General features: G+C 36.0%; 1 protein-coding gene and 3 pseudogenes across 1 annotated transcript; all 4 read left to right on the forward strand.

Moving 5' to 3' along the window:
- Nucleotides 1-32,673: 32,673 nt before the first annotated feature.
- LOC116110245 lies at nucleotides 32,674-35,505 on the forward strand (annotated as a pseudogene).
- Nucleotides 35,506-40,021: 4,516 nt separating this feature from the next.
- Nucleotides 40,022-47,260, forward strand: LOC116110238 (annotated as a pseudogene).
- A 1,391-nt stretch (nucleotides 47,261-48,651) lies between these two features.
- On the forward strand, nucleotides 48,652-50,177 carry LOC116110239 (UPF0481 protein At3g47200-like). Its single transcript, XM_031396448.1, has one exon. It carries the CDS (start codon nucleotides 48,652-48,654, stop codon nucleotides 50,107-50,109), a length of 1,458 nt encoding a protein of 485 aa, XP_031252308.1. The 3' UTR covers nucleotides 50,110-50,177.
- A 5,338-nt stretch (nucleotides 50,178-55,515) lies between these two features.
- On the forward strand, nucleotides 55,516-59,061 carry LOC116110266 (annotated as a pseudogene).
- The last annotated feature ends 13,028 nt before the right edge of the window (nucleotides 59,062-72,089 follow it).

Raw genomic sequence — 72,089 nt, forward strand, 5'->3', positions numbered from 1 at the left:
TCGTTTCTGTGGTGTTTTTTGGAGAGATTGAGCAAAAGTTTGGATAGTTCTGGTGGGTTTGGTGGCTTTTTAAAGGTTTTGCCAGATTTTTGGAGGTGCTGTGTTTTATTTTTAGAATAGGTGTGAATTTTGAGTCGAACAGAAAAGGTAGACAGAAATCTTTTGTCAGCGATTGAGGGTTCTGGGTTCACGATGGTTTTTCTAGGTTTTTAGAAGATGAAGCTGATTTATACAAGTTTCCCATTCGGCTCGTCTCAGTCTGCCTGACCTAGTCGAGCGCCGTGTTCAGCTGGGTTTTCCAAACCGAGTGGTAGAAGTTGCTAGGCTGGTTCTCGGTCATTCGGACCGAGTCAAAGGTCGAATTGGAGTTGCAAAATTTGGTGTTTAGGGATTAGGCAGTCGGTGGCTCAGGGCGAGTGTGCATCAAGTGGTTTTGTTTTGGATAGGGAATCAGTCGGTTATTCAAGTTGAGTAGGGATCAGACGATGCTAGGTTTTGGAGAAGTAGTCGATCAGTGGTACGGGGCGAGCAGGGATCAGATGATGTAAGGCTTTAGAAGGGGTAGGCTTTGAATTGGGAGAGGTCGGTCGCCTGGGGCGAGTGGGTAGATTTCTTAATGTCTAGGTCAGGATTGAGCGGTTCAAGTGGGGCCAAGGCAGAAGTTGGGGATGAGCACGAGAATGCCTCGACCATGGGGATGATGCCCGAAGGTATAGGCATTCTGGTTGATATACCGACTAGGGTGAACATGGTTGCCCTTGGACTGAGTGGCACAACCCCAAATGATGATGAATCGGATAGGCAGCGGGGGAGTGGGGAAGACACTGATAAAGTTAGTGATTATAAGAGTTCACCCTCCACCAGTGGTGGCTCCGAGGACAAACTGAGTTGGCCTGGTAATGGGATCTTGAGCCAAGATTACACGTTATTACTAAAGGACAACGATGTGTGGTGGATCTGGACGATGTATCATATTCCAGATTCCGTCAAGATCAGGGTGTCGTGGTCGTATGAGTGGGTTAATTGGGAGGCAAAAGGCTAGGTGAGTGCCTACGAGAAATGGTTCCACGATGGGATGAGGTTTCCCATCCCTTGCCCTTTATGGGAGGTCCTGAACCATTTCATGATCGCCCCGTCCCAGATTATGCTGAACAGATAGAGGTTACTGATGGCTTTGGAAGACCTTCGTGTGTGGAACCAGGTGATGTTGGGGCTACACGAGTTGCCCTATTCATATTTCCTCAAGGAAAACGACAAGGACAAAAGTCGACACCTGATCAACCTTCGGCATGATCGGTCTCACCTCCTGACTGACCTCAGGTCGAGTGACAAGAATTGGAAGGATTGATACTTTTTTATAAGGGTGATGCGGTCTTCAGGAAGAGAGGCCAGGGCGAGATTCGTACACTTGGCGAGCCACTAGTCAAAAACTTTGTCTTTACCTTGGATTTTGATTACTAGAATCTTATTGTGTTTCTTCTTTCCAGATCTTGAATTCAACCGAGTCGGGCAGAGTATGGACTGCTTAGATGTGCAAACCTAGAAGATTCTAGCCATTCCAAAAGCACAGAGGGATTAGCGGGTGGTGTTGGATGAAGCTAACCGTAGGACGAGTCATCTTTGGGCTGGAGTAGGAGCGATCTAGTGAGGTATTCCCCTCCCCTTCGCTAAAGCAAACCTGGAGTGTGCTACTAACTCGCTACTGCAATCATATCTTGTACGATAAGTCGAGACTAAACCTACTAACTATTGAAGAGTTTGCAATTGCAAAACAACTAATGAAGAAGCTGACCGTCCCAAGTGCGAGCGAGTCTATTGTGAGACTTCTCGATAAACGGAAGAGGGAATCCTTGGCCAGAGAGGAGAGAAGAACAGAGGAGGTGGTGGCGACTCCACCAAGTCGTCAGCCTGTGGTCAGAGCTGGGTCATCCAAGACCGTGGTCTTGGATGAGGAGACCGAGAAGATCACATTTAACATCCCAACTTCTATGTTGACCTACTCGGACGCGGCTTCCATAAGCCAGTTGGACAACTTATTCTTGTTCTTGGCAGACGAGAACCTTTTGAACTAGATGGGCGTGATCGCGGCCGCTGACTAGGGGGTTTCTCGTGCTTTTGAGGTATGAATTGGAGTTTTACCTTATTGTGGTCGTATATTGATCGAGTCGTTTTGTCATGCAGACATTCACCAACAGCTTGCACCTGAGAAAGTCCATCGTGTCGTAGGAGAAGAGGATACAAGATGTATCCAAATCCAATGCCAATCTAGGACAGAGAGAAGTGGTAGCCCAACAAGTCGAGCAGGAGAGCCAGTAGGGTATGAGGGGACCGAGGCCTAGTTGGAACGACTGAGGAGAGAGTTGGCCGAGAAGAATGCAGAGGTCGAGTCCTTGAGGGAGTAGTGCCTCAACATCGCTAATAATGCCATCATCAAGGCTAGAGGAGAGCTCATGCTTGAGTACAAGACCGGGAACACCTCCCATTGGAATCCGGATGAGGACATCTAACTTCTATAAGAGATGAAGGAGGAAGAGGCTGTTGCTCGTGTCGAAGAGCGTGCTGATGATCAGATTTTTGACCTTGCTAGCCAGGCAATCGATCATAGAGGATGTAGGCGGCCACGCTATGGGGATGAGCGTTGGGGTTGGTGATAAGGTGATGGAGTCGGAGATGGGTGAGACAACTCGCACTAATGATGTGGGCTATGATGCCCCTTAGGTTTATTGTTACTCATGTATTTTTTTGGCCTGCGATGCCCTTCCCTGGCATGTGTGCCTCACTTTTTGTACTTGATACTTGGTCGCTTGAGGCTATTTTATATTATACTTAGTCGTCAGTGGCTTTTGTTTTTACTTGTGTTTTTGTTTGTTTTGCTGCTTTCCTTGTGGATGATGAGTTGGTTGGTTGCTTGATTGTTTGTAGATGTATTAGAGGTTGACCCAACTACTTGTGTTTTGTGATTTTGACGAGGCCAAGTGGTTGAGTCGTTTGGACTGTCTAGTGGGTTGGGTTTATGACTCGTCGATTGGAGGTGCAAATCCCTCAATCAGTCTGGGTCGATTGAAGATGTACATCTATAGGTCAGTCTAGGTCGACTGAGGGTGTGAATCGGTAAATCAGTCTGAGCCGATTGAAGGTGTGACTCATGAATCGGTTTGGGCCGATTGAAGGTGTAAACTTATAGATCGGTCTGGGCCGATTGAGGGTGTAAACTTGTGGATCGGTCTTGGCCGATTGAGGGTGTAAACTTATGGATGGGTTTGGGCCGATTGAAAGTGTGACTTATGAATTGGTCTGGGCCGATTGAAGGTGTGACTTATAAATTGGTCTGGGCCGATTGAAGGTGTAAACTTATGGATTGGTTAAAGGTGTAAACTGTTCTATTGTTGAATAGTACTTTATTGAGTTCGGGCCATGAAGCCAACTGACGGTGAAGGGGGTGGATAAGCCCACTCATCCTTTTAAAAATAGAAATGTCGATGGAGTCAAACTAAAAGTAGTAATGTTTGAGATATATTGCATTCTAGCTGTTCCTAATGCCTTTGCCTTTGGGGTTTTGCAGTCGATAGGCACTCTTCCCTACTTCCTTGGCGATCTTGTAGAGACCTTCCCAGGTAGGGCCAAGCTTGCTCCCAGGTAGGGCTGAGCTTGCCAGAGTTTATCTCCCTAGTGTTTTGAAAGACCTTACAGAGGACCACGTCGTCTGTTTTGAAAGTTCTGATTTGGACGTTGCGATTGTAGTGTCGGGCAGCTTGCTGCTGATAGACTATGTTGCAGATGGCCACACTCTTGTATAGTTCATCGACGGTGTCCAGGTTATTGCAGAGGTTCTGGCTGTTGGCTTCCTTGTCCGCCCATTGAAGTCTGATGGAAGGGACTGATACTTTAGCTGGGATGACTGCTTCAGATCCATATGTGAGGGAGAAAGGAGTTTCACCCATGAATGAGTGGGTTGTAGTCTAGTAAGACCAAAGGACTCCAGGTAGTTTATTTGCCCATGCGCCCTTGGCTTTCTACAGGTGCTTCTTTAAAGTCTGCATGATAGTTTTATTTGATGATTCGGCACAGACGTTGGACTAGGGGTTGCAGGGGGTGGAGAAGCTAAGCTTGATCCCCTATATGTTGCAGAAATCTCTGAAGCCTGAATTGGTAAATTGGGATCCATTGTCGGTGATGATTTCTTTCGGTATCCCAAACTTGCAAATGACGTGTTTTTAGATGAAGGCTTTTACCTCTCGATCTCTGACTTGTGCGAGTGTTTCAGCTTCGATCCACTTAGTAAAGTAGTCAGTGACTGCTAACATGAAGACCCGCTGCCCGAGCGTGGTCAGGAGCTTTTTGACTATATTCATTCCCCACTTCATGAACAACCAAGGTGTGAGAATAGAGTTGAGTCACTCGGTTGGGAGATGTGAGATGTGGGCAAACCTCTGACAACTGTCACATTTCTTCACATAAGTTGTTGAGTCAGTGCATATGGTTGGCCAATAGCAGCCAGCGGTGATCACCTGGTGGGCAAGACTGCGTCCTCCTACATGGTTTCCACATTCGCCTTAATGAAGTTCGGCAAGAACTCGTTTGGCTTCTTCTGGGCTTATGCCCTTAAGGTAGGGACCAGAGAATAACTTCCTAAGGAGCTGGCCCTTGTATTTGGTAAACCTGGCAGCTTTCGCTCTTAAGCGGCGTGCTTCATTCTTGTCGGCTGGGAGCTCATTGTATTCCAAATATTTTACTATTAGGGTCATCCAAGAGTCGACCAATTCGATGTCCATTACTTCTTTGGGCGACTTGTTCGTTGGTCCTTCCTTCTAGTCAACCGGCCATTGGAGGAATAACAGAGGGATGGATGATTGGGAAGAATATTAAAGGGTTGAGCTGAGGTTCGCAAGGGCATCAGCATGGGTGTTCTCCGTTCTTGGGACTTGGGCGATGGAGAATTCTTTGAAGGCGGTCTGCAATTCTTTGACCAGGTTCAGGTAGGCTATCATCTTCAAGTCGCAGGCTTGGTAAGTGTCTTGTAGCTGGTTGACCACGAGTTATGAGTCGGACTTTACCTCCAGCTTCCTTACTCTGATTTCATTGGCTACGGAGAGTCCAGTAATGAGAACCTCGTATTCAGCTTCGTTATTGGTGCACTTGAATCCACATCGTATGGCCACTGGATGACATCTCGTTCAAGAGTAGTAAGTACAACACTGAGCCCGCTTCCATTCATATTGCTTGAGCCATCAATTGAGAGAGTCTATTTTGAAGGCGATCCGCTATTCATGCACAGTAACTCTCTTTCTACTTGGACAGTGGTGTTCGGGGTGAAATCAGCTATAAAGTCTGCCAGTGCCTGGGATTTGACGGCGATGCATGGTTGGAAGGATATGTCAAACTCGCTAAGCTCTACTATCTATTGTGTGAGTCGACCTGATAACCCTGGCTTATGTAGTATCTTCTTGAGTGGGAAGAAGGTGAGTACGACTATGGAATGGCATTGAAAGTATGACCTGAGCTTCCTGAATGCATGGATGAGGACGAGGGCGAGAGCCAGTTTATCCAGCTGATTGTATCATGTCTCTGTGTTGAGGAGTGATTTGCTTACATAGTAAACTGGTAGTTGCTTCGTATATCTTCCTAGACTAACACTTCTGAGATTGATGTCTCTAAGACCGCCAGACAAGTGTAAAGCTTTTCCCCATCCACAAGCTTGGAAAATAGTTGGGGGGGGGGGGAGGTTAGGTATCTCTTCAGCTATTGCAAGACTTCCTCGCTGGAAGGGGTCCATTCAAACTTCTTAGATTTCTTGAGCGTGTGGCAGAAATGGTGGCACTTGTCGGTGGATCTAGAGATAAAGCAGCTCAAGGTGGCTATCTGTCCTACCAGGCACTGGACGTCTTTAATGCAAGTTGGTGATGGTATTTTGAGGATCGCTCAGATTTGGTCAGGGTTGGCTTCTATCCCACGCTGAGTTACCATGTATCCCAAGAATTTCCCTGATGAGACCTCGAACGAGCATTTGACCAAATTCAGCTTCATGTTATACTTCCTTAAGACAGTGAATGCATGACTGAGGTGGTTGAGGTGTTAGAGTACGTGCCTTAGAGCCAATCAATTATTGTAGAATTGACTTTTTGTAATAATGTTTATTGATCAATAAAAGACATTTTATTCTATATCACGTAAATCATCATTGTATATATTGATATATATCCTTAGAATGGTAGAACCGTAACGAGGGTATCATATGTTTCAAATCTTGATAGTGAGAATCCTATGAGCACATATGATGGCCATTCTAGAAACGTCCATAGTCCTAGTATTATTCTGAAGTAAGGGCACAGATAATACGGTAAGGCTATCATAGTGTTGAACGACCCTGTCGAAAGGCAGTGACTGATCTCACTTATCAAGGTTGTTTGGTGACAACCTGGTGCAACACATGGGTGCTTGCTGTGGGCAAGTTCACTGGACTGACCCACAGCAGGATTCCATATGGATGGTAACCTTAGTATCTGTGGAAAAATCCTCTAATGAATGGTGGTGCATGTGATCCTTCGACTTGAGATCACCGGAGTGCCTTATGCACCGATTGGTGTAGTTTGACACTAGCTCAACGCAGTCCTATTCAGAGCTGTCAATACAGTAGTGATTGGCTGCATCAAGACTATGGTGGATCATAGAGGATTCATTACTCCTGGGTACGGGGGAAGTTATCTCACGGCACAATTCAGTAAATGACAATGACACTACAACTATGGCCACAATGGGATTGAGTTGTTGCTCTATCCAGTTTATAATTCAGGTCATTGGTCCAGTAACTGAACATATAACATCGAGAGTAACTGAGGTTGATACTATTTCTATGCCCTAGTCTCGTTGAGATAATGGATGATGAAATGATTGGATTATACGGTAACCATATCATTGACAGGTAGCTGCTTCGCTAAATCCGAATCTATCGGGTGGCCATGATGCCTTGTTAGGGGCCAATCTTGGTTTGTGTGTAATGAGATGATTAATTAGTGTTAATCGAGATACTACACACTACTGGTATGATGAGGAGCCTATAGGTCGCATATAGAGAAGATAATTTAAGAGCCAGTTTATAAGAAAGGTGTTTTCGTCTTTTTAGGCAAAAATGGTATTTTGGTAATCTCATAGTGTAATTAAATTTGCTGAGGTCGTAGCCTTTATTTAATTTGATATTAAAATTAAATAAGTGAGATTATGTTTAAATATATGTTCGCATATATTTAAATAAATTATCATTATTATTAAATGTTAATTATATATATATTAATTTAATTTAATTGAGATAATGATAATTGAAATTAAAATATCTAAATGGGGCTGTTTAGATACAAGGGGTGTTTGGGTTGGTACCCAAGTTTATTCCATGATGGAATAGGACAAAGTGTGCACTATATAAGTGCAACACTTTGTGAATTAAAAATTAATTTATTCAATCATTGAGATTAAAATATTCCAGCCCCCTTTCTCTTCTTCCCACGCCAGTTTGCCTTTTTGCTTGAATCAAATATTATTTGATTCCTTCTTGGTTCTTAAGGCTAAAGAGGATCTAGCAAATCCCTCTTTAGTTCCTTGGGGTTATTTTTGTGTAGACTACGGTTGGTTCGATCCTACCCTTGGGTCAGTAGTGAAACCCATTCAGAGATAAGTTGGAGGAGCCTCCAAACATGCATATGATTTCTTAACTCTAGACTGTATTCTCTACAGATTCTAATTTATTATATAAACTGTAAATTTGTGCCCTGATCTTGGTTCTAAGGAACGATCCATGTTGTAAATAATTTTTGTTTTCCGCTGCCATGACTTGGTCATTCCCTAACACGAGGTACTGCTCAGCCATGAGAGACTTGACGAGCATGTCGTCAATATACATTTCCATGGTGTCCCCAAGGTGTTCAACGAACATTCTGTTGACTAGCCGATGATAGGTAGCCCCGACATTCTTGAGACCAAATGGCATCACCTTGTAGCAGTAGGAACCCCTCTCTGTAATGAAGGTTGTTTTCTCCTGGTCGTCCGGGTGTATCAAAATCTGGTTGTACCCTGAGAAGGCATCCATGAAGCTTAGGAGTTCGTGGCCTACTATCGCATCGACCATCATGTCGATATGTGGGAGTGGGAAAGAGTCCTTAGGGCATGCTTTGTTTAAATCCGTGAAGTCTATGTAGACCCTCCACTTTCCTTTCTTTTTCTTCACGACCATAACGTTTTCCAGCCAGTCGAGATAGTGGAATTCTCTGATCAGGCCATTATTCAGTAATTTTTCAATCTCCTCATTGAAGATCTGATTGCGTTCTGGTGCGAATTTCCTACGCCTCTGCTTCACTGTGGGGTGATCCGGATCTACTTTGAGGTGGTGGACGATTGCCTCTAGGCTGACTCCTATCATGTTTGCGTGGGACTAGGCGAAGCAGTCTTGGTTTTGTTTGAGGAATTCTATGAGTCTCTCTCTTATTTCGAGCCTGAGGCGTGAGCCTATCTAGGTCTTCCTTTCGAGGTCGTTCGGGTGTATCTACACTTCATCCAACTCTTCCATAGATGGTTGATCTGGCTTGGTCGGAAAGGTTTGATGAGACTGTAGTTGCTATGAAGCATGACCTTTGCTTTTGAAAGCGTTTTTGTAGCAATCTCTGGATGCCTTAGGATCACCCTTGATCTCCCTTACTCCCAATTTCGTTGGAAACCTTATAGTTTGGTGAAAGGTTGATGGAACAGCTTGCATGTCGTGTGATAAGAGTGTAATTTATATATTTTTATTCCTTCCATATTATGTTTTTTTGTCATGTTTTATACCTATTTGAGTTGATTAGAGTTTATTTTGTGAGTTTGGCATAGTTGGATAGACTTTAGGAAATAAGTGATAAAAGATTAGGAAATTCCAGATTTTTGTTATTCTGACCAGTGCTACGTTTTTCAGGTTTTTCATGGAGTCAGAGTTCTCGATTGCAAAAGTGTTCTTCAGAAAAAAATAAAGTTAACGAATCAAACTTTCCAGGAAGGTATCGTGGGCGAGAATCCGAGTTCGTTTGGGTCTTCATTAGTTGTTGCAAAACCGGACCTGGAATCCTAGTCGTGGAAGGATTTCCTGGCTGAGTATTGAATCTTCGAATAGTCCTAATTGGAGCGTCAAATATCAAAAGCAGATGATTCAAAAGCCAAGATTCATCTACAAATTTGGGACTACAATTTTTATGAAGTGACCGAGCCCAGAAAAGATCTTTTACATTGCAAGAATCCTGGTGCAAGCTGGAGATGAATTCTGGAATCCATATCTGATAAGATTTTGTCAAATCTGGAAGTCTATCTTTTAGGAAACGTCTAGGAAAGATTTTCCGTGATTCCTGGGGTAGAATTAGGAGAAAAACATGTTATTTATTCAGGAGTGTTAGGTTAACCAGGGGAAAAAGGAGACAGCAGTAGTTTTTAGTTTTTTTTCGGTTTTCTTTTACTTTCTACGTCAAGATGTGAGGCTGATCTTTCTTCTTCAGTTCAAGAGGATTTTGAAGCCTGAATTCATGTCATTGGTGTAACTTAACTTTAGTAACATTGTTCTTAATCTCTTTGTTATTTGAATTGTTTATGTTATTCTGTTTTAATTGTTTATGATTTTTGTTTGGATGATTTAGTAATGGCCTGCTAAGTTGTTTAATCGGAATTTCATCTATTAGAATTAGGAATTGTGATATGTAATCGTCCTTTTTCTATTCAACGAGTGGCATATGATGATAGCTGATTATGGACAAGTTTTCGGTTTATTGTCTTGAATAACATAACCTAAGTTAAATAATCTGAGCTTGCGTGATTGTTGCTTAGATTGATCTATTCTCCTAATTCTTAAGGCTGCCATTGAATTAAATTTAGAGAGCTTGTTCAAGGTTGTTCAAGGGTTAGTATCTACTCGAAGAGCTTATTTCAGTAGTGACAAACTAAGGGAGAATTCGGGTAACAGAGCTTGTTGTTTCCTAGGGTCAGTAGTTCCATAATAATGAGATAGAACAGTGTTACGGTTAGTTCATATCCAATGCATATTTAGGTGGATCTTGAACCGAGAACTGATTGTTTTTTAACCTAATATTTTCTACCATTAGAGATTTCTTTGTTTTACTTTAGTTTGCGTTGTCTACAACCCCTTTTCATTACTGTTGTCATGTTTACTGTTTAGGATTTTATTTGTTTTATTTTTCTGTTATTTTTTGTTGTGGTTATTGGATAGAAAATAGGAATTAATCGAACCATTCCCTATGGGATCGACCCTTGCTTACCCTTTATGCAATTCAGTAGTTAGGTTAGGAAGGTTATTAATTTGGAGCATTCGGCACGCTACCATTGTGGATCCAAGGTCGGCCCAAGATGACCTTATATGGTGAAGGACAGTCGAGCACTAGAAAAATGGTTTGCTTGTTGACTCCGCTGGTGTATTTCTGCTTGGAATTGAACCCGACCAGTATGGTTGGTCATCTACTAATGTTTTTTTCATCTAGTCCCATGGCCTTCACTGTTTCAAGGAACATGATGGTTGGCGAGGATCCCCCATCTATGAATACTCTCTTGACGGGATGTTGGCGACCTGGAGGGAGATGACTAGAGCATCTTAATGAAGGGCAGCCAGGGTGACTGGCTCGTCATCTTCTAACTGAATTACCTAGTTGGTGTGCGATCGACATGGCGGATGGATGGATTGGACTTCATGGTGATGGTTGGCTCGAGCGTAGCGTTTGGCTGAGGAATAGCTGACTCTACTGATATCCGACCCTCCAGAAATAATTGAGCAGAGCCCCTTTGGTGTTGGTTCTCGTGAAGGTGGAGATGTTTCCTTCAAGCTTCTCTGGTTGATTGTATTTTTCCCTTTATCCGTCAATAGATCTTGGAGATGTCCCCTCTTTAGTAGTGGTGCAACTTCCAATTGTAGGATGATGCAATCCATGGTGTTATGACCATGGCCACCGTGGAATTCATACCACTTGGTCGTGTCCCTCCTCGCTTCGGGATTGAGCTTGTTCGGCCACTTAACGGTAGGTCCCATCCCTTTCATGATTGCTATGACCTAGGCTGGTTCGGGATTATGGTTGTACTTTGAAACTTTGTATTGGCTCGATCCGGATGGTCTGTTGTCGGTTCTAATTGGCGGGCTATCTTATGGTTTTTTAACTTTGTTTAGATTGCGTGGAGAGGGTTGGTAACAGGGCTCAATCGATCTGGACTCTGACCATCTATCATTCCACCTCTGGTGATAGTCGTCATACCTGGCATGCCTCATCTGATTCATTTCATCTTCCTCTCACCTTATTTGAATCACAGCTCTAGCTAAGGCGTCTTCGATCGTGGTGCATTCAAGCTTCGTCAGGTCTTCGTATAGTTCTCCATCTGGGAGGAGACTCTTTCTAAAGGCGTTTACTGCCGTCTTTGGGTTACATGAGGGGATAGAGATTTTTTCTTTGTTGAATCTGCTGACGTATTCTCTCAATGGCTCCCCCCTCTTCTGATAGACTTTGTACAGGTCAGCTAATAGTTTCTCGAGTTTCTTGCTACTGGTGAATTTTTCAATGAAGGTGTCGGTGAGCTGGGCGAATGAGTTGATTGAACAGTTTGGGAAGTTAGTGTACCACTGAAGAGCTGGGCTGGAGAGGCTTGAACCGAAGCTCTTACACATGCAGGCTTCCCTCAATGCTTGGGGTATTAAGACGACAAACATCCGTTACTTGTAGGAAGCTATGTGGTCATCTGGGTCGGTTGTAACATCGTAGAGCTTCATGCTGGGAATGATGAAATTGTGTGGTATCTTGGCTAGCGCAATCGCGTCTACAAATGGTGAATCGACATAACATTGAGGTTGGCTCTTTTTTGTTAGGATTGTCATTCTAGGTATGCAACTCATCACTGCCTCTATGTCGGCCAGTCTTTTGGCCAATATGTAATTTGTGGGAAAGGCGGATACCATTAGGTCGTCCTGGTTGACTCGATTGGCCACGTGATTCGCATTCAGTGTGTTTTGGTGGGTCAATCCACGTGGTATAGCCTGACAGATCACTCCGTTGTGTGCCACTTGGTAGCTTGGATCCCCATTCATTCCCTCCGGTTGGGTGACTCCTATCATGACAGATCGGGTGTTTCGCCCCACATGGATTGTAAGGGGGTTATTTATGATTCGCTCGGCCCATTGGGATGGATGGACTTAAGCTGGATGGTTTGAAGGAGTGGGGGACCACTCGACCCGTGAGGATGAGCAGAGCCAAGTGGGATTTGGGTAGGGATGATTGATGGCAAGGATGGGTGGTTCTTGTGGTAGTGGGATTTCTGTCACTTGGACGCCTTGATCTCACACCTTAAACAGATCGACTGAGAGTGGTTCCATCGGCGACCCCCATTCACTATTAGTCAGGGCTGAATCATCAACTAGTGATGAACATAGTTGGCGTGACCTCGTATCCGCGATCGTGGGTTTGCGGTCTGGAGTTTGGAGAGGTTGCATAGATGGAACCGAGGCGCAAAACTGATTGGGTTGTACCTGAGAAAGTAGAAGCTCAAGATCATAAAACTGACTTACCTTTTCTTTTAAAGATTAGTTCTTGGCCCTAATAGAGGCGTTTTTGGTCTGGATGGTAGTGTTCTCAGCTTCCAGTGTAGTCACCTTATTAGAGTGCTGTTGCATAAGGGCGGTTAGGGCTTCCAGTTTGGCCTCGAGGCCAGGATTAGTATTATCAGAAATTTCAGCCATAGATAGTTTCTTTACGTAGCAAGGTTTGTGAGACGAATGATTGCCAGAGGCCCAACGGTAGGTGCCAAACTGTAGATGCAAAAATCTGCCTTTATGAAAAGGGGGACTGATCCCGTGAGGTTGAGGCCACTAGCAATTGGTTGCACCTGCACACATAAGAAAACAAATGTGAAGTGGACGGAAAACACCAGGGTGGTGTTTCTATCGGCACTCCGACGCTCAAGTCAGCAAGACTGAGTAAGGCTGGTTTAGTAAGGTTTAAGGAGAAGAAGGTTTACCAGAAGTCTAGTCAGGGACTGTGACTACAGTTGTAATGCGGAGTTCTCAAGGGTGGGAACTCCAAGGTTTGAAGTTGTAATCTCCCCGTCCCTTGTGAGAGGCTGACCTCTGTTTAAATAGTGATGCATGGTCTTCGAATCCTGATGGGATTGGGAGTCCCTGCAGCGGTGGTCCTCCCAAAGAGCGAAGCCTTTGGCTCCCTTATCTCAGTAGGAAAGGGAGTCCTAGCGTGCCTAGGATACAGACATTAGACGAATTGGGATAATAATTGAGTTCCTTAGTAGAGTTCAAGCAGTACTGTAGTTCGTAGGCGACTGTGGACTCCAAGTTGATCGTAAGTCCAGAAGCTGTTCTAGGATCAAAATGCTTGGGTCTAGATGGGGAGGAATTGGGAAAGAACACCAGACAAGCCTCATCTGCAGAACTCTGATTTGGGCCCCATCGAAATTGGGCCCCATCAAAATTGGGCCTAAGCTTTTCAGCTTTGTTGAAGGTGTCTTCGTCTTTGGGCCTATCTAGGCCAAGGACATTTTTTGGCCCTAACATTATACATACTAGACATGAGCCCACGCATTACGTGGTTATGTTTATTCAATGTTTTTTAAATAGATTGTAAACAAATTTATTTTAACAAAACAAACTAATTAGATTAAGACATAATAATTATTAAATTATACAAATTTTAAGGTGAAGATAATTTGTATATATATATAAAGTTGTATTTAGATAAAATTAATAATTGTACTTATATAATTATTAATATCAATTATAGGTAGATGTCATTAAATCATTCATCCAACTTGAAAAGATCACTTGAATATTATATGGTCTAATTATATTTTCAGGATCATCACCGTGTACAATTGATATTATTTTTGCAGACATGTCTTTAATATTCGATGTCAGTATTTTGTAATAAATCGTGAATGATATTTAATATCATCTGAATGTTATCAAGATCAACTATTTAAACTTCAAATTTATTTTAACCTTTCACAATTTATGTAACTTATATTCATTTTCAAGTTGTATTGTGTGGGTATATTTATTATATTTTTTTTACATTATTATTGGTTTTTTTGTGTTTTAAATATCTATATTGAATTGATAGTTGAAAGATCAATAAATAAAATATCCATAAATTGAACTCAAAGTCTATATCATCATGGTTTCTTCTCAAATATGTCACTATTTGACATCTGCAACCAAAGTTTAAAACTTTGTCAAGAAAAGCAAAAACAATTTGCAAGATAACCTACTAGGTATTATTGATAAGTCTATAAATCATTCAGAGAAAGAGAAACCTTGTTGAAAAATGTGAACTTTTAAGCAAAAGACTTACAGAGCCAAAGGAAAAAATTGATTTTGATTGTTTAAGGCAACTTAATTGAATTATTGAAGAAGCCATGAAGATAAAGGTCCTTTGATACAAATCCATTTGCTGCAATTAGAGATGATCACCACCTATAGCCAAAAAAAGATTTGATGATAGCATCCCAAATAACGAAAGATGATAATTGTAAAACCCACAAATTAAACAACAAAATCAATTTAAAAATCAACAAAAAAGATAGAACAAATACAATTAAAACTATATATCAATATTTGTTTTCCTTTGTCATCACAAAAATTGAATTTGTTTTATGTGTGCGATGATAAAATGAATAGTTTGACAGCATGTCTATAGTTATCCAAATTCATCATATAAGATATCAAATTAAATTCCTATCTTTCTAGTTTCCAAAGATTCAAACCATTCATCAATTGGATTTTTATTGAGCAAGTTATGACTAATTTACCATTGACTATTCAGTAAAAATCGAGAAACAGGGGAAACTGAAATATCTGCGATGATAAAAGGAATGGTTCGACAGTAGGACTATAGTTATCCAAATTAAACATATAATATGTGCGATGATAAAAGGAATGGATCAGTGGTACTATAGCAACCCGCTGGTCCAACTTGTTTTTTCCAAAAACTGGGTCAAACTAAAAACCCCCTTTATATTCCTAAATCTACTTCCCACCGATTTTCACCTATTTGTGATCCACGTCCCTAAAATCTTCCACCGGTGACTCCCCTATTCTAAATCCTTTTTACCATGTTTTCATTTGACAATCGAGTCGTAACCTACATTTTCTCTCTTTCATTCTCGCTTTCTTCATCTCATCTTCATTTTACCTTGTGTGAATCTTCCATTTGTGCAAGCAATCTTTATTCCATCAAAATCAAACCCAGAAAATTTCTTCAAAATTCGCCCTTTTCATGCAAAATCCCAAGAAAAATGACTTAAAAACCAGTGAGAAAGGTGCAGAGAATAGCAGGTAAATGGTCTGTTAATGGTGATGATTCAAATAAAGATTGGCAGAGCCTACTTAGTTTAAAGTGGGGTGAGATTTTGGACCCAGATACGGATAACATATTCCCATTAGATTGAAAGGAGTATTGACTTGGGCAAGTGTTCAAGTTTTGTGGCAATTGCTAGTAATTTCGTTGGCCATCTTTGTTGCCACTTTGAAATATTCTTTTATTGAGACCCTTCTCATCTTGATTCTTATTACTCTTCTTTGATTCGTACAACTCTGTAATGTATAATTGGCTTTTGTGAGTGCCCAATGTTTGAAATTGTGGACGTTGTTATTGTTGGTCACCAATGTTAGTGTGTATTAGTGTATGCCTTAGAAACCATTCGTGTTGTTGGTTTCAAAACATTTTGTCTTCTATCTATATATCATAAATAATAGAAGAAAGAGTTCTTCAATTCATATATATAAATTGCTTCCTTTATTCAGTCATGCATTTAAAATAAAGTATATATATGAATTGTCCAGATGATTCATTTAATTGGTAAATGAATTATCGAAAAGGGTTCCCTACGGAAGCAATATAATTTGGGCAACTATATTACACAGTAGGCACATCGGATGCTTCTGAAAGATATCATGAGTTGATATAAGTACGGATGACAATGATAGTCATGTCACTGGGGCATTGGTATGGATTAGCAGTTGGTGAACTGTTTTTCGGACGTGACTGAATAACGACAAATCACTTGGAAAAGCATGTAGTCAATGATTTATCATTTTGTTATATCAGTGCACGATGTAATCCTTTGACCTGAGATATTGTAGTTGGATCCGATACGGATGCGTATGGTTCATACGGTGTATAAGTACGAGACTAATCATGTTTCGTATAATAAACCCTATTTGGTCATGCGTTGTTCATGTGCAGAAATGAACGATGGTCAAGAGGGGATCCATTGACTCAGAAATATAGGATCGGGAGTACTACCGCTGACTCCATCCAGATTCGAGTTCCTAGACGGACGTCGATAAATGTCAAAAAATAGAATCTCTGGCCAGAGTCTATTATTAGTCATACAAAAGCAAGTTTGTGATGACGAGTTCCGGACATATTGATCGACGATTCGGTAGAAGATAGAGTTTAGGATTTTGACGTTCCATGAATCCGTGCTTGATCAGGATATCTCAATGGAGGGACTATGGCACATTGCTAGATGTTTACCATAGTCGTTGGGCCTCCGGACAGGTTTTCAGTTTCATCCAGAACTGGCTTATGGCTTATCCACGGTGGACCCACATGGTCACACCAATAGCCTTGAGAAGTTAGAGAAGGATGAGAGAGAGAAATGATTATTCGAAGAGGGCTAGCACCTTCCGAGGGTAATGACAGGATTTCTATAGTAATAATTACATAAAAAATTATTTGTGACATTTTAAGGGTTAAAATGGGCAAGCAATAATTAATTATATTTAATTATTATATCTTAAAGTGTTAAGATTAATGAGATGAACAAAAATAACCTTTTAATAGTTAAAGGGTAAAAGGGTAAATTTATGAGTTGTCAATGTAAACTAGTCTAATTTACATGGGCCCTTGAATAATATTGATTATTCAAAGGGTGGCATAATAAATTCGTAGGGTCTCTTTTTAAAATAAGAGTTTATTGGGCTTCGAAGTGAAAAACAAATAATTGCAAAATTGCCCAAGTATATATAAATGTAAAAGGTTGCATTTTAGTTCATAACACACATTGTTCACTCAAAGCAAACTAAAAGCTCTCTCTCCCTAGCCACGGCCACTCTCTAAACCTCTCAAGCTGGTGTTAAAGTGTGGAGGTCTCATCCTTTTGAGGCTAATCTTCATCAATCCAAAGCAAAGGAGTAGGTATAATCTCTTTTACAAGCTTTGTTTGAAAACCGATTTTGTGAAATCCATCCTTTCATGCTTTCATTCTCCATTTCCACCACTCTTCATGCATGCTGGTCTTTCAACCAAATGTTTGATAAATTGCCTGACCAACACAGTTTCTGACCAACTTGATTATTTTTCCTTTTTAACTCGCACAGGATACATGGCAAATGTTTACAACCGATTATTTATAGTTGCATTATAAATTTGATAGTGGGAAAACATATCCCTTTGACTACTTTGATGGTTGCATTATAAATTCAAGGGAGGAATTTGATATATATCCTTTTGACTACTTTGATCGAGGATTCACAAATCAAATACATGCTTCTTGTTCAACAATCACAATGGGTTTATTTTTTTTTTTTTTAATTTCAGGATTGTGTTTTTTTTTTTTTTAAATTTCAAGATTGTGTTTTTTTTTTTTTTTTTTTTTTTTTTTTTTTTTCCATTTTCAAAGATTGTGTTTTTTTTTTTTTTTTGTTTTAATAACATGAGACTAACCATATATCCTGGTTTAACAGTCCTGTAGGCACCCCCTAAAGCTAAATTAGCGTGAAAATTGCCAATTAAAGCTTTGCTAAACGTAAGCCATCGTTTGTCCAATAAAGCAACCTGAACAAGTACATTCAGTCCTCCACGGAATAGTCCTTGTACACAAATTTGTACAACACCAAGTTGTACATAATTATACTTGCCATTTGCCCGTTTGGCAAGATTTCTAACCTTCCATAGCCACTCTTCGTCCGAGAGTATTAATTCACCTTCTCGAGACTGAGACAAAGCTACAGGAACAGGTTTTTCATGTACATCTTCCAAGCCTTCCGCTTTAAACAACCACTTAGAGTGTTTTTCAAAAACCTCTCTAGGTGTTAACCTTGGAATTACCCAATTCTCTGGGTTACCCGAGTGATCCTCGTAATTAGATGATGAACTAATTATCGAGTTAAGGTTTTCATCTTCATTTCTAATTGGGATAAGATGATCCTTATTACCAATTCCGCTTTTCCTAGGATATTCATTAAGGCTACTAGTCCGTTGCATGAATATACCTATGCGTTGAAGATTTGAAGATTGATCCTCAAAAGACATATCCTTTGAGTCATCCTCTGAAGAATTTGAATCTTCAGAGTAATCCGAAATTAATTCATGAACCTCATCATCGGAATCAATTTCGCATCCTCAAACTGGCTCAAATTCAGAAGTTTGGCTTTTCGCATCGATTTCCAAAAATGTTACCGCTGCCTTCTTCTTACCCTTATGAGGGCATTTATCCGCAAAATGATTTCTGTCACCACAAATCCAGCAACAATTACAATCTTTTGCGCTTTTGCCAGATGGGCAGGTAGCACAAAACTTACGCGCTCCGTGTTCCTTACCGTTAAGTCTACCTTTCCCTGTTCGCCTAATAAACCTTCCATGATTCGGAAGATTTTATTTATTAGTAACAAGTCTTTTTCCCATATTACGAAAACCTTTCGGCTTAAAATTCTTTCTACCGAACGATCCTTTTCGGTTCATATGGGTTTTCCAACCTTGATGTTTAGTCGAATTCCTCGGCTCACAGCCATATTGTCCTGGCACCCCATCAAAGTTTTGAGAACAAGATTCGTTGAACTCAAGCCTTTTTGCTACTTTATTCAGCTTGGCATTCAAACATCTTGTCCTCACGAGTTGTCTAACAGCTTCTATTCTTCCTCCCAAAGAATCAAAAACCTGATTCTTTTCAAGCAGAAGCTTAAACGCCTCGTTTGCTGCCTTATCCCATCCTTGGGGAAGCTTAGCAAAGAAAGTATTTTTCATGACTTCCTGTGTGCCACCAGGCAATTGATAAAAATATCATCTATATTCATAGACGAAATTTTCAAACAGATGCATGTCACAAAGCCTAAGCTTTGTCAAAGCTTCTAAGGCAACTACCTTTGCGAGATTCCTATTGGTTATGGTTATCTCAGTAAATTCTCTACAGAGCATATCCTTGAAGAGTGCAAAGATAGCCTCTGCATTCTTCAAGTCCCTTATAGTATCTAACAGACTCGTTCCAACTTCTAAACTTCTCCAAAAGCTTCCTGCAGTGTGGATCTAAGAAACCTGTGAGTATCACTGAGTCCAAAATTTTTGTTTTGCACATGAACCCAGTTAACAGTTTCCTATGCTTCGATTGCATCCATCACATTCGTAACACAATCGATGTTTAACAAACTTCCACTAGACGGTATCTCCACCATTTTAGGTATTCCCCTAGGTATAAATTCTGACCTTATCCTTGTGGTATAAGTAGGTTTATATTCGGGTTTGGAGATTTCCTTAAGGAATCCTTTAAATTGAAAGAATTTAAAGGATTTCGAATTCCTTCAAGTGGATCATCTTTAAACTCAGATTCCCTGAGTCTCGAGAATAGCTCGTTGGGCTCCACTTTTTTAGGTACTAGAGTAATCTTCGATCCTCCAGTTTCTTCTCCTTTCCTTTGTTTCTTCATTTCTTCCTCATAATACCTGTTGATTCGTTCAGCATCAGAGGTAGAAATTTCTAGAATATCAACCTTCCGTTTTACATCCACCTTAGAAACAAAGTCTTCTTCCTTAACACGTTTCATAAAGAATTTTTCTGCCTTTTCCCAATCACCTTGGGTTTCCTTAGCTACGAATTGTGCATATCCTGGAGGCAATCCAGGGTATTTTTCCTGCAGACTTGCTGCAAACTGATCTAGAACGTCCTGACCACCCATGGTCAATCTGAATCAGGTCTCAACTCAGTAGCAAAGTCCGACTCTTTATACGGTTCAAGATTCAGATTTGGCTGGGATTCGCCGTACGAATAAGGAATTATCGCCTCTGCTTTTTCCAACCACTTATTCTGAAGTTCCAACTCGGCAACTTCAATGGTTGAAATCCGGCAAATAAAACACAAAATCTTTGTGTAGCCTTGACTAAAAGCCTTTTGGATAATATCCAAAAGTCGCTTTACACCTAGCCAAGTTAGATACTCTTCTCGAATATCTGGGTTGCCGTTACAGAGGTCTAACACAACCCGTTTAACCTCTTGTTCAGTATATCCTTCAATAGGCCACACTTGTTTGATGTCACTTAAAACTAGGGACATCTCCTACCTTACTGACTTAGTAAAATAGTTAAGATGTGTTCCAATGTCTTGACCTTTTGAAGTACAGAATTAACCTTTTCAATCTGGTTTTTGATCTAGGTTAATTCTTCGTTTAGAGCAAATATACGATACACCGTATAATTCACTCTCCTGTCTAAGTTTTTAAGCTTCTGGGTCAAAAGCTGTAACTTATCTATGACAGTATTTAACAAACCGATTTCCGGTTTTACCTCGAGTCCATGATCTAAATGAAAACAAGTCTTGTTCATACAAACTTCATCATCCGAACCATTATTCATGCTACAGAACTTTCAACAGGTTAACAGGTATAAACATCACCCGTCTGCCAAAGCTCTGATACCATTTACACCCACATAATATTTGTTAGACAATTTTCAGGTTTGATGGCGTCATCAAGATGACATCACCGGCCCGACCCACCGGTCGGACCGGTTCAACTGGCCGACCCGGGACCCGGCCACGTTGCCGGGTGACACCTTGGGTCGGGTATTAAAACGTTGCCCAAAAGACCATTACTACCGATACAACACTTGGATATTATGATCTTAGGCCGTCCGACTTCTTGCTTTTAAAATTGAGTTGTTAATTATGAAAGTAACATCATATGTTTTGGTCATATTTTTAATGAATAAAATATTTCCAGCACATTCCAGGATTTTAAAATTTCCTGTCATATGCTAATATAAATGTAAGGGTGCCAGATATAAAAAATTTATTTAATGTAATGTAATATAATATTAAAAACAAAACTTGGAATACCATATTAATTAAGGAGTTACTCTGAAACTTGGGGTGGATATGGCCACCCCAAGCCGGCATGGCATTGCACGTATGTGTGTATATATATATATATATATATACCAACGAATATTTGTTAATTGTGATATTGCATGTTGTTAAATTGAATATAATGTGTGTTAATTTGATATAGCATTTTGTTAAAGTTAGAGAATGTACAGACATATATATATATATATATACACACCAACGAATATTTGTTAATTGTGATATTGCATGTTGTTAAATTGAATATAATGTGTGTTAATTGTGATATTGCATGTTGTTAAATTGAATATAATGTGTGTTAATTTTGATATAGCATTTTGTTAAAGTTAGATAATGTACAGACATATGGTTAATGACATTTAGATCCTCTAAAAGATGTAGAACTTTCTAAATCATTACCTAGTTTGAAAAAGAGTAAACAACTACAGTAAAACCTCTATATAGTGATATATAGTCATAAACTCTATATAGTCATAAAAAATTCTAGTATCAATTTGAGATAGTTATAAATAAGAATAAACTCCACATTATAATAAGTTATAATTTTTCTAATTCCCGTCTTAAGGAAACTTGCCTCTACATAATAATAATTATCTGTATATTACCAAAATATATATGTTATGTTAAATTAAAAGTTTAGGATGAAATAAAATATTTGTCTAAAGTTGTTTGAGACAATGATTTATAGTTAAGAGTTGTTACACATCTTTTACCTTTCTAGTCTATAATAACTTGTTAGCATGGACACCTTCTTGTTGAAGCCAAAATATTTTTAGCTTCTTAAGCATATTTAGAGCTTCATGGCACGAAACTTTTTGTATTTCCATACTATCATCCTTAGGATTATTTCATTTATCTTCTTATTTAATTGTAGCAATGATTTCTTCTTCGGTTAAAGCATACACGATTTTTTGCTCATTTGGATGATAGATGAAGACATTAATATCTATTCGATTAGTGTAGTGAAATTGTCAAATCTAATCACTCAATTTTGCAATGACTCTTCTATTTTCTTGTCGAATCTAATCACTCAATTTTGCAATGACTCTTTTATTTTCCTCATCCACTTTATTTGTGACTTGCAATTCATCGAAATCGGTGGTTCTAATTTTGCAATGCTTAAAACCATTGGCAATTGTCTGTGGCTTCACATCAATTGATCATGCATCAACTGTATTTATAGTTCCATTAATGACACTTATCTTTGCTGGTTCCAAGACATGGTCTTCTATCCATTTCAAAAGTAGGCAATTGAAACGCTAAATTGAAATCTTAATACTACTAAAATATGAATTGAAATCCAAATATTGTCTACTGAAACATGAATTAAAAAATAAGAAATCAAAACTATAATTTTTATAACTACACATCCATTAAGTTATAACCTCCTTATAGTAATAAAATTAGTTAATCCCACCATTATGACTATAGAGAGGTTTTACATTATTCCCACACAAGGTTTTCCTTAATGACACTTTCTCACCCCAAAAATTTCAAAATACCACTTTCTCACCTAAAGTTTATATTCTATTAATGTCCAAAATACACTTCACTTTTTCAACCAGTGTTCGTCGAGTTACTAGGAGCTAGGGTAATAAGGGTTTTCTAGAGTGGAGGCCAGTTGATCAAATGGTGGTGATCGATTGAATATTTGTCGCCAAAATCAATCGGAAATCAACTAAAAACTGGAGTGAGAAGGGTTTTGTAAAGAGGAGATCGGAGGTTCAAATGGTGATGACAGAGAGAATTTTCACCACCAAAATTAGCAGAAATCGGTTTTAGGTAGTAACAAAATATTAACTTTGGGTGGGAAAGTGTCATTAAGGCAAACCTTGGGTGGAAAAAGTTGTTTGCTCTTTGATAAACCACCATTTTTAGGTTTTTACCCATTATTGTCACTTTCCGCTGCCAAAATGGTTAGTTGGTTGTAACTGATCACTATGATTAGGTATATACCCAAAGATTTATTTTTAGCTTGACCAACTTATCCCTAAAATTGTTTAAAATATATATTTGTATTTTTTTTCTGTAAAATTAAGGTTATTTATAAATGTTTAATTTTTTATTTTTATTTTTATAAATTACAAAATTTGACTTACACAAACTCTATTATAATTATTTTGAAAACAATGAATTCAAGTATCAAACTTATCCCTACCAGCGTTTTTGGATGATAAAGTATCTAGCAAGAGATGCCGGTAATTAATTACACAAATACAATGCAATACAACAAAGGAGGCTCTCAAGGCTTGTAGTTATAATCATTATAGTATTGCATTTTCTTAAATTTTTTACGTATTGAAATTTATATTTCTCTAGTTTACATTAAAAATTAACTATATATAAAAACACACAAAAAATGATAATAATTTAAAACAGGTGTGACGAGAAAGAAAGGATATATAAAATAGAATTCTTTTTGGAATTCATTGGGAATTCTAAAGAGATCATGATGTGATCTATTGACTTTATTTTGTTTTTTCATAATCCAGATACTATAATGAGACTTGAGAAGAATTTAGAGAAAGATTTTGACGTAACAAAAGAATATATGAGAAATTATATTAAATGAAAATGTTTCAGGGGTAGAGTTGACAAGTAGCACTTTTTGAAAACTCTCTCACAAAATAATAAAAAGACATTTTACACAAGTATGAAGGATGAAAATGCCCTCATATTTAAATAAACCCTAACCATTACACCCATCTCCTTCAAAGTTAGACTAATCCTTCCCTCCATTGAAGAATTTGAAAACCAAAGCTATAGACCGATTTTTATTCGATTATGTGAGTAAGAAACATGTTAATTTTATGTAGATAGGTGGTATTTGTAATTAGCGGAGGCCATCAGAGGTATCAAAAAACCCCTATATGGAAATCACTTATACCACCTATAGTCCTATCAGACACTTTTCATCATCTTTAACCTTAGGACTAAAAAAATGACCAATGCCATTGATACCCTCTGATGCCTTCCAATAAGCAGACCAATAGATTTCGTAAAAAAACATCAAAATTTTCAATTTTTAACATCCTCTTTGAAAAATTAACCCAAACAACCAACATTAACCCAAACAACCAACATTAACCACGTTTCTATATAACTATCCTATGATTTGATAGGGATTATAATTATGGAGAATGGTTAGATGGGTTTTAAGGGTTGAAGATGAGTTTTTATTAAAGGTTTAAGAATTTGTGAATAGGGGCATTTTCGTCCGTAAAAATAGTGTATAATGTCATTGTGAGAAGTTTTTTTTCAAAAAAGTACTACTTTTCAACTCCACCCCTAAAATGGTAACATTTAATATAATTTCTCAAAATATAGATATACATAAATTGTAATTTGTGTAATGTAATAAAACAAAATCTTATGCTAAAGAACTTAATAAAATAAAATAATAAGTCCTAATATAATATCGTAATAACTAAAACGAGGGTTATCACAAGGATAAGTTTCCATAATTTTCTCTTTTGAATGGTTAGTCAATCAAACAAGTCCACACTATTTTCATTTTCACCTTTTATTAAAAAATATGCAGTGTTAGGCCATGCCTTACTTATAAAATGGATATTAAAGGGTTCGTTTGTTTCATTATTTATCTATACTCTATCCATATTCCAATTACAAATGCATGTTTGTTTCCTTATTTTTAAAATCCTACCTAAATTAAAAAACTTTTAAACCCCCCTAAGTTTGTTAATTGACAAAAACACCCCAACAAAAAAATTTACAAATTAACAAAAACATCCCCACCCACCCATAGTTGTCAGATTTCGGCAACCACCGTCGGTGATGGTCGAAATCTGTCACAACGGCAACCACCCTATTTTCATTTTCACCTTTTTTTTTTCAAATATGCAGTGTTAGAGCATGCCTTGCTTATAAAATGAATATTAAAAATTTATAAGATTCACGTTTTAGGTCAAGGTCTGCCCTTCTTAATTCATTAGTTATGAGAAAATCTCAAGTAGTGGGACCTATCTTTATTCCTTTTGGGTTTCTTTCACCGGTAAAAATAGAAAACTTTGTAGCCGTGTGAATTAAGTCTCTACAGACTAGACCCACAGATCTGTAAGAAGATTTGCAAAAATAAAGAAACGAGTGGTTGCTTATGAGTCAACTTCTAAAACAAGACATCTTGGCAGACTAGACACGGTCTGATTAAATAGATATTTCCTTTAAATTGTTCAACTCTTGTAACATATATAAGTCGACAAAATTAAGTTCAAAATAATAATTCATTGTCTGGATTTTCTGCGAAGAAGTTAAAATCAAGACTGCAGTAATAGAAGAACTATAAGGGTAGAAAATAAAAAAAAAAAAAAAAAAGTTTTAATTAAGTAAATACTGATTTTTGATGTATGATGTAGAAGATAAAATATAATTAAAAATTCAAACAGAAGAGAAGATCGCGAATGTGTTGTAATCAGTAGATGCAAGTAATTAATGAAAGTTAATTAAGTTCATCTTGTTCCGTTACCTTTATGTACCTATGATTGATTCTGGATTATAAATAATTAAATGACTCATGTACATCATATTTAAACAAATAAATGTTGTCCACATGACTTTAATTATCTTACGTCAGTCAAATGTATCTACAGTATGAAAGACTTCCAAGTCTATCTTTCACATCGTGAAATAGACTTGTATTTAACAGCCATAATGCATAAAACGAAAGTAGTCATGCCCATGACAAACACATAAATGCTTCGTAAATTGTCAGTGCAATTAGGTGGAAGAACATAATTCGTTTAATTGTTCAACTATCGCTGCTTGATTGAGGTATATGTGCCAGTCAGTGGTTTTTTTATTGGAGATACCATATCGACTAAACACACTTAAATCAATAAATTTATAAGAGTCGGTAATCTTTCTATTCAATAAAATCTTTTGGGTGAAGAGTTAGATTCAACTTTAACAAGTGGTATCAAAGCCAGCACCATTTGAGTTGAGTGATTGATCAACGGTTGGCTGTCAAACTACCTCTATTCATAGGCAAGTAGACCATATGGGCTTGACTGTGAAGGGGAGTGCTAGAGATCCCATATCGACTAAGCACACTCAAGTTAATAAGTTTATAAGAGTGTGCAATCCTTCCACTCAATAAGACATTTTGGATGAAGAGTTAGACCCAACTCTAACAGTTTTCCAGCTCTGGCATGTAGCATGGGCCATGAAATAAAAAAAGGGATTCTCTCAAAACATTGTTTAAATCTTTTAATTGTTGTTGGTGCTTTGGAATCATGAGTTTACTTTAAAAAATTGCATGGAAGTGCTTTGGAGAAAGTTGAAGTAATGAGATGCAAAAAATAGGCTGACTTCATAAATCAGTGAGCAAATCTAGTTGGGAGATAAAATGAAAGTATCAAAAAATCAAAAAAGAAGAGGTGGTGCGAGATTCTGAACACACATTCCAAGAGGAAAGCTGCCAAGGAGGTGGTTGGAGAAGAGAACAAATAGAGAGGTTAAGAAATGGCCATTTTTTTTTTTTGCTTTGGTTTTTGTAAGAGGAACTTTTGTATGTTTTTAATCTGACATGAGAAAGTATCTAACTGTGCAGCCCTATCTGTGGCTCTCAATGATACTTCATTGAGGGCCCCAAAGACCATTACTACAGGCAAAGCACATGATATTGCCATCTTTTGTTTTGTAGTTGAAGACTTCGAGGCCGTTCTTTTTGTGAGAAAACCATGAAATGGGTAGGGGCCGATCTTCTTCTCACTTCTTTACTGGCCTAAATTTCACAGGGTGAATTAAGTGCTTCTGAAATTATCCGGTTAGTTTCTATGTCATCACATCTTCAATTTTATGTCATGCTTTGGACTCGATAATTAATTTCTTTTTAATTTTGTCTCCATTTTTTTTTTTTTTTTTTTAGTTTGTAACAATGTGCACAAAACTTTTTTTATATATTACTAAATGAATAATACTAGATATACAAACTCTTTATATAAACTCTTTTTTAAAAGTTGATGTGATACAAAATGAATCAACGAATTTGTTTTTATTTGATACATAAATCTACACCAACTAGAGAATTCTGATTGACCTTAATGGGACCAGAATAGATGTACGCATGATTACGGGTAATCAACGATAGAAAAATATTAAGTGCAATAAAATAAATGATAATGAGAATTTTTAAAGTAGTTCGACAAGGTAAACTCTTGAGCCTACGTCCATTGTTTTTTGTATTTGTTGTGAAAGCTTACAATGAGAATTCTGTCTCAAAGTCGTAACCCATTTTTTCATCATTTGTGGGGATTTATATACAAGTTTTGTACAAAGGAAAGAGCGAAAATAAAGGAATTACAATTGATTTGAACTGTAATTCCGAGATTCTCACGATTGAGCATTGTGATTGCGTAGAGATTGATGTTGATTTGGTAATTCCCACAATATCTGAGATCTGAAGATATCTGGGAATTGATTGATTGATCATTCGGGTTGTTCGCGACTAGCTTATGCTGGGTCGAGCTATGTGTTGATGAGCTTGTGCTGGGTCGAACAACCAGTGGAGTCGGACTAGTCTTAGGTCGAGCTACATCCTTGCGGTAGCCCAAGCTTGGTGGAAAAATCACAAACAACATCTGCCCCCTTAGTGTTTGATGCTCGTTTCGGGCTTTGAAGATTATTCCTTAATTTGATGCCAAGCTCGACATTACCAACATGCCTCCAGATGCAGGTTTGGTCGAGCTCCCAGGGTCGACCTCGTGTCCGGTCGATGTCCTTCACACTTGTTTACTTCCCGAGATACCTGCCAAACTCAGAATATTAAAAGTTAGGGCAAATACATAATTTCCAAGCAATCTTGTCGCATTAAATGCGACAACCTTTGTCGGTCATGTTTTGTCGCGCGTGGGCAACTACAGTTGTCCACGTACGAAGTCGAGGCAACGTGCGGTGATGGTTGTTAGTGTAACAGTCCGATGGTTCGTCGCCCTTCGCGAATGGATGACGTGTGGCCATGTCTGAGGGGCGAGATTGCTTTACAAATGATGGGTCGAGATTCACTGTAGATCGACGGCTACAATTAAACCCCACCCTTTCGTCTTCCATGCAAACCACTATAAAAGATAACAAAGTCATCAGAATGCTCATTCAATCCATGAAAGTTCTTTACGTCTTTGTCCACTTTGCTACTGTTTTGTCATCGTTACAATGCTCTTTCTGACGAGTTTCTGAACTTCTCTCATTCTAGTAAGGGTCTTTTCCCCTTCTTTACTCATTTTTCCCATTTTCACGTCAAAAGGTGGCTACTATCGTGGCCACATTGTATGTTCTAGGGCTTTAGTAGGGTTTTTAAATACGTCTCCAGTGGTCTTGGGTTTAAGGAGGGTTTAACGTGGTGGTCGTCGGAACCTAGGGTAGGTCACGTGCATTCGTTGTGTGGCACGAGCTATCTTAGGTGCCTGAACTGAAAGCAAGTGTGAAATGGTCGAGCTCTAATACATGTTCGCTTCTATTTTAGGTACCAAGAAGCAAGGTATAACCATGTCTTCCTCCAGTAGTCACAACTCACAACATCGACCGCATGTTCGATTCGCCTGCGGGCTCAACAATCCTTGGGGATTTAGCTCCCAAGGATTTGGAGGAAATCGTCACACAAAGCTCGGACCCCAACGCGGCAGGCTCTTCCAACCGTGCCTTGATACAGTTGGCTCAACCCGCGCGATCTCCAGTCCATAGGCTACAAAGAGAGCCACAATCCTCGATTACCGTTGAGGATCTAGAACACATAAGAGCGGTCTATGCACCATAGCTTAATTTGATGGCCTTGGGAGATATTTCTCGAAAGAATCCTTGCCTGGATGGGTGGCGACCTCTGAGACCCTCATGAGATGTGGGGTATCCATTCCCCTCATTGTTTTATTGACGACGTGCTGAAGCGATTTGACATCGTCACCCTTTAGCTTTCCGCAAATTTCTACGTAATTATTATTGCTTTGTACATAGCGTACATGATCGTTGAGTTGGGAGAGCTATCTTTTGAGGAGCTCGTCCATCTGTACAGACTCAAAAAAGGGCAAGATAAGACGTACTACCTTTCCAAAGCGAGAAAGGTACGTTTCAACAGGCTGGTCGATGTCATTTTACAAAAATTTTATATATTGGGGTGTTTAGTTAAATTAGCAAACCTAGGGGGTTTTTTTTGTTAATTTTTAAATTTTACCTCTTAATAATCACCCTACAACTATCCAATATTATTTTCAAAATCTTATCCAAAATAACAAATCAAACGGATCTAAAGTGTCTGGCAAGAGATGCCCGTAATTAATTACACAAATACAATACAATACAACAAAGGAGGCTCTCAAGGCTTGTAGTTATAATCATTATAGTATTGCATTTTCTTAAATTTATTACGTATTGAAATTTATATTTCTCTTGTTGACATTAAAAATTAACTATATATAAAAGCACACAAAAAATGATAATAATTTAAAACAGGTGTGACGAGAAAGAAAGGATATATAAAACAGAATTCTTTTTGGAATTCATTTGGAATTCTAAAGAGATCATGCTTTATTTTGTTTTTTCATAATCCACATACTATAATGAGCCTTGAGAAGAATTTAGAGAAAGATTTTGATGTAACAAAAGAATATATGATAAACTATATGAAATGAAAATGTTTCAGGGGTAGAGTTGAAAAGTAGCACTTTTTGAAAACTCTCTCACAAAATAGCAAAACGACATTTTACACAAATATGAAGGATGAAAATGCCCTCGTATTTAAATAAACCCTAACCGTTCACCTATCTCCTTCAAAGTTAGACTAATCCTTCCCTCCATTGAAGAATTTGATAACCAAAGCTATAAACCGATTTTTATTTGATTATGTGAGTAAGAAACATGTTAATTTTATGTAGATAGGTGACATTTGTAATTAGTGGAGGCCATCGAAGGGTATCAAAAAACCCTGTGTGGAAATTACATATACCCCCTATAGTCCCATCAGACACTTTTCATCATCTTTAACCTTGGGATTGAAAAAATGACTGATGCCATCGATACCCTCTGAAGCCTTCCAATAAGCAGTCCAATAGATTTCGTAAAAAAAAATCAAAATTTTCAATTTTTAACATCCTCTTTGAAAAATTAACCCAAACAACCAACATTAACCATGTTTCTATATAACTATCCTATGATTTGATAAGGATTATAATTATGGAGAATGGTTAAATGGGTTTTAAGGGCTGAATATGAGTTTTTATTACAGGGTTAAGAATTTGTGAATAGGGGCATTTTCGTCAGTAAAAATGGTGTATAATGTCATTTTGCTACCTTGTGAGAAATTTTTTCAAAAAAGTACTACTTTTCAACTCCACTCCTAAAGTGATAACATTTAATATAATTTCTCAAAATATAGATATACCTAAATTGTAGTTTGTGTAATGTAATAAAACAAAATCTTATGCTAAAGAACTTAATAAAATAAAATAATAAATCCTAATATAATATCGTAATAACCAAAACGAGGCTTATCACAAGGATAAGTTTCTATAATTTTCTCTTTTGAATGGTTAGTCAATCAAACAAGTCCACCCTATTTTCATTTTCACCCTTTATTAAAAAATATGCAATGTTAGGTCATGCCTTACTTATAAAATGGATATTAAAAGGTTCGTTTGTTTTATTATTTATCCCTATTTTATCTATATTCCAAATACAAATGCACGTTTGTTTCCTTATTTTCAAAATCTTATCCTAAATTAAAAAAACTTTTAAACCCTCTCTAAGTTTGTTAATTGACAAAAACACTCCAAAAAAAAAAAAATTTTATAACTTAACAAAAACACCCCCACCCACCCATAGTTGCCAAATTCCAGCAACCACCATCGGTGATGGTAGGAATCTGTCACAACGGCAACCACCCTATTTTCATTTTCACCTTTTTTTTTTTTTTTTTCAAATATGCAGTGTTAGGTCATGCCTTACTTATAAAATAGATATTAAAAATTTTATAATATTTGCGTTTTAGGTCAAGGTCTGCCCTTCTTACTCCATTAGATATGAGAAAATCTCAAGTAGCGGGACCTATCCTTATTCCTTTTGGGTTTCTTTCACCGGTAAAAAAATAGAAAACTTTGCAACCGTGTGAATTAAGTCTCTACAGACTAGACCCACAGACCTGTAAGAAGGTTTGTAGAAATAAAGAAACGAGTGGTTGCTTATGAGTCAACTTCTAAAACAAGACATCTTGGCAGACAAGACACGGTCTGATTAAGTAAATATTTCCTCTAAATTGTTCAACACTTGTAACATATATAAATCGACAAAATTAAGTTCAAAATAATAATTCATTGTCTGGATTTTCTGCGAAGAAGTTAAAATCAAGACTGCAGTAATAGAAGAATTATAAGGGTAGAAAATAAAAAAATAAAAAAAGTTTTAATTAAGTAAATACTGATTTTTGATGTATGATGTAGAAGATAAAATATAATTAAAAATTCAAACAGGAGAGAAGATCGCGAATGTGCTGTAATCAGTAGATGCAAGTAATTAATGAAAGTTAATTAAGTTCATCTTGTTCTGTTACCTTTATGTACCTATGATTGATTCTGGATTATAAATAATTAAATGACTCATGTACATCATATTTAAACAAATAAATGTTGTCCACTTGACTTTAATTATCTTAAGTCAATCAAATGTATCTACAGTATGAAGACTTCCAAGTCTACCTTTCACATAGTGAAATAGACTTGTATCCAACAGCCATAATTGAATAGAGAATTTGGTGCATAAACGAAAGTAGTCATGCCCCATGACAAACACATAAATGCTTCGTAAATTGTGGTTTTAAGTTTTGACATATATCAGTCAAATAAACAGGGATTCATATTTTTTAGTGTTAAAGATTTTATATGTTTTTGATCAATTTAAAAAAAAAAAAAAAAAACGACTGGACATGAGAAGATTCGATTGCGAATCATGATTTTCAGCAATTTTGACAAACTGATGAATGAGATACAAAATTCTGAGGACAGTTAACTGATAAAAGAACTTAATGTAAAATATTGAAAAGAAATATTTTATTGCTATTTAGTTTCTTCAATACAGTTCACTATTTTTGTTTTCCCCGAAGCATTTCATAATACATACGGCATGACTTGCTCAATTGGAATTGGCTATTAGAATTGTGAGGTCATATTCTGAACTTTGATTCTCAATTATCATCAACTGTGCAATTTTTAAAAGGTTTGATGCGGAATTATGAGCAGAAGAAGCTGATGGAAGTGGCTGAAGTCACCCTGTCAATGACTTGGTCTAAGAGGCGTCAAGATCGCAGAAAAGTCTAAAAGGGAGCACTTGCAAATTGCAGTGTTAATCTGAACAAGGTTTGCACAAAATCTGAAGAACTCCAACGCCTGACTTTTGTGCAACTCAACTACCGCAATTGGATATAGAAAATACCGAGCCTTTGGCCTACCATTCCCCATAAACTATGGAAAAACAATAGCCACAAAACTACAAAATGGTCTTCCCTATGTATATGTATAACAACTAATGAACATATAGGAAGTCTTCTGTATTAACTTCATCCAGAGATTATTTATTAACCCAAAATACAAGAAGTTGCAGCCATGGGAATCCGAGGGTTGGTTTTACAACTCATAGTTTTCGGGGTTGTGTTAGCAGCTGCATCAGGAGAAGCCTATCCTATAGCCAAACCTGGCTGCCAAGATAAATGCGGCGATGTCACATTACCATATCCATTCGGCACAACAGAAGAATGTTACTACGACCCAGAATTCCTCATAACTTGCAACGACACTTTTGATCCTCCAAAAGCATTTCTGACGGCAAGTGATATAAATGTTACCAAAATAACTCTTGGAGGGAAACTGCATATCTTGGACTATATAGCTAGAGATTGTTATGAGAAATCTGGTTCCCCGATTGCCGACAATAGACCCTGGCTCCGTCTGTCCAAATTCGTTATCTCTGATACTGATAACAAGTTTACCGCTGTTGGTTGCGATACAGAAGCATTCGTTTACGGTTCACAAGGAGAAAAAGATTTCAAGGTCGGTTGCCTATCGGTCTGTGATAGTATTGACTATGTATCTAATGGTTCTTGCTCTGGCGTTGGATGTTGCCAAACATCAATTCCTAAAGGACTCGATTATGTTGAATTAACTGTGCGTAGTTACAATAATCATACCGGAGTGTGGGACTTTAATCCTTGCAGCTATGCCTTCATTGTTGAAGCCAATCAGTTCAATTTTTCATCAACTTATCTTCAAGATCTAAGAAATGTGAACTCACTTCCTGTGGTTCTTGATTGGGCAATTGGAAATGAAACCTGTAAACAAGTTAAAAACAACATGACGCCTTATGCATGTCAGGGGAACAGCACTTGTATTGATGCTGAAAATGGATCTGGGTACCATTGCAAGTGCTTCGAGGGTTACGAAGGAAACCCATACCTCCCTAATGGTTGCCAAGGTACTAACATCGATTCATTATTTATGTAGTTTGATATCTCTAACGAGGAAGATCTTTGAACTCGAGACTGTCATTTAAGTTTGTTACATTTTTCTTTTTTTTTTTTTTTTTTTTTTTTTTTTTTTTTGGTATTACCGGTGATCTCTTTCTGATGGTTTGGTTCATATATGCAGATATAGATGAATGCCGGGACTCTAGGTCTCTAGTCTCCATGACTGCGAAGGAAGCTGTATAAACATAGAAGGCAATTACACATGTTTGTGCCCCAAGGGGCACCATGGGAATGGAAGAAAAGATGGAGAGGGTTGCATTCCTAATCGGTCACTGGTAATTGAGGTCACTGTTGGTAAGTATATTTATAAATTTTCTGACAAGAGTACTCTTATGAGTTATCTGACTGCTATAAAATTGCATGAAAATCCTTTAATGCTCCGTGGTGGTGATTTGGATAAAAAAAAAAATAAAAAAAAGAAATAACAATATAAAAAATCTATGTTTACACCTGCAGTTTTGTAGAGTTGTTTGTTAGGTAACTGGTTACGGCTTGTATGCCATGCAGGGATTAGCGTAGGCCTTACAGGATTGCTAATTGGTGGGACTTGGTTGTACTGGGGATTCAATAAATGGAAGCTCATCAAACTCAAAGAGAAGTTCTTCCGCCAAAATGGAGGTTTTATGTTACAACAGCAATTATCAGGGCGGGAAGGGTCGACCACAGAAACGGCAAAAATCTTTACAGCTGAGGAACTTGAGAAGGCCACTGACAACTATGATGAAAGCAGAATTATTGGCCGTGGGGGATATGGTACAGTTTATAAAGGAACTATATCAAATGGGAAAATTGTTGCCATCAAAAAGTCTAAAATGGTGGATCAAAGTCAAATTGAGCAATTTATTAATGAGGTGATTGTGCTCTCCCAAATCAACCACAGGAATGTGGTAAAGCTTTTAGGTTGTTGCTTGGAGACAGAGGTTCCATTGCTTGTTTATGAATTTGTTAACAATGGAACCCTCTTTGAACACATCCATACCAAAAGTAAAGTTTCACCACTTACATGGGAAACCCGTTTGAGGATAGCTGCAGAAACTGCTGGAGTGCTGTCGTATTTGCACTCTTCAGCTTCTATACCTATCATCCATAGAGATATCAAGTCCACAAATATTCTATTAGACGATCATTATACTGCCAAAGTGGCTGATTTTGGTGCTTCGAGGTTGGTTCCTTTGGATCAAGAAGGATTATCTACAATAGTCCAAGGTACTCTTGGATATTTAGATCCTGAATACTTGCACACAAGCCAACTGACCGAGAAAAGCGATGTATATAGCTTTGGAGTTGTCCTTACTGAACTACTTACTGGCAAGAAGGCACTTTCCTTTGACAGGCCTGAGAATGAAAGGAATCTTGCTATGCATTTCGTTTCTGCTCTGAAAGAAGAACGCTTGGCAGAAGTTCTTGATGAATGTGTCATAAACAAGGCAAATCCACAGCAGCTTAACGAAGCTGGTAGCCTTGCAACACGGTGTGTGAGAGTTAAAGGGGAGGAAAGACCCACAATGAAGGAAGTAGCTATGGAACTAGAGGGACTGAGAATAATGGTCCAGCATCCATGGGTAAATGATGAGTTGAATCTGGAGGAGACAGAGTACTTGCTTGGTGAATCACTTGACGCCATTGATTATAGGGGAAGTACAAATATGAATGCTGGATATGATAGCATGAGGAACCATGAAATTGTGCCTGTACGTGACGGTAGATGATTGTTTTGTGAGTTAGGATACAGCTCTGTTATTGAATTCTTTTTATTTACTACCAGCTCCAGAAGTAGATGTTTCAGTGTTTAAAATTGCAATTCACATTTTTTTTTTTTTGAACCATTATTGTAATGTTATGATGTTTCATAAATCCCAGTCTTGCATTCTTATGAGCGGCCAAGCGATTGAATAAAAATGTACTTAGCCTGATTCATGCGTATTAACAGAATGCAGAGTTGTGATAAAACTGTTACCAAATATGCCAATTTAAGCATTTTGTAATTGGCTTTAGGATGAGATCTTAAATGTGCCATGTGTAAATTAAGAAGAAGCATGACCTCATGGACCGATTACTAAGTGATCCATTTGTTTGGTAGTTCTTAATTTTCTTATTTTGAGGCCAAAAATGGACTCTAGTTCGAGCCGTTACTCATTCGTTTTTAACAATTGAACTCAAGTATAGGATGTAAAGTATTTAAGATTCTGTGGACTTAGCCTAATAAGTTGTTATTATCGAGCGGATATATATCTTATTATCTTTGTTTTTTCTCTGTGATTAGTGGCTGGCATCTGGCAGGGAAATTTTCTTATGATGTAATCGATGTTGTAAAGGTACTGCGGACAAACTATTCCGTCTTGTTTTTCTTATTACCTCGGATGTCACTGGACTTTATTGTTGCTCTTAACCGCTTTGGATAAGAAATCACTAAGAACTTACTGCTTACCATAGAAAGATTTCGAATTAATAACTGCATAGAAAAGAAGTAAGATACTTTTGCAATTCACAATAATTGGGTTTATATTAGCAGCAGCAGAAGCCGCTGCAGAACAACCAACTCCTATAGCCAAACGTTGTTGCCAAGATAAATGCGGAAATGTAAGCATCCCATATCCATTGGGCACAATCGAAGATTGTTGATAGGAATCACCTCAACAACTCAAACAATTAGGCTGGGTCATTGGTCTTTTGTGAGTTTGAATAAAACTCTTCTTGGAAAACAAACTTACCAAAGGAGAGTACCTAATCTTTATCCCTTGGGTACTTACGCAGATCCCCTTTCCCTTGGGCCTCTATGCCCTTTCTCGGGATAGCAGCCCAAGCCTAAGGTCAGTTTGCCACATAGGCGATGTCCAAATGGACGCAAAATCATGCTCTAATACCAATTGATAAGAACCCACCCTTACAACTCAAACAATTGGGCTAAACCAAGAGTCTTTTGTACGTTTGGGTAAAACTCTCCTTAGAAAACTGGATTACTAAGGAAGGGTGTCCAAGCTCTTATAAACCACATACCCACCCTTTTTTCCCCTCAATGTGAAATCCTAACAATTGTTTCTACAGTCGGTACTTAAACCTTGTTGCAACGATACTTATTCTGATCCTCCAAAAGCATTCTGGAGGATAGTAGCATAAATGTCACGAATATTTAAGGAAAGTTTCATATCTTGCAATATATGGCCCAAGATAGTTATAATGAGTCTGGTGAATGAGTTTCCAATAACAAACCCTATCTCAACCTGCCCACATTCATTATCTCTGATACTGACAAGAAGTTGACGGCTGTTATTGTCTACATTCATTGTTATAAGATTGTTATAATGCGTACTTCGGCATTTTCACTGGTCATCTTCGTAGTGGCTGGACCTTTGGATACTTGTGTCTTGCCATTGTAATAGTACCTTAAAATAGTTAAAAAGTACTATTACTAGTTCAAAATGCTTTTTACATAGGATGACCCAGTGAACCTAAGGGAATTATGTTAGAAAATTCCTAATTGTGGGCTAATATTAATTATGTTTTGGTTTGATAAAATCGGATAAATACATAGTCTAATGAGATATCTTAATAGGCTTATATGATCATTCAAGAATTTGCCCAATATATTTCATTTAATATAATCTAGGTTAACGATAAGTGTTAACTGGAGCCTATAATGAGCTTTAGATTTTATTAGACCTTTAATAAGAGGGTCCAATAAATTTATATAAATTGGCTAGGTCACTTTTCCAAAATGCAATTGTAAACTGAAACCCATTTGAAAGTTGTCATTGTGGAGCATTTTTTTGAAAGGAAGACCGGTCACCACTTGCAGGGAATTCAAGAAATTCAAAAGCTACGTCAGAATCAAGTTTTTTTAATCCTTAATTTTTAAATTTAGTATTCTATATTCAATATGCCCATCTTGGGTGGAATTCATGTCAGAATGCCTACATGTGGTATCTGAGCAGTGTATATTAGATTATAGGATTTGGATTTCTGGGATTGAAATTTGGGTTTGGCTTAATTTTGAAATTAGGGTTCTTAATTGAATTTGGGAAAAGTTGCAATTTAGGGTTGATAATCCAAATTCTAGAGTTTTGGGATTAAATCAAATTGCCAAATTGAACCCAACAATTTCCCGTCCGAATCCATGCGATCTACCAATCAATCATGAAAAACCCATTATCTCACACATGGTTGTTAAATCGGGTATCGTATCGTGTATTGAAAACCTAATTTTTTGAATCGTGTATCACGTATCGTATCGTATCGTAGGATACGCCTTTTTCAAAAAAATTAATAAAATAATCAAAATTTAAAAAAAATTAATATCATTCTCAAGATTAATTAAAGAATTTTATGATATTATTGGCTTTAAATTATGGTATTACATAATCAAAATTAAGAATTTATATTATTTTCCCTCAACCATTCATATCATTTCTAGGATCAATGATATCTCCACTTATATTATTATTATCATGTAAAATAGATAACACGTATTCCTCTTCACTTTTTCCATGCAAAGTGGGTAAATTTAGACAGGTTTTAGTGAATCGGGTTGGGTGACCCGGTTTCGATCTGAAATTTTTTTTGGGCCGTTGGCCCAAATTAATAAAGTCGTATTGATCTATATCGATACTTTTAAGGATACGTATCGTATCGTATGATACATATCAATGTATCAAAAGATTTAAGATATATTCTCTGATATGTATCGTTGATGACCTATATCAAATCGTATCATATAATACGTATCGGGTATCATAGGATACTAACAACTCACATTTAGCAAGTCATTCTAGACCAGATAACTACGTTTTAAAATGACCGCTTTTTTCTTGTTCATATTCTTCGGATGATCATTTTATTCTTATTAATACGACAAACTAAATTGACCTTTGACTAGACAACTACTTTTAAAAAGTGGTATTAAATTTTAATCAATTTAAACCTCCATGAATGTATTGGTGGACCCAAGTGTTAGGCTTTCTAAAAGGCGAAATTAAATTTAAATCAATCTTATAAATCAAGGTAATTTATGGTTGTAGTACCTTACTATAAATCAATATATGAATACCATGTGATAATTACCACACAATCAATATAAAGACAGATAATAGAAAAATTTATAAAATATGATAAATTTATTAGTTGATGTTATTGATGATGTGATGCTTTCATGGTATCATAATTTTTTATAGTGTATTGAGAGGTCCAAGAGTTCAATTATTGCAACATATATCAACAAAGGGTACATGAGAAACATGCTAATTCATTGTCTGAGAGGTTCACTCTTTTTATGTATGACAAATTAATGGAATAAGCTTTTCTTTATTTATTTGTATGAACAAAAAGAATATAATAATTAAACATTGATGTCAATGAATGTATATATATTATATAGGGATTCAAACAGCAAAAGATCTTAACTCTCTTGTGACAAACAAATCTTGTAAATCAGTGATGGCACTAGCTAGTTAATCTCGATCCATTTACTTTTGATATTTCTGTCAACACTTGGAGTTGGTTAAAGTAAACAATACTTCAGTAGGGGTTATGATAATAATAACCCTTTTTAAACAATTTTTTTTTTTTAAAATAAATATAATTATTGCAATACTTTAGTAATATTCTTAATTATTTTAGAATGATTCCTAAAAATAAATAAAATAATAAAAAGTTGGATTATCTGTTTTGCAACTTTTCAGTTGTAAATGTTAAAAAAAAAGAAGGATTTTTTATTTTTTGGTGGAACAAATTTTGAAACCAATATTTTAAAGAGAAGATGTCACAACAAAGATGAAGTATTTGAAATTTATATCACGGAGGTCCCTATTTTTAAATATTTAATACAAACAATACAAATTAATTTGCAAAAAAAAAAAAAAAAAATGATGTGTTATAATATGATTGGATAATATAAGATTAAATATAAATGCAACAAATTAAAATGGTTTATAAGGATTTATTTTATATGATGAGTTTGCATATACACGTCTTACACTTTTAAACTTAAAAAACAACATTATTTATTAACTTAGAGTAATGCTAATATATAAGTTCATATACAAAATATTATCCTAACTGATGTAACAACCACTCATGTTTGATATATCATCAGAGACCAAGCCAAAATTGGCCTAGGATAAACTAGTGCCATCACTGAAATTTAAAAAAAAAAAAAAAATCATAAGTTTTATAAAATTACAATTACACCCTAAATAGTGTCTATATTTTTTTTTTTAAATTATCCAATCCAATAGCTATGTCCAAAAATGAAAATAAAAAAATAAGATAGTTAGATTATAAATAAATAAGACCCAGGTTATAGAAATTTAATTCAACTCATTGCATGTAGAAAAAAAATTGCATAGTAAATATTTTTTTCCAAACTTAATAAACCATGGTTTTGATGTAGGACAAATCACTTATTATCTTAGAAATTTTATTCAAAATAATTTTTAATTTAGTTTACCTTTAAGAAATTGTGATTTTTTATGGATATTTTTAAGTTAGTATCATTTTTTTATTTGACTTGTTCAACAATATTGACAATGATAGTTTTCAAAACATTAAAACGCATTGAAAACAATTATAATTATATTGGACAAAAAGTATTAATAATGATTAATTTCTAATATTTATCATTATATTGAAAATTATAAATTATATCATTTTTTATTTGATTCGCCCATCCTCACTTGAATTCCTGGCGGCTGGCTCCACCACGGTATATTATCAAATTTAATTTATTCTATTTATCTCTAAATTAAAATCATTCCATCATATTAATAACATTAATTGTATGAACAAATTTGTATAAGGAAAATTGTACAATTGAAATTATTCATAAAATTATCTATTGAAAAGAAATTTGCACGATATCGGTTCCCTTTCAAAAGTTAAATTTTTGGGGCCGCGTGAAAGTTGCTCAATATTCATCACTTGTCAGTGCATTGAACTGGTGTTCTCCGTGGACAAGAATAATAGGGCTTAGAATCATAGGATTATTTCTACACCAAGAAGAAAAAGAAGCAGCAGACATGGGAATTCAACGAATGCTTTTGCAACTCATCACCATAATTGGATCCAACTCATCACCATAATTGGATCCCGGGTAATATTAGCAGCGAGTGCAGAACAACCAACTTTTCCGATTGCAAAATTTGGTTGCCCAGATAAATGTGGGGATGTTAGCATCCAATATCCCTTCGGCACAACCGAAGGTTGTTCCTACGGTCACAACTTCCGCATAACTTGCAACCATACTCTTTATAATCCTCCAAAAGCATTTTTAGTGGAAAGTAACATAAATGTCATAGAAATTTCACTCAAAGGTAAGTTGCATATCCTGAAATATATTGCTAAAGATTGTTATAATGAGTATGGTGGACAAGTTGTCCATAAAACACCCCATATAAAACTGAAGTCACTGAACACATACAATATCTCTGATACTGACAGCAAGTTTACAGCAGTTGGTTGTGATACAAAAGCGAAATTCCAAAGTGAGAAAAGAGGAAAAGAGTACATTGTTGGTTGCATCTCTGTGTGTGAAAGCATAGAGTATGTAACTAATAGCACATGTTACGGCATAGGATGTTGCCAGACATCTATTCCTGAAGGAGTAACAGATAATGATATTGTTAGTTAGAGTGCAGAACAATAGAGAAAAACAGGGGACTAAGAGAAGAGTAGAAGATCTATAAGCTGAATATTGATCCTTATTGACTTACGACTGAAGTACTCAATAGGCCTTTAAATAAGCAGTACATAATAACAAACTAACTTAAAAGTAGAGATTATTGGCATTATCATTGACATGATCTAAGGAACAGAAAATAGAAAATCAAGGAGCCATGAAGTATCTGCATATGACTCGTCAAAGAGTTGATACACAGCTGTCAATTTGAATCATTCTCCAACACTCCCCTTTGATTCAAATTGCAAACACCAAGTTGAAGCCTGAAATAACATGCTTGTCTCGAGGAAGGGATTTTGTTAGAATATCAGCAACCTGTTTTAGTATTACAGTACTCTAAATGATTGACTCATTTGATACAGATCTCGAATAAAATGAACCCGAATGTCAATATGCTTTGTTCTTCCATGGTAGGCTGGATTCTTAGTCATCGCGATTGTCGCTTTATTGTCGCAATAAATTCCAGTTGCTTCCTTTTGTTCTTGACTGATGTCTGCAAGAATTCGCCTTAACCAACTGCTTGACATGCTGCTGAAGTTGCTGCTGCATATTCCGCTTCAGATGAAGACAAGGCTGCTGTTGCTTGCTTCTTTGAACTCCAGCATATGGCACCTGAACCAAGATTAAAAACATAACCGAAGTGCTCCTTCTATCCTCCAAACATCCGGCCCAATCGCTGTCAGTGTAACCAAACAATTTGAATTCTGAAACACAACCATACCACAACCCAAAATCAATTGTTCCAGCAATATATCGCAACACTCTTTTTGCAGCTCCAAGATGATTTTTTGAAGGGCAGTGCATAAATCTGGAAATGACTCCAACTGAGAAAGCAATAACTGGCTGCGTATGAGTCAATAGATTAAACCCCCAACCAAACTTCTAAAATGTCTTGCATTTGCTTGTTCAGTACCATCATCAATCTGCAACTTTTCATTCAAATTCATAGGTGTAGCTACAATCTTGCATTCACCATGTTAAACCTTTTAAGTAAATCAGTAGCATATTTCCTTTGTGACACAAAGATCCCTCTTTAACTTGCTTCACTTCTAGCCCAGAAAAAGTGCAGCATACCCAGGTCTGTCATTTCAAACTTTTTCTTCATGCAAACTTTTAATTCATTAATGAGAGAAGAAGAACCCATATAAATCATATCATCCACATAAAGGCAAATAATGAGAAGATCATTTTTACCTTGCTTTTTCAAATAAAGTTGGGCTCTTCTTACTTCTTTCAAAGCCATTATCAAGAAAGTAGGAGTCATTTTGCTGTACCATGCCCGTGGAGCCTGCTTCAACCCGTAAAGTGCTTTTCGCAGCTTGTACACTTTCTCTTCTTTCCCTTCAACTATGATCCTTCGGGTTGAGTAACATATACCTCCTCTTGCAACTCGCCGTTTAAAAAGCTGATTTAACATCAATTTGATATACTGGCCATTGCAATTGTGCGCCAACGCCAAGATGGTTCTCACCGTTTCAAATCGAGCAACATGAAAAATGTTTCTTCGAAGTCGATACCTTGCTTTTGTGAGTAACCCTTTGCCACCAGTCGAGCCTTGCGCTTTTGAATGCTTCCATCTGCATGATACTTGTTTTGACAACCCACTTTAGGCCAATTACATTTTTACCATCAGCAAATCCATCAACTCCCAAGTTTCATTTCTTTGAATTGCTGCAATTTCTTATTTCATGGCACTACGCCATTCTTCTTTTCTGCTGCTCTTTCAAATGTTGTGGATCAGCTACAAACAAGGCTTGTGTTTCTCATAAATCCTCCTTACCAATCTGAATTTTCTTGAAGATGTTTCCTCTGAAGATGAACTTGAAGACAATTTTGATGAAGTCGAAGGACTTGAAAAAGACGGCTGTTGTACTTCAGTTCATGAAGCACTATTTTCAGTTGAATTTCAAATTGAACACCATCTGAATTATCATGCCAAGTCCAACTTGTCTCTTCATTGAAAACTACATTCCTGCTAATAATCACTTTTCCACACACAGGATTATCAGCCTATATGCTTTAGATTGAGAGCAATAACCAACAAAAATTTTTGTTGATTTATAATCAAGTTTGCTTCAATTATGTGAAGCAATCAAAGCATAGGCAACAGAACCAAAACCTTTAAATGACTTACCCAAGGCTTCCTACCAGTCCAAGCCTCTATGGTGTTCGGTTTGGAACAGCCTTTATTGGTGATATATTCAACAGTAGACAGCAGTAGAGACGCCTTCTGCCCATAAATTATTTGGTAGTCCCTTGGCCTTTAACAGCTTCGTCTCGCCATCTCGACAACGGTTCGATTCTTCGTTCGAGCATGCCGTTTTGCTCTGGTGTGCTCGGAACAGTCAACTCCCTATGTAACCTTGCTCTTCACAAAACTGAATAAATTCATGAGACAAAAAATTCACCTCCTCTGTCAGTACGAAGCACCTTAATGCATTTGCCACTTTGCTTTTCAACATGTGCTTTGAACTTCTTGAAGTTCTCAAATGTTTCTGACTTGAATGTAGAAAATATACCCAGCTCATACACTGTAGTCTCTGTAAACATAGAAAATATCTGCTCCCACCAAATGATTTTGTTTGCATAGGACCACACAAGTCACATGTACAATCTCAAGACAACTAGATGCCCTTCTAGACTTCCCCTAGGAAATGGTCTTTTACATTGTTTCCCATATATGCACCTTCACACTGATCTAATGACTCAATTTTGGGCAACTCAAACACCATTTCCTTTTGACTCAACAATTTCAAACCTTTTACATTCAAATGCCCATACCGTAAATGCCACAACTAGACTCTCTATTTTCTTTGACACAAGTGCATGACTTTCAACACTAGAAATTCAAGTGGGAATAACTTATTTGGTGTCATACGAACATCAACTATTATCTGATCTGACTTTTTATCTCTAATCACACAAGAGACCTCATTAAACAAATGGAATACCCACTAGCCATTAGTTGCCTAACACTCAACAAGTTTTGAGATAAATGTGGAATAAATAGACACTATAAAGGAGCTTTACATTACCATGACCATTATTGATTGCCACAGTACCTTTGCCTTCTACTTGCATTTGTTTGTCATCTCCGACCTCACTTTTAGCTTGTAAGACTCGTCGAGCTCCGTAAACAATGACTTTATTCCTGTCATGTGATTAGAGCATCCCTGTCCAGAAACCAAATGTTGTTGGAAGTTGTTGTGTCTGCATGATAGGCCATGATAGCTTAACATCCTCTTCCTCTTGTTCTGCATAGCTTGCATGCTTTTCCCTCAATTTCCAACATTCAGCTTTTACATGTCCAAACTGTTTGCAGTAGTACACTACACCACTTCTATTACCTCTTAGCTGCTGCTTTCATCATTTTGCTCATCACCATGTCCCTTCCATGACCACCTCTTCCGCGGAATCCTCCTCTACCACGACCCCTACTAGCTACCTCCTTTTCCTCATTTGATTGGACACCTCCCCTCTCACCTGAAAAGCTTTTTCTTCATTCTTCTCATCTGCCCTAGTCAACTTGCCTCATGGGATTGCAAAGATCCCATCAATTCATTAATGAGTGTGTAGCTAAGTCTTTGGACTCCTCAATAGCTGCAACTACATATCAAATTTTGGAGTCAAACTCCGCAATCTTTTGCAACTATAGTCTGATCAGAAACTTCTGCCGCATATGTCCGCATTTGATTAACAGTTGCTCTACTCTGGATAGATAATCGTGCACTGATTCTCCATTTTTCATATGCAAGGTTTCGAAATCACGACGAAGAGATTGAAGTTTCACCGTGATTACTTTCGAGGAGCCTTTGTACATCGTTTGCAAAGTCATCCAAGCATCGTTGGCTTATTTGCTGCTGCTATTTTTGAAAAATTTGACTCATGAACTGCTTGTTGAATGAAGAACAGGGCTTTAGAGTCCCTTTTTTGTTTAATCTTTGCTCTTCATGGGAACCAGTGATCCCTTGCTCAACCACATCCCATAGCTCTTGAGATTTGAACAAGGTTTTCATTTTGATGCTCCAATACTCATACTTCTCACCGTCGAAAACAGGTAAAGCGGCTGTGTGTGTTACTGAACTCCCATTTCCTGCCATTTGGATACACTCACTGCCTTTTTTTTTTTTTTTGTTCGCCCAGTCAAAGACCGAAGCCTTGCTCTGATACCACAATGTTAGTTAAGTGCAGAACAATAGAGAAAACAGGAACAGAGAAGAGTAGAAGATCTATAAGCTGAATATTGATCCTTATTGACTTACGACTGAAGTACTCAATAGGCCTTTAAATAGGCAGTACATAATAACAAACCAACTTAAAAGTAGAGATTATTGGCATTATCATTGACATGATCTAAGGAACAGAAAATAGAAAATCAAGGAGCCATGAAGTATCTGCATATGACTCGGTCAAAGAGTTGATAGCACAGCTGTCAAATTTGAATCATTCTCCAACAGATATAATGGTGGAAAGTATCAATCAACATAAAAAAGTATGGGAATTTAATCCCTGCAGCTATGCATTTATCGTTGAAGAGAGTAAGTTCATTTTTTCTTCAACTTCACTTGCAGATCTGGAAAATGTGCAGAAACTTCCGATGGCACTTGATTGAGCAATCGGAAATGAGTCATGCGAAGCAGCAAAAATGGTTATATGTCAAGGAAAAAGCAAATGTATTGATTCTAAAAACAGAACTGGGTACCTTTGCGAGTGCTTAGATGGTTATGAAGGAAACCATATCTCCCTGGTGTTGCAAAGGTATCCTCTTCTTTGTTCATATATACATATGTAAAAGGAATATGACTCATTTTTTGTTTGGTTGCTGCATAGTCTTACATGTAACCTGAATAAGTTCACTTGATAGACTCTAGGTAAGTTTCGTTAAGAATCTTCAACTGATTATATCTAATTATTATTATTATTATTATCAATAAGTTTGGTTCTTATGCAGACATAGATGAATGTAAGGTTCCTAGTCTCAATAAATGCAAAGAAACCTGTGTTAACAAAAAAGGGAACTATACATGTTTATGCCCCAAGGGGCACCATGGGGATGGAAGAAAAGATGGACAAGGTTGCATTATTGATCAATCAAAAGTAATTCCGGTCACTTTTGGTAAGTGATATAGTTGCTCTATACTCTTGTTGATCTCTGACAAATGTGATACATTCTTGTATGATTTACTTTATTACAAGGGAATTATATATATATACTCGTATGTTTTATGCTCCTCAGGTGATGGCACCCATGGAAAAAATGTAACTGATAGATTTTAGAATGAAAATTTCAGAATATATATTCATTTAGTATGGAAACTTAATTCTATTTAATATATAGTTTTGTGCCTTTTCTAAATTTTGCACATAACTAAACTATGTATCATCTTGAAGAGGTTTATAAAGCAGCTTATATATTTATCCTTCTATATATATGCCATGCTCGCAGGGGTTAGCGTAGGCCTTGTAGTATTGTTAATAGGTAGCACTTGGTTGTATTGGGGATTCAAGAGAAGGAAGCTCCTCAAACTCAAAGAGAAGTTTTTCCGCAAAAATGGAGGATTTTTGTTACAACAACAACTATCAAGAGGAAGAGAGGAGGGAACCACAATAGAAACTGCAAAAATCTTTACTTCTGAGGAGCTCGACAAGGCTACCGACAACTATGATGAAAGCAGAATTGTTGGCCGTGGGAGATATGGTACAGTTTACAGAGGGATTTTGTCAAATGGAAAAGTTGTTGCAATTTAGTCAAAAGTAGTGGATCAAAGTCAAGTTGAGCAATTCATTAATGAGGTGATCGTGCTTTCGCAAATCAATCACAGGAATGTGGTAAAGCTTTTAGGTTGTTGCTTGGAGACAGAAGTTCCATTGCTAGTTTACGAATTTACAAAGATTTTTTTTTTTTTGTTCGCCCAGTCAAAGACCGAAGCCTTGCTCTGATACCACAATGTTAGTTAGAGTGCAGAACAATAGAGAAAAACAGGGGACTAAGAGAAGAGTAGAAGATCTATAAGCTGAATATTGATCCTTATTGACTTACCACTGAAGTACTCAATATGCCTTTAAATAGGCAGTACATAATAACAAACTAACTTAAAAGTAGAGATTATTGGCATTATCATTGACATGATCTAAGGAACAGAAAATAGAAAATCAAGGAGCCATGAAGTATCTGCACATGACTCGGTCAAAGAGTTGATATCACAGCTGTCAAATTTGAATCATTCTCCAACAAAGGTAAGTTCCAGGGTAGGAAACTGTCCTGATAGGATAGGTTTCGGCTCCTAAATTTTAGAAACCAGTATTGTGCAAGTAGGTTTCAGGTTCTTACTTGTCAGCAGAGTACCTAGACCCACCTACCCCTAGTACGTGTTGTTCTCGTGATAGGGGTCATCACCTTATAGAATAAATTAAAGGAAACTCTTTTTGGAACCAAAGATTATAAAACATTCCAAAGTCGTACTTATAAATAATACGGTACATAATATTCTCACTGTCTAAGTTACTCCTTAAAAAAGGTGCCAGCAGCAATTCCAAGCTTGATAACAGAGAAAATCGAGATACTTGCTTTAAATCACTAGTAGACTGTTACTGACAATTTTTACGACTGGTTTGTTTCATCAAATTTATAAGCAGCTCAGGACTTGCTAAATTCATTTGCATAAAATGATAACATAACCCAGCCATACTTGAAATACAGAAAGTACTTTAGGTGCCAATAGCTTGCAATGTAGCACAACTCTGTATTGAGAGAATACATTGATGTTGGATCTATAACAGTAAAAAGTAATATTTTCAAACTTTTCTTGTTCTTTATAAGTGATTCATGACATGAACTTACTCGGTAGAAAATGGTTACCCAGATGGATGGCTACAGCTATTCTACCAGCAATGAAAGGTTGCATGATTGTAATACTTTTTGTTTTAAATGCGATCGAAAATACTTAGAAAAATACCAGAGATTACTTGAACATATTGTGGTTGTGATGGGGGCCATTCCACTATACCATAAATTAAAAGAAACTCATTTTAAACAAAAGATCATAAAAGATGTTTAACAAAAAAATTCCAAAGTAGTAATGAATAATTTGGTATGTAATTAACCTTGAGGCAGGTCACTTCACCTTGTTATTCCCTAAAAATGTTGGCAACAATTCCAAGCTTGATAACTAGGAAAAGTTGAGATGCTTGCTCCAAATCACCAGTAGCCCGCCAATTACAATTGGTATGTTTCATTAAATTTATATATAATCTCAGGACTTATTTAATCAATTTGCATTAACTCACATTACAAAACCATACTTGTGTAGTTTTAATTACAGAGAGTAATAATGGGAGAAAGGGAAGGCGAAGCCAGTTCCAGCAGCCTAGCAGGTGGTGGTGAGACTCCATTAGAGAATATTGTAGTCCTTATAAATGGTGACAATACAGCAGTTCCTGTTTCTGAGAATGAAAAAAAGTGGCTTGAATATATCGTGACTGGAGAAAACTTCAAGAATCAGCACGAGGTGATCCGGACGAAGATAGAGAGAGTTCCAGCAATGCTTCGTGACGTTAAAGAAAACAGTGGTTGCTATGATCCTCTGGTGGTTTCAGTCGGTCCTTACCACTTTGGAAATCCCAGGCTTGAGTTAATGCAGCAGCACAAACTTACAATGGCGCGCCAGTATGTAAATGGGGACTTGAAGTTGCTGGAAGAGTTGTATCAGAAGGTCAGGCGCGTGGCGGAAGCTGCAAAACAATGTTACACTGACCAGAGCTCCGTCGCCAAGTTCAACAATGAGGAGTTCTGTCAGGTGATGTTTCTTGATGCCTGTTTCCTCCTCCAGTTCATCTACTGCATTGTAAGAGAAGAACGAGAGGCTTTGAAGATGAAAACCAACATGATAGCTCTCGTTCAACGAGACTTGTGCTTACTGGAAAACCAAATTCCGTTTCAACTCTTCAATGAATTGAGCTTGAAGTCCAAATTCGGAGATGAAAACAGCAAGCAGACAGTATTAAATAAGTTTGCTACACAAATTCGTAGTCTTCCTCCTCAAAGTCACAAGAAAAACATAAATGATTTTCTTTGTAATTTAGCTTTTGGGGGAAGAAAAGGTGTGCAAGATGTGAATGTAATAGCAGGAAAATTTGAGTCTGAACCTCCTCATCTTCTAGACCTCATTCGGACCAATCTTTTCGACAAAACCGTTTTGACTCAACCGCCTCCTCCCGATTGCAGTGACTGGTTTTCATACCGATCGGCGAAGGAGCTCAAGGCGGTGGGAATCCATTTCAGGCCTAGCAGGACTAACAGATTCACAGACGTTGCTTTTCAATCCGGGTATGTCGCAGGGCTCCTGAAACTTCCACCAATATACATTGATGATTCAACAAAGTCTATGCTGCTAAACATGGTAGCATATGAGTCCAGCCCCAATGGTCCTGACGATTTTGGAGTTTCTTCATACATATGCCTGATGGATTCGCTTATTGATCATGAAGACGATGTTAAGGAGCTTCGATCAAAAGGTATACTTCTGAATTTTCTGGGGAGTGATCAACAAGTTGCTGATCTTTTTAATGAGATAGCTGATAATTTGGTGTCACACCCGCATGCATATGCGGTTGTTAAAGATAGAATAGAAAAGCATTACAAAAACAGGTTGAAGATTTGGTTGGCAGAGTGGTTGCATACTCATTTCACTAGCCCTTGGACGGTTCTTGCTTTTATTGCTGCAAGTTTAGCACTTTTCTTGACTGTTATTCAGACTTATCAATCGTTTTTGCCAAGTAAAAATAGCTAATACACCATTACATTTATCTACAATGTTCGTCTGTAGTTGTTTTTGTGAGGCAATTACATGTATATTATTAATTATTTGAATAAGATCTAAGGTGTGATTTTATTGATATGACTTTATTATCAAGTAATCTTTTTGAATTCAGGAATCTTTCACTTTTAATTTGGAAACATTATAGGATTTATAATGCTTGCAATTAATACTATATATAAAGTATACGAGAATCAACCAAAACTAAAAGTTTCAACGTGGGAGACAAAGACAATGTTAACATTGCGTCAAAATGTTTTAGTAAAGAGCAACGATAATAGGCATTGATAGATCTATTAAGGGACCAGTGGGAATAGATCAGAGACCCCACTGAAAAAAGTTTATTAGTTTGACAGTATTTGGGTTAAAACTTTTAGATTTGATCTCACTAAGTTTTTTTCCTATGTAAATTAAATTAGTTATAACTGCACTCACATAGTTTTTCTTAAGTTTATATGAAGATGTTTAACTTGTCCCCATAATAGTGAGTGACCCTGCCAATTTTGTCAGTGAGAGCAATTATATATACAGTAAAAACTCTCTATATTCATAATGATTGAATCAAACTAATTTTATAACTATGAGTAGATTATAATTTAATAAAGATGTAATCAGATAGATTATTATTTTGACTCAAGTGGTTGAGAGGAATAGTTAATTAATGGAGCATGTTAAATCCAATTTATAGACATTGATAAAAGAGATGAACATAGTTTTAAAAAACTAGTTTATGTATCTATGTAGTGTTGGGAATATGCAAAGTCTTTAATGTTTTTCTCTCAATGTAACAATTCTAAAGCGTGAGTATTGTCCCATACAACTTTAGATAAATATTTTAGTTCATCTTAAACCTTAAATGTAACATAACATATTTTTTTTTTTTTTTGCAATTTACAGATAATTATTACTATGTGGATGCAAATTCTTGAGACAAAAAAAATTAGAATTTGTTATAATGCGAAACTTATTCTTATTTATAATTGGCTCAAGTTGGGACCAAAATTTTTTATGATTACATAAAGGTTATTCTTATATAGAGTGTCACTATATAGATGTCTTACTGTAATAATAATAAATTAAAATATAAATATTAATGAATGCATAATATTTTTCTTCATTTGATAAATAACAAATAAGTTTAATTTATTAATCTCATCTCATACTAATACTTGATTCATTAAAATATAACTATTTATGTTATATATTATGCTATTTAATAATATATAGTATCGACACCAATATTAGAGTTATTAATATCTTATATTATGTATTTTTCAGTTTCTTGCATATTTCATGTAATTGTTTTCTTAAGCTTCAGCATTTTATATTATTTAATTTATTTCAAATTCATTCTGCACAGCCAACTAAACTTTTTCTTCTGCAGGTGTCGGAAGCAGCATCAATGGTGACTAAATATGGGAAGCATCCAGGTCGGCTTAAAGATAATGTTGCTTCACCTGGTGGGATTTTAATGAATGCTGTTGTTGCTGCTGCTAAGCGAAGCCGAGAGCTGTCCTAGAGCTAGCTAATTCATAGTGATTTTGTTCTCTTATTCTTAGTTCGAAAATGTGACCAATTTTTAAACACCTATAATAATAATGAATGGTCAGAGGAAATAGCTTCGGGGTACATGTTTCACTTATTTATATATTTATTAGTTTTTGAGATGATAGATTTCCTGATAGAAGATTTATTTCTGTTACGTTCTCTCATTTATGACAAAGTAAAGGAAGTTCTTATATGACTATGCACCTTCTTTTTGCCTTGCTCTGAGTTGGCGTTGCCATTGGAATGCCCCCAGCCTGATTCTGCAACCCACATGTTACATGCCTCCGGAAAGGAAACCTAGTTAGATATGATTTTCAAGTAAGGTGTCTGTGGGTACAGTAAGGCCAAAATCCTTGAGGGTTCCATAATGGAGTTTTTAGAAAGCAATCGAATCACTTGAAATTATATTTCATATTTGAAATGAATGGTTTATTGGTTGACCATCAGCCGGAATATGGTTCGGGCTGTCAAATTTATACCATGAAATATAAAATTTATAATATTGAAGGTGGGGCTTGTGACTGAAAGAAACATCAGATTAAGGGTGAAGACTTTTAGCTAATAGTAACATACAATTAGCAGTACGTTAAAGGCAGCATCGTTTTCTCTGTTACAGGTTTTATATTAGATGTGAAGATAAGACCTTTGTAGCTGAATTTGTGTATACTACTTATTGTTTTAAATATTAATGCAATTGAAAATACTACCAGCTTTAGATTACTTAATTAATTTGTTCATAAAAAGATGTAGTACATAACTAAGTATAGTATTATTGTATAGAATAAATTAAAGGCAACTCTTTTTCGAACTAAAGATTATAAAACATTCCAAAGTGGTACTTATAAATAATATGGTANTTTAAGTTTTGCTACTAAGATTGAAAATGTCAATCATAAACCGCTTGAAAACTTAAGCATGCCAGATTATTTGTAATTTGAATTCTTTGTTTGGAGATTAAGTATTCATGATTAAAATATTTTGAAAAGATGGAAGATAGATTCAAATAATAGAAAGAAAATTATAATAAATATTTGTAAGATTTTAGGATTTGAAATCATTCGATTTTGATTTGGTGTGCTGTTTATTTTATTTTAGTTTTAAATTTGTTGCAAGTTACCATATCTTGAAACCAATTCCTAATTTGAATTTGAATTTTGTATTTGATAAATTTTTAGTTTATTCTCTAAAATGAAAAAAAGGAACACAATTGAAAAGAATCTCTATTAACAATGTCTATCAATTGTTTAATTTTTATTACACGGTCTCATATTTGATTCTCTAAATTGGTGAAATGTTGTAGGTAAATAATTTACGTTTTATGTTTAATTAAATGTTTTACTTAATGAGTGTTTGTCTGAGCTTATAAGCTGGTCAAACTAGTTTATAAGCTATAAAAATAAGTTGATTTATTTGTTTACAATTTTTTTAAGCTTATAAACTCAAAGAAATAAGTTAGGGAAAGTACTTTTTTTTTTTTTTTTTTTTGCTTATAAGCACTTTATTTATAAACTATTTTGATCAAGTATATTACCATATTACCCTTTTTTAATTTTAAAATTCCATCATATACCTTTATTTTTAATAATATAGTACCATTTTTAGTCATTTTAATAATAAAATGTATTTGTAAGCTATATTTTATTAAACGTATCAACTACTTATTAGTTACTTATAAATATTTTAACTAAACACGTAACTGCTTAACTTTTAAATGCTTATAAGCTCAAATTAACTTATAAATACTAATTGCTTATAAACTAATTTTCATAAGCTCAACCAAACATGCTCTTATTTCGTATGTTTACTTATAAAAAGCATCTCCCTTTCACATAATGTATTGTGGTTTAATTTCATCAACATCAACTATGGACTCAAGCCATTTAGATCCACTTAGGTGACTTTGCCACTTTGGGCTCCTTATAATGTCATTATTATGCTCCCTTACTATTGCATCCATCACTTTGCATACGTCTCAATTAATCCTTCAAAATCTTGAAAGTGTCGGCCATCATGTCTCACCTTCTATCTCCCTCTTAAATATATAAATTGATTAATAGTTAATATAATAGAAAAAAATCTTTTTAAGATTTTAAGAATAATATATTTTTTCATTATGTTAATTAAATGTTAATGAATTAATTCTACTATGGATTATTTTAATATAATAATTGTTAAAACAAATAATAAATCAAGCAAACAACATGTTCCCACCTAAGGTTTAGTAAAATGCCAAGTTCCCACCCCTGGTTTATAAATCCTAGATTAACACCGCTCATTGCTTTTAACAATTAAAGGCTAAAATATTCATTTAACAAATTTAATATTTTCGTTTCTTCCAAAACCTCTCTCTCTCGCCCTTTATCCCCTACTTTGTTGATCCCGCAAATCGCCGGCCACCATAGCTTTTTGCTTTGTGCAATTGTTGCTCCTTGTTTGGATTCTGGCCGATTGAAGGCACCAACACCCCACCTGACACTACCGCCGGCATCATCCCCCCACCCTCATCAAATCCCCATAACCCCCTGGTCGCACCAGTTCATTGTTCATCGGCTGCTGCAACTGTTCTTGCGTGACTACTGTGCACTTGGAAGCCTTGCCACCACCAGTTTTCACCTCAAATCAAACACAATTAACACCTGCTCCTAATTACTTATTGTATTCGCCCACAACTTGCTCGAAGAAAAGCCACACCCATAACTAACACCAAATCTATTTTTCTGGGAAAAAGAAAATAGATACTCTATTTTATACTATGAACTATGGGTCCTAGTTTAACATTGAGAAATCCGATTGCTTGATATGAGTTGTGTGTTGCTTGCTTTTTGAGGTATAAGTAGAGGTGGCTGAGCTTTTGCTTTTTGAGGCCAAGGGATTTACCGCAGCGACTGCTCCATGCATGTATTTAATAAAAAAACTAACTAATTAATAAATTGATGAAAACAAAGCTTGGATGGAATAATAAATGAAATGTTTAAAACCTATAGTGGACTTTGGCTGGATAAGTTCCAGTCGAAGAAATGGGCTTTGAGCCTCTGCTCCAATCTTCTCTCGGCTGCTTCATTGGTGACTTGTTGGTGGAGTTTGATGGAGATGAAGAACAACAAATGGTACCAAAGGGAGAGAAGTTAGAAATGAAAGATGTCATGGTGATTGGTGAAGAAGCTGAAAGTTGAAGAATGACTTCATTCGCACCACATCTTTTATATATACAAGATAATGCAATTACTTCCCTCTTAATTTTTACTTATCTTAGTTTTAAGTCATACTAAAACTTGAATTATTGGATATTTCTATAATTGCAATGTGGAGGAGAAGAGGATACTGAGAAGAATTAGGATGAGTTTTAGGATGGTGGTGGCAGCAACGATAATGGCCATGGCTTTAAGAGGATTCGGAGTTGGTGAGATGAAGAAGAAGAAGATGGAAAGGTAATTTAGTAATAGGATTAGAATCTAACAGTTATTGATGCTGTTACTTTAAGAGTGAGATTCTAGAATTTATGAAATAGGGTAGAAACTTGGCATTTCGCCAGGGAACAAGTCCTTTAATAAATCAGATTAGAAATGCCATCACTCTTTGAACCATGCGTGTCGACCTGGTGCAACTACGCCAAGCGCGGCCCTGCTATTGGTGGTGTTGGCCACGCGTAAAAGTATGTAGTTTCTTATTTAAATAAAATAATATAAATTCAAATTCAAATACCAATATCTAATATTTGAAAGCCACGTGGGTTTAAAAAACGAAAAACAGTCAAGAGTGTCGACCTTGACATGTGACACTACGAAACAAGAACTCCATCCCTAGAAAGATCATATTCTCCTTTCACTTGCCATCTTCATTTTCACTTCAGCCGAGGTCGTCTCAATTATTGGTGGTGTTTTTTGGTTTTCTTTACTCTGTCAGACACTATCTCAAACACATGGAGGCCATTCCAATCTCCCCTGAATCCTACAAACTGGGCTTCATTGGAGCAGGAAAAATGGCCGAGAGTATTGCCAGAGGAGTGGTACAATCGGGTGTGCTCCCTCCGCATCGTATCTCTACTGCCGTTCATTCTAATCCCAATCGCCGAATCGCTTTCGAATCCTTTGGTGTCGGCGTACACTCTAACAATAGTGCTGTGCGTTTAGCTCTCTCTGTCTTTTCCTTTTGTGTTTGTTTGTTCATTTGATAATTTTACAATTAAGGAATTATAAATAGGTGGTTGAAGCCAGTGACGTGGTGATTTTCTCGGTGAAACCGCAAGTAGGTAATGTGATTTCTGATGATTATTTCTTTTTTATTTCCGAGAATCATTAATATTTATTTGTGATCTTTACTTCTTGTGGTGTTGTTGTTGCAGTTAAAGATGTAGTGTTGCAATTGAAGCCGATGCTTTCTGGGAAGAAGCTTTTGGTTTCAGTTGCTGCTGGAGTAAAATTGAAGGACCTTCAGGTTTCTGCCTATCAATCATTTGCTTGTTATACATGACTTAAACTATCGCGACCAGTAGAGTAAAATTATTATTTAGATTCTACATTGTATATTTTAACTTTAAAGTTCGATTGAAAGGAATAAGATAAATAAGAAATGTTTATTTGAAAAAAAAAAAAAAAAAAAAAAGCCTAATAGCCCTAAAAGAATTTAAAGAACCTTATTCATCCATCATATACTTTTGTTGAAGTAGGACTGCGTAGCAGTAGCGGGAAACATTCTTGCATTTGGGCTATAGTTGCGATTGTTACGATCAGTTCCTTTTTTAGAAAATGGAACATTTATTTTGAATTTTGTTTGGCTTCACTGGTCATTTGAAATTTCAAGTTTTATGATATAACTTTATATTTATTCCGTGATTTGGCTTGAAAATGTTCAAAAATTGGGACTTTACGCTTACAAGATATGTTTTCAGATTTTGTAATTAGTTCTTCCTGCCTGCTTCAGACATCCATTGCTTTTTGAGGTTCTTAATATATTAATCTGTTAGCTTTTTGAAATAAAGTTTCTCATTTGTTAGGAATGGGCTGGTCACAGCCGGTTTATTAGGGTGATGCCCAACACACCTTCAGCCATTGGTGAGGGAGCAACAGGTGTGTTTTTCCTCTCTTCCTTGACATTTAACTGTTTTTTGCCCTATTATCTCAGCAATAGAAATCCTGGACTGCTATCTCATACAATTCTATTATATTAAATGAAAAAATTACTGAATTACGAGTGCATTTTATTATAATGTTCAAATTTGTAATCAAAACAAATAGCATACAGGGGAATTTTCCTTTATTAAAAATTTCTCGTGAGCTGCTGTAGAATTGTTGATAAAATATTTGATCTGATATATAAGAACTAGCAGTTCAGCTCCAACATCTGGAGCTAAGTAACTAATTACACATTGCAAAAATAAGATTGTATTTGTTATTGTCTAACAGATAAATTACTGAGATATGTGTTGGCACATTAATTACTGCCAAGACCTTCATTCTTTGACAAATTACATTTATTTATGAGTTCATCTAGTTCATGTTTGTAGTATGTTTTTTCCATTTCAAATTTGCATATTGCGTGGAAATGTAAAGGTAACTAATCTACTTGTATTGTAATAGTTATGAGCTTGGGAGGAGCTGCAACAGAAGAGGATGGGGAACTAATTTCTAAACTGTTTGGATCAGTCGGCAAGGTATGGCGGGCTGATGAGAAATCGTTTGATGGAATCACTGGTTTGAGGTATATGGTCTCCCATTTTATAATCTCAGTATCTTGGAATATTCTCTCATATAATAATTGCCCACGAGGACTAGTTTCATTATTTACCATACTGAGGTTCCTGGGTCCATGGGCAAGAATAAGTCCTACCAATATGTTTTTCTATTAATGCATCTGTTTCTAGACAAATAGAGTTGGCTAGTTGTTTTAATCAAACATTTTTTTTTATTATAAATTTTCAGTGGCAGCGGTCCAGCATATATTTTCTTGGCAATTGAAGCTCTAGCTGATGGTGGAGTGGCTGCAGGTGTACCACGAGAACTTGCGCTAGGTCTAGCATCACAAACTGTAAGTTAGTGATACCGATTTCTTCCATTCACTAGTTTTATGAGCCATGTAATAGGAGATAGCATTCTTCAAGTGTTAAACCCAATCCTCTTATTTGAATGGGCTTTCTTTGTCCTATCTAAACATACATCGTACACAGCTACCACCTAGTTAGTATTTATATTGGTTGCAATAAAGACTACGATTATTGTTGAGAAAGTGGCAAGAATTTAAGGCTTGTTTAATTTAAATTTGGCTATAATTTTTTCTGTTTTGCGAGAACTAGAGATACAAACAGTTTTAAGATAACACATTTGGTTGAAAAAGAAACAAAGTCCTTATTCTAGTTTCCCATAGTTTTGAAAACTGAACAATTCTCAGGTATTATATCAAATTTGTTGTTCGATATAAGACAGCGATAAACAACTCAAATTTAGATTGTAATTTATTTTTTAAAAAATTGTTTTCGGATAATGGATCAAATGCAATGTAAATGTTATGATCATAGTACAATGTAATTGCCCCTTAGGTTTGTGGTTGTAAGCATTGGTTTTGACTAAAGGAAATTATGGGAATGAGTTGGGAGCTATGGTGTGGAAATAGATTTGTACTTTGTAGTATGAGTCTACAAGTGAAATTACGCACTATTTACACTTTTGCTGTATCATTATCTGATGTCGGGTACTGAAATTTTTACAAGTAAAGAATTATACAAAGCTTCATTTCCATGCTCACCAGTATAGGAGTAGATCTACATGAAATAAATTATCTATAGAGAACTGTCACAATTCCTCTTTAGTTAAACAAAACGATGAAGTTGCACTGTAACTTGAAATGACTGCGTTCAATAGTTTTTCGGATATCTTAGAACCATCTCTTATCTCTTCAGACTTGAGTATTAGTGAAAATGAAGTGATTTTTAATTGCTTTCTCTTCAATCTTATATTTCTTTGGTTTATGTAATTTTCAGTTTCTTGCATATTTCATGTAATTGTTTTCTTAAGCTTCAGCGTTATTATTTTATTTCAAATTCATTTTGCACAGCCAACTAAACTTTTTCTTCTGCAGGTGTTGGGAGCAGCATCAATGGTGACTAAATCTGGGAAGCATCCAGGTCAGCTTAAAGATGATGTTGCTTCACCTGGTGGGACTACTATAGCCGGTGTTCATGAGTTGGAGAAGGGAGGATTTCGTGGGATTTTAATGAATGCTGTTGTTGCTGCTGCTAAGCGCAGCCGAGAGCTGTCCTAGAGCTAGCTAATTCATTGTGATTTTGTTCTCTTATTCTTAGTTCGAAAATGTGACCAATTTTTAAACACCTATAATAATAAGGAATGGTCAGAGGAAATAGCTTCGGGGTATATGTTTCACTTATTTATATATTTATTAGTTTTTGAGATGATAGATTTCCTGATAGAAGATTTATTTGTGTTCCGTTCTCTCATTTATGACAAAGTAAAGGAAGTTCTTATATGACTATGCACTTCGCTTTTTGCCTTGCTTTGAGTTGGCATTGCCATTGGAATGCCCTCAGCTTGATTCTGCAACTCACATGTTACAAGCCTCCGAAAAGGGAACCAGTTAGATACAGTGTTCCGAAAACCGGACTAGGAGGTGACTTGGTCAAGCGATCGGGTCACGGTTTGAGTGGTCGGACTGGTCGAACCGGTGGGTCTGATCGGTGATGTCATCCTTATCCCTCACCGTCATTTATTTTTAAGTTTCTTATCTTCTTGAATCTTCACCTGTCCCTCATCAGCATCACCACCCTATCCCCTCCCCTTGTTTCTTTCTTCTCACCAAAAAACAACCTAGCCACACCATTATCTTCTTTTTTTTTCTTTTTATTTCTTCACCATCTTCACCACCTGTCCCTCGCCATCACCATCACCACCCGCTCACCTCCCCTTATTTCTTTTTTCTCACCAAAAAACAACCCAGCCGCACCATTATTTTTTTTCTTCTTCACCACCCCCTCCCCTCCCCTCCCCTTATTTCTTTTTTCTCACCAAAAAACAATCCAGCCACATATCTGTAATAGATCTCCAAAACCCAACCGCCCATTCACTTCTCTTCCCCACATATCTCAAAAACCAGGCCAAGTGAAACACAACTACATGTCTAAACCAGAAAACCCATAGATCTTCGGATGGTGATGGATGTAAACAATGGGGCCAGAAAAAGGTAGGTTGAATACGTAAGGGGTGGCCAAAACGGTGAGGGTGGGTATGACGGTGAGGAGGTGACGATGGAGGTGGGAGGCGCTGATGAGGGAAGAGGTGGTGAAGAAGAAAAAGAAGAAGAAGAAATAAAGAAAAGAAGAAGGGGTGGTGAACAATGAAAAACGCAGATTTGCAGGTGAATGAAGGAAAGAAGAATGAAATTAGATTTGATTTAGGGCTTTTTCAGTGAGCCGATTATTCATCTAGGATGGTTGGACCGACGGTCTGACACTGTTACGCCGGTCTAATAATGGTTTATTGTTAAATTTCGGTTTTTATCCTTTGTGAAACCGGATATGTCCGAAACCCGGTTGGACCAGTCGGTCCGATCCGGTTTTCAAAACATTGGCTAGATATGATGTTCAAGTAAAGTGTCTGTGGGTACAGTAAGGCTAGAATCCTTGAGGGTTCCATAATGGTGTTTTTAGAAAGAAATCAAATCACTTGAAATTATATTTCATATTTGAAATGAATGGTCTATTGGTTGATCATCAGCCGGAATATGGTTGGGGCTGTGAGACTTGTAATTTATACCATGAAATATAAAATTTATGATATTGAAGGAGAGGCTTGTGACTGAATAAACATCAGATTTAAGGGTCAAGACTTTTAGCTAACAGTAACATACAATTAGCAATATATTAAAGACAGCATCGTTTTCTCTGTTACAAGTTTTATATTAGATGTGAAGATAAGACCTTTGTAACTAAATTTGTTTATACTACTTTTTGTTTTTAATATTATTGCAACTGAAAATACTACCAGCTTTAGATTACTTGCTTAATTAAGTTCATAAAAAGATGTAGTACATAAAACTTAGTATTATTGTATAGAATAAAAGGCAACTCTTTTTCGAACTAGAGATTATAAAACATTCCAAAGTGGTACTTATAAATAATATGGCACATAATTATTCCTTAAAAAAGATAGCAGCACCAATTCCAAGCTTGATAACAGAGAAAAGTCGAGATACTTGCTTCAAATCACAAGTAGACTGTTACGATTGTTTTGTTTCATCAAATTTATAAGCAGCTCAGGACTTGCTGAATTCATTTGCATGATTGTCTTACTTTTTGTTTTAAATGCGATCGAAAATACTTAGAGAAGTACCAGAGATTACTTGAACATATTGTGGTTGTGATGGGGGCCATTCCCCTGTACCATAAATTAAAAGAAACTCATTTTAAACTAATGATTATAAAAGATGGTTAACATAGCTACTCAAAAATTCTAAAGTAGTAATAAAGAATTTGAGGCAGGTGACTTCACCCTGTTATTCCCTAAAAAAGTTGGCAGCAATTCCAAGCTTGATGACCAGGAAAAGTTGAGATGCTTGGTATGTTTCATTAAATTTATAATCTCAGGACCTATTTAATCAATTCNCAATTTATGAATATGTGTTGACGTTGTTGTTGTTAATTTTAATTGAGCATTAATTTTAAGTTTTATTATTGTGTGTAATACTTTCAATTCTTAAGGGCCCAAGAGTTGAATGATTTTATAGGTTTGGTTGAGATTGATAGATGAAACCTAAAGTCTAAGGTAATAAAACCATAGATTGAGCGAACGCTATCTGTGAGGCTCTAATAAATTTCATAGAACTTAATGATCTGCAATTGCTTAAATCTGATAAGAGATAATTCGGGTTAGTAATTATGAGTTAATTTGTTAATTGTTCGAGAGAAAGTTAGCGAAATATTAGGAAGTTTGACCTTTAGAATAAGCTTAATTTTTATGGGTACAGTAAGGCCAGAATCGGAATTTTTAGAAAGAAATCAAATCACTTGAAATTATATTTCATATTTGAAATGAATGGTCTATTGGTTGATCATCAGCCGGAATATGGTTCGGGCTGTGAGACTTGTAATTTATACCATGAAATATAAAATTTATGATATTGAAGGTGAGGCTTGTGACTGAATAAACATCAGATTAAGGGTGAAGACTTTTAGCTAACAGTAACATACAATTGTGATGGGGGCCATTCCCCTATACCATAAATTAAAAGAAACTCATTTTAAACAAAAGATTATAAAAGATGGTTAACATAGCTACTCAAAAATTCTAAAGTAGTAATAAAGAATTTGAGGCAGGTGACTTCACCTTGTTATTCTCTAAAAAAGTTGGCAGCAATTCCAAGCTTCATGACTAGGAAAAGTTGAGATGCTTGGTATGTTTCATTAAATTTATAATCTCAGGACTTATTTAATCAATTTGCATTAACTCACATTACAAAACCATACTTGTGTGGTTTTAATTACAGAGAGTAATAATGGGAGAAAGGGAAGGCGAAGCCAGTTCCAGCAGCCTAGCAGGTGGTGGTGAGACTCCATTAGAGAATATTGTAGTCCTTATAAATGGTGATAATACAGCAGTTCCTGTTTCTGAGAATGAAAAAAAGTGGCTTGAACATATCGTGACTGGAGAAAGCTTCAAGAATCAGCACGAGGTGATCCGGATGAAGATAGAGAGAGTTCCAGCAATGCTTCGTGAGGTTAAAGAAAACAGTGGTTTCTATGATCCTCTGGTGGTTTCAATCGGTCCTTACCACTTTGGAAATCCCAGGCTTGAGTTAATGCAGCAGCACAAACTCACAATGGCGCGCCAGTATGTAAATGAGGACTTGAAGTTGCTGGAAGAGTTGTATCAGAAGGTCAGGCGCGTGGCGGAAGCTGCTAAACGATGCTACACTGACCAGAGCTCCGTCGCCAAGTTCAACAACGAGGAGTTCTGTCAGATGATGTTTCTTGATGCCTGTTTCCTCCTCCAGTTCATCTACTGCATTGTAAGAGAAGAACGAGAGGCTTTGAAGATGAAAACCAACATGATAGCTCTCGTTCAACGAGACTTGTTCTTACTGGAAAATCAAATTCCTTTTCAACTCCTCAATGAATTGAGCTTCGAGTCCAAATTCGGAGACGAAAACAGCAAGCAGACAATGTTGAATAAGTTTGTTACACAAATTCGTAGTCTTCCTCCTCAAAGTTACAAGAAAAACATAAATGATTTTCTTAGTAATTTAGCTTTTGGGGGAAGAAAACATGTGCAAAATGTGAATGTAATAGCAGGAAAATTTGAGTCTGAACCAGCTCATCTTCTAGATCTCATTCGCACCAATCTCTTCGACAAAGCAGTTTTGACTCAACCGCCTCCTCGCGGTTGCAGTGACTGGTTTTCATACCGGTCAGCGAAGGAGCTCAAGGAAGTGGGAATCCATTTCAGGCCTAGCAAAACTAACAGATTCACAGACGTTGCTTTTCAATCCGGGTATCTCGCAGGATTCCTGAAACTTCCACAAATATACATTGATGATTCAACAAAGTCTATGCTGCTAAACATGGTAGCATACGAGTCCAGCCCCAATGGTCCTGATGATTTCGGAGTTTCTTCATACATATGCTTGATGGATTCACTGATTGATCATGCTGAAGACGTAATGGAGCTTCGAAGAAAAGGTATACTTCTGAATTTTCTGGGAAGTGATCAACAAGTTGCTGATCTTTTTAATGAGATAGCTGATAATTCGGTGTCACACCCGCATGCGTATGCGGTTGTTAAAGATAGAATAGAAAAGCATTACAAAAACAGGTTGAAGATTTGGTTGGCAGAGTGGTTGTATACTCATTTCACTAGCCCTTGGACGGTTCTTGCTTTTATTGGTGCAATTTTAGCACTTGTGTTGAGTGTTATTCAGACTTATGAATCGATGAAGCAAAGTAATAGCTAATACACCATTACATTTATCTGGAATGTTCGTCTGTATTTGTTTTTGTGAGGCAATTACATGCGTATTGTTAATTATTTGAATAAAATCTAAGGTGTGATTTTATTGATATGACTTTATTATCAAGTAATCTTTGAATTCAGGATCTTTCGCTTTTAATTTGGAAACATTATGGGATTTATAACGCTTGCAATTATTACTATATATAAAGTATACGAGAATCAACCAAAACTAAGAAGTTTCAACGTGGGAGGCAAAGACAATGTCAACATTGCGTCCCAATGTTTCAGTAAAGAGCAACGGTACTAGGCATTGATGGATCTATTAAAGTGACCAGTGGGGGCTCGTGACCCCACCAAAAAAGTTTATTACTTTGACGGTATTTGGGTTAAAACTTTTAGATTTGATCTCACTGAGTTTTTTTTTTCTACGTAAATTAAATTAGTTATAGCTGCACGAACATAGTTTTTCTTAAGTTTACATGAAGTTGTTTAACTTGTCCCCATAACAGTGAGAGACCCTGCCAATTTTGTGAGTGAGAGCAACTATATATATATAGAAAATACTCTCTGAAACTAAATTAATTTTATTACTACGAGAAAATTACAATTTAATAGAAGTTTAGTTACAAAAATTATTATTTTGATTTAATTATCCTGAGTGTAAGTTGTTAAAGGAATAATTAATTAATGGAGATAGACATAGTTTAAAAAAACTAGTATATGTATCTACATAGTGTTGAGAATATGCAAAGTCATCTTAAAAGTATAAAATTTTGCATTCTCTTTAATGTTTTTCTCCCAATGAAACAACTCTAGAGTTATAAATCATTGTATTAAACAACTTTAGATAAATATTTTATTTTATCTTAAACTTTTAATGTAACATAACATATATTTTTTGTAATATATAGATAATTATTATTATGTAAAGACAAGTTTTTAAGATGAGACTTAGAAAAATTATAACTTATTACAATATGAAATTTATTCTTATTTATATCTCACTCAAGTTAGGATCAAAATATTTTATGTCTACATAGAGATTATTCTTATATAGAGTATCATTATAGATATATTTTACTGTAATAATAATAAATTAAAATATAAATATTAATTAATGCATAATATTTTTCTTCATTTGATATATATAACAAATCAAATAAATTTATTAATCTCATCCTATATTAATACTTTATTCATTAAACTATTTATGTTATATATATTATGATATTTTATAATATATAGTATCAATACCTATAGTACAGTTATTAATGTCTTATTTTATGATTTGATTTTTTAAAATCTTTAATGTCTTATATTATAGTTTGATTTTTTAAAATCTTTCTTTCAATCTTAAAGATATAAATGTATGAAATAAAAAAATGAAAAGAAAGATATAAGATCTACTTATATTAACTAATCTTTGTTGTAAATTTTTACTAACTTAAAGTCATATTATACAAAAATACTTTAATATTATAATGCTTATGGGATCAAAATAAGAGCCTTTGAAAATCAAAGCCTTATACAAAAACTTTGGAAAAGCCACATTGGGCCCAATGTGAGTTAAAGATGTGCAATTATAGAGCGAATTTTATGCAAAGTTTTAACTTATGACAAATTAAAGGAAGTTCTTATACGACTGTGCTCTTTGCTTTTTCCCTCGCTTTGAGTTGGCATTGCCTTTGGACTGCCCCCATCTTGATTCTGCAGCCCACATGTTACATGACTCAGAAAAGGGTACCTAGTTAGATATGTTGTTTTCAGGGGTAAGGTCAGAATGCTTGAGGGTTCGATAATGACCTTTTGTCAGACTTGTAAGGTTTTGGTATCGAAGATATGATTGTGACAGAAGAACATAGGATTAGTAAATGTGACATTTTGTTACTTTAGGTGTCGATATCTTGTACAGCAATCTTACAACTTCTATGTTAGATTTAAGATAAAGATGAATTTATAGCTAAATTTGTTAAACGAGAATGAAAGTATCTTCAACTTTCTTGTTCTTTATAAATGATTTATGACATGTAGTAACAAGGTAAAATTAGTACCCAGATGGATGGGTACAACAATTCTACCAGCAGTAAATGTTGCATGATTATACTACGTTTTGCTTAAATGCAATTGAAAATACATAGAAAAATACCAGCTTTTTTTATTTTAGTTTTGTCTTTATTTTTTTTTTAAATAGCTGAGAGTGTCTAGATTAGTTTACACGCACCTCAACTAATCTCCCGAAACTCTGAAATTATTGTTGTAAGAGCTCTAGTGCCTCCTCAATTAGCAATCGAGGAGAGACTCAAATCTAAAACCTTTTGAGTAATACACCTAAAAAAAAACGCCAGCTTTAGATTACTTGCTTAATTTGTTTATAAAAGATGTAGATATTGTCCTTGTGATGAGGGCTTTCACCTTGTCAAATAAATTAAAAGAAACTCCTTTTTTAAACTAATATGTTTTCTGAAATATTCGAAAGTAATCATAGACATAGAACGCAATTTGGCATACTTTGTTATCTTCTTCTTACTGTCACTTTCTAAGACAGACAAGTGATGGCACCTTAAATAGGTAGTAGCAACAACAACAATTCTAAGCTTACATATTAAGAAAGTTGAGATACTTCTCCACACATGTAGCCCATTACTTTTACAATTGTTTTCATCAAATCAAATTTATAGGATCAGATTTCTTACTAATTGCATTAACTCACATAACCAAGCCATACTTGTGTCGTTTTAATTGCAGAGGGTAATAATGGAGAAAGAGACGCTAGAGGCAGTTCCAGCAGTCTAGCAGCTGTTGAGACTCAATTGGAGGGTATTGTTATCATAAAAATAGCTAATCCACCACCTCCCGCTACTGAGAGTGTTGTTCTTGTTCTGAGGGTAAAAGGCGGATTGAATCTGTCGTGAAAGGTGGAAGCTGCAAGAATCAGCAGGAGGAGATTAAACAAAGAGGAAGGTGGTCAATGATAGAGAAAGTTCCCGAGATGCTTCGCCGGGTTAAGGAAAACTGGGCTGCCATATCCTATAGTGATTTCAATTGGTCCTTATCACCATGGTAATCGTGAGCTTGAGTTAATGCAGCAGCACAAACATATAATGCTTGCCAGTATGAGTAGGGAACTTACAGTTGCTTGAAGAGTTGCATTGGAAGGTAGGCGCTTGGCCAAGGATGCAAGAGAGTGCTACATGATAGAGCTTGAAAACACATATTTTGTTAGTGATTCAGTAGATTATTTGTAGAAAAATTTGTTTTAATGGAAATTTTAGTTAATTATTTCATAAATACCTTTTGTGAGATTACAGGTGTATTTTGATATTTTCAGGTTAAAAAGGATATTGACTAAAAAATAATGATTTTGATGGAATTCGTGACGAGTAGGAACAAACGGTAGAAAATCGGAGTTGAAAACAGAAATTTGTGACGTGTTGAAGATGAGACATAAACCTAAAATTTGTCAAGATGAACATACTTCGATGTTTTTATCATAACTTGAGCTATAGAAATTCAAATTTGATGACTCTATGGCGTTGAAAGCTTACTCAGAAGCTACAAAGTTTGTGTTTATGACTTAGACAATTCTGAAGATTACAGACTTGTGAGGCAAAGAACTATCACCGCAGCGACCGTTCCTGTCGCCGCAACGATGGATCACGGCCTGTTTGTTTTATTGTATTTTCCTAGTCCAAATCTAAATGGTTTTAGGCATTTAATTCTTTCCTAATTAACCTCCAAACCCTAGCACTATAAATAAGAGTCTTTAATTACTTTCAGGGAGATTAGAGAGGAGAAAGAGCGACAACATATTTTGGAGATCAGAATTTTGCAGTTCTCTTCGCCAATTAGAAAAGTTTTTCTATTTTCTTTCTTGAACTCATGTTTGTTAATACAATTTTTTGTTTTATTACTATAATTATGATCTAAATTCCTTTTCTAGGGCTAAAGATGTAACCCAATTTATGAATATGTGTTGACGTTGTTGTGTTAATTTTAATTGAGCATAATTTTAAGTTTTTTTTATTGTGTGTATACTTTCAATTCTTAAGGGCCCAAGAGTTGAATGATTTTATAGGTTTGGTTGAGATTGATAGATGAAACCTAAAGTCTAAGGTAATAAACCATAGATTAGCGAACGCTATCTGTGAGGCTCTAATAAATTTCATAGAACTTAATGATCTGCAATTGCTTAAATCTGATAAGAGATAATTCGGGTTAGTAATATGAGTTAATTTGTTAATTGTCGAGAAAGTTAGCGAAATATTAGGAAGTTTGACCTTTAGAATAAGCTAATTTTTATGGGTACAGTAAGGCCAATCGGAATTTTTAGAAAGAAATCAAATCACTTGAAATTATATTTCATATTTGAAATGAATGGTCTATTGGTTGATCATCAGCCAATATGGTTCGGGCTGTGAGACTTGTAATTTACCATGAAATATAAATTTATGATTTGAAGGTGAGGCTTGTGATGAATAAACATCAGATTAGGGTGAAGACTTTTAGCTAACAGTAACATACAATTGTGATGGGGGCCATTCCCCTATACCTAAATAAAAGAAACTCATTTTAACAAAGATTATAAAAGATGGTTAACAATCTACTCAAAAATTCTAAAGTAGTAATAAGAATTTGAGGCAGGTGACTTCACCTTGTTATTCTCTAAAAAAGTTGGCAGCAATTCCAGCTTCATGACTAGGAAAAGTTGAGATGCTTGGTATGTTTCATTAAATTTAATCTCAGGACTTATTTATCAATTTGCATTAACTCACATTACAAAACCATACTTGTGTGTTTTAATTACAGAGAGTAATAATGGGAGAAAGGGAGGCGAAGCCAGTTCCAGCACCTAGCAGGTGGTGGTGAGACTCCATAGAGAATATTGTAGTCCTTATAAATGGTGATAATACAGCAGTTCCTGTTTCTGAGAAAAAAAAAGTGGCTTGAACATATCGTGACTGGAGAAAGCTTCAAGAATCAGCACGAGGTGATCCGGATGAAGATAGAGAGGTTCCAGCAATGCTTCGTGAGGTTAAAGAAAACAGTGGTTTCTATGATCCTCTGGTGGTTCAATCGGTCCTTACCACTTGGAATCCCAGGCTTGAGTTAATGCAGCAGCACAAACTCACAATGGCGCGCCAGTATGTAAATGAGGACTTGAAGTTGCTGGAAGAGTTGTATCAGAAGGTCAGGCGCGTGGCGGAAGCTGCTAAACGATGCTACACTGACCAGAGCTCCTCGCCAAGTTCAACAACGAGGAGTTCTGTCAGATGAGTTTCTTGATGCCTGTTTCCTCCTCCAGTTCATCTACTGCATTGTAGAGAAAACGAGAGGCTTTGAAGATGAAACCAACATGATAGCTCTCGTTCAACGAGACTTGTTCTTACTGGAAAATCAAATTCCTTTTCAACTCCTCAATGAATTGAGCTTCGAGTCCAAATTCGGAGACGAAAACAGCAAGCAGACAATGTTGAATAAGTTTGTTACACAAATTCGTAGTCTTCTCTCAAAGTTACAAAAAAAACTAAATGATTTTCTTATATTTAGCTTTTGGGGAAGAAAACATGTGCAAAATGTGAATGTAATAGCAGGAAAATTTGAGTCTGAACCAGCTCATCTTCTAGATCTTATTCGCACCAATCTCTTCGACAAAGCAGTTTTGCATCAACCGCCTCCTCGCGGTTGCAGTGACTGGTTTTCATACCGGTCAGCGAAGGAGCTCAAGGCAGTGGAATCCATTCAGGCCTAGCAAAACTAACAGATTCACAGACGTTGCTTTTCAATCCGGGTATCTCGCAGGATTCCTGAAACTTCCACAAATATACATTGATGATTCAACAAAGTCTATGCTGCTAAACATGTAGCATACGAGTCCAGCCCCAATGGTCCTGATGATTTCGGAGTTTCTTCATACATATGCTTGATGGATTCACTGATTGATCATGCTGAAGACGTAATGGAGCTTCGAAGAAAAGGTATACTTCTGAATTTTCTGGGAAGTGATACAAGTTGCTGATCTTTTTAATGAATAGCGTATAATTCGGTGTCACACCCGCATGCGTATGCGGTTGTTAAAGATAGAATAGAAAAGCATTACAAAAACAGGTTGAAGATTTGGTTGGCAGAGTGGTTGTATACTCATTTCACTAGCCCTTGGACGGTTCTTGCTTTTATTGGTGCATTTTACACTTGTGTTGAGTGTTATTCAACTTATGAATCGATTGAAGCAAAGTAATAGCTAATACACCATTACTTTATCTGGAATGTTCGTCTGTATTTGTTTTTGTGAGGCAATTACATGCTTATTGTTAATTATTTGAATAAAATCTAGGTGGTGATTTTATTGATATGACTTTTTATCAAGTAATCTTTGAATTCAGGATCTTCGCTTTTAATTTGGAAACATTATGGGATTTATAACGCTTGCATTATTACTATATAAAAGTATACGAGAATCAACCAAAACTAAGAAGTTTCAACGTGGGAGGCAAGACAATGTCAACTTGCGTCCCAATGTTTCAGTAAAGAGCAACGGTACTAGGCATTGATGGATCTATTAGTGACCAGTGGGGGCTCGTGACCCCACCAAAAAGTTTATACTTTGACGGTATTTGGGTTAAACTTTAGATTTGATCTCACTGAGTTTTTTTTTCTACGTAAATTAAATTAGTTATAGCTGCACGAACATAGTTTTTCTTAAGTTTACATGAAGTTGTTTAACTGTCCCCATAACATGAGAGACCCTGCCAATTTTGTGAGTGAGAGCAACTATATATAATAGAAAACTCTCTGAAACTAAATTAATTTTATTACTACGAGAAAATTACAATTTAATAGAAGTTTAGTTCAAAAATTATTATTTTGATTTAATTATCCTGAGTGTAAGTTGTTAAAGGAATAATTAATTGGAGATAGACATAGTTTAAAAAAACTAGTATATGTACTACATAGTGTTGAGAATATGCAAAGTCTCTTAAAATATAAAATTTTGCATTCTCTTAATGTTTTTCTCCCATGAAACAACTCTGAGAGTATAAATCATTGTATTAAACAACTTTAGATAAATATTTTATTTTATCTTAACTTTTAATGTACAACATAATATTTTTTTGTAATATACGATAATTATTACTAGTAAGACAAGTTTTTAAGATAAGAGTTAGAAAAATTATAACTTATTACAATATGAAATTTATTCTTATTTATAACTCACTCAAGTTAGGATCAAAATATTTATGTCTACATAGAGATTATTCTTATATAGAGTCATTTAGATATATTTTACTGTAATAATAATAAATTAAAATATAAATATTAATTAATGCATAATATTTTTCTTCATTTGATATATATAACAATCAAATAAATTTATTAATCTCATCCTATATAATACTTTATTCATTAACTATTATGTTTTATATATATGATATTTATAAATATATAGTATCAATACCTAAGTAGAGTTATTAATGTCTTATATTATGATTCATTTTTTAAAATCTTTAATGTCTTATATTATAATTTGATTTTTAAAATCTTTCTTTCAATCTTAAAGATATAATGTATGAAATAAAAAATGAAAGAAAGATATAAGATCTACTTATATTAACTAATCTTTGTTGTAAATTTTTACTAACTTACAGTCATATTATACAAAAATACTTTAACATTATAATGCTTATGGGATCAAAATAAGAGCCTTTGAAAATAAAGCCTTATACAAACTTGGAAAAGCCACATTGGGCCCAATGTGAGTTAAGATGTGCAATTATAGAGCGAATTTTATGCAAAGTTTTAACTTATGACAAATAAAGGAAGTTACTTATACGACTGTGCTCTTTGCTTTTTCCCTCGCTTTGAGTTGGCATTGCCTTTGGACTGCCCCCATCTTGATTCTGCAGCCCACATGTTACATGACTCAGAAAAGGGGACCTAGTTAGATATGTTGTTTTCAGGGGTAAGGTCAGAATGCTTGAGGGTTCGATAATGACCTTTTGTCAGACTTGTAAGGTTTTGGTATCGAAGATGAAACTTATGACAGAAGAACATAGGATTAGTGAATGTGACATTTTTTTACTTTAGGTGTCGATATCTTGTAAGGCAGCATCTTACAACTTCTATGTTAGATTTGAAGATAAAGAGTGAATTTATAGCTAAATTCCAGTATATATATTTCTTGAGCTCAACGTGGATGTAGTTTATCCGGATAACTTTGTTTAAAAGAGAATGAAAAGTATCTTCAAACTTTTCTTGTTCTTTATAAATGATTTATGACATGTGTTGAGATAATCTGTACTACTATCACTCAAAATCATCCACCAATTTCACACACAACACACAAACAAAGAATGTAAAGAAATCAAGAACAAAGGACACACGAATTTTTACCGTGGTTCTCTTATCCTATATGGGATAAACTACATCCACGTTGAGCTCAAGAAATCAGGAGCTCGC

The sequence above is a fragment of the Pistacia vera genome, unplaced genomic scaffold (assembly GCF_008641045.1).
Source record: "Pistacia vera cultivar Batoury unplaced genomic scaffold, PisVer_v2 Contig6, whole genome shotgun sequence".
In the NCBI taxonomy this organism is placed as follows: Eukaryota; Viridiplantae; Streptophyta; class Magnoliopsida; order Sapindales; family Anacardiaceae; genus Pistacia; species Pistacia vera.

Coding starts and splice junctions, on each gene's coding strand:
- LOC116110239 (XM_031396448.1), top strand. CDS start 48,652: ATGGGAGAAAGGGAAGGCGAAGCCAGTTCCAGCAGCCTAGCAGGTGGT.